The 63,212-nt window shown below is 42.3% G+C and overlaps 1 protein-coding gene across 2 annotated transcripts; it reads right to left on the reverse strand.

Annotated features, from left to right (window-relative positions):
• Nucleotides 1-1,357: 1,357 nt before the first annotated feature.
• sh2d3ca (SH2 domain containing 3Ca) lies at nt 1,358-58,308 on the reverse strand. Of its 2 annotated transcripts, XM_073478721.1 has the most exons (16): nt 58,135-58,178; nt 56,493-56,762; nt 55,815-56,394; nt 51,643-51,682; nt 13,710-13,838; nt 9,539-9,688; nt 8,387-8,664; nt 8,205-8,282; nt 7,157-7,284; nt 6,696-7,068; nt 5,054-5,183; nt 4,736-4,851; nt 4,096-4,267; nt 3,838-3,949; nt 3,547-3,753; nt 2,025-2,283 (listed from the first exon to the last, which is right to left on the reverse strand). In XM_073478721.1, exons 1-16 carry the CDS (start codon nt 58,151-58,153, stop codon nt 2,108-2,110), a joined length of 2,958 nt encoding a protein of 985 aa, XP_073334822.1. In that variant the 5' UTR covers nt 58,154-58,178; the 3' UTR covers nt 2,025-2,107. The 2 variants fall into 2 exon arrangements, with proteins under 2 accessions (XP_073334823.1, XP_073334822.1); XM_073478722.1 differs by lacking the exon at nt 8,205-8,282 and having other exon boundaries at nt 1,358-2,283; nt 58,135-58,308.
• Between the last annotated feature and the right edge of the window lie 4,904 nt (nt 58,309-63,212).

Raw genomic sequence — 63,212 nt, forward strand, 5'->3', positions numbered from 1 at the left:
CCTGTTGGACAACATTGGGAACTGGCACATGGCTCTTCACCTCATGAACTGATCTGTACAGCTGACCCCCAAATATGTGACTAGAAAGCTGGATCTCTCATACGCAACTCTCCGATAGAGGGATAATTTCAGAATAATTTGCGTTTGATTGATATCTGATATGACTTTCATTCATATATAGATTATCAATTTGGATGGGGTTAAGGAAGAAGATAGATATTTTAAAAAGAAGGCAATGCTGGGGGCTAAAAGTGGAAAACATTCTGAATGTGTGTCTGTTCCTCAGGGGTCTCAGCCCTTGCTTGAAATGATTGCATAGCTCTGAGAGTTGGCTCCAGCCCTCTCAGGCCAACATGCCGTTAATACAGCAATGATTTAACACTGAACAGCCGACCAAAATGAAATCCCACAGCAATAAAAACATTAGGATCATTTTCGCAGTATTGCCGAAACAGAAATTCAAAACACACAACCGAAAGACATCCTCTGCAGTCGTGCTGTGTCCTTATTTGATTCAGTTTAGGAACTTTTATTTTTTCATTCATTGGTTTTAAAAAAAGATGGAAGATGACAGATTTCTCTGTCTGTTCAGTATCAGCACAGACGGGACAGATCATCGCTGTATCATCTGTATATTTCTCAAGTTTGACACATTTAAAATACATGTTTAAATGAGTCGTTTAAAGGTGCTATATGCAAGAATTGGCCACCTGCTAAATGCATGCTCCAAACAACTCCAAAAATAACTACTGACTGTAGCTGCTGTTAGCCAGTAAGCTCAGTTAACTGTGTAGCTAGCGAGCAATGCTGTTAGCTGATTCTGCCCAGACTGGTAGCTCGGCGGGGAGTGTTGGTGTTGTTGACTATCATCTCTTGAGGTACAAAGTGGCTAGGAGCTAGCTGGTTAGCATGCTGAGTTCAATCGATATCACTGCAATCCAATGCGTCTTTGACATAACGTCAAAACTCTTTGTTGAGAATCTTTTTGAACATTTTAAATGCAAATTCTTACATATTGCACCTTTAAAGCAACATTTTACTTGGTATAACATTTATAGCAGCATGCAACAATATCTGCAAATGTACAGACTGAAGCTACAGTCGTACCACAGCATGTTTATAAATGTTTGTATACTAAGTGAAACATTGCCTTAACTCAATTCAAATATATCCCATTTCCCTCCGTCTCATAGTGCTGTTTTTAGCTAGATTTTGTGCACAAGACACGCAAATATCAAAAATATTAGTCGAACAGCTACAACAGAGGGAGGCCGCTTTGTCCTCTTAATGTTTTAAACAACTCGCAAAGCCCTCGTATTATAAGTTGCTGCATTACTTCTGCAAATGTTTCATTTCTGATACATTTATTAATGCATGCCTGATACATTTTTAATGGGATTCAATGGGACTGCTTGATACATATTTAATGAGGTTTGATGAACATGGTTCCCTAAGAATGAGCACTGACAGATTCTCATGAGTTTGGTGAAGCAACATCCATGATGTTTAGATCTCCTCTGATCAAAACAAACCAATTAGAAAAAAAGACATGAAACATTAATGACATACAGAAATGAAGGAATGTAAACACACACACACACTCACTCATACGGACGAAACATCTATATATGAGCTATGTAAGTTATTGTTATCATTTCTGCTACAGTGTGTGACAGCAGTTGAAACAAGAGAGTGTCTGTGTTTTATTGGAGCAAAGCCAAGCTCTGTTTGGCCCTCTGGAGACACCGTACACGTTACTGTTTGTACCAAGCAGAGGAGCTGGTCACCAATCTCTCCCATCTTCTTTTCTGCTCAGCTTGTCTCTTCTCTGATGCCATTTAAATATTTTAGCACTAAGTGAAGTCCACAGGGAGGCACAGAAGTCCACAGCGAGTGCAACACGTCTTATAAGTGAGACCCTCTTCTCTGTTTCCCTGCTGCTCACCGCACATGCTCTGTTAGCTGCCTCTTCATTCACTGTCACCCCTTTCAGTGTTCACGCTGGACTCTTCCACATCATCCGTCGCGATGCAAAACAAGACCGTACCACGATGAGTGGCGAGTGCAGATGGGGGTGTTTTGGCGATGGGGGGTGTCGGGGCGGGTGCTATAGCTCGCTGTGGCGCACAGGAGGCTCTAGCTTGTGCGACAGGGCGGTGAGGACCTTGTCGAACTTCTCGTAACGCTCCGACTGGCTGCCCTCGGAGCCGCGGCTGCCCCACAAGAGACGCATCTGGAACTCCGTCTGGAAGATCTCGTGAATTTCGGCTCGCTCTTGGAGTCCTGGAGAGGAAAGGGGAAGAGAGGATGTTATTCTTTGTAGATGACCTTGCAATCATGATAATCATGGTAAAAAAAGGTTCATAGAAAATTCCATTATTGGATGACAAAATAAAAACAAGACTGTGGACAAACTAAAACTGAACTACAAATAATTTTGTCAAGAAAATAAGGAACAAAATAAAGTTAATACATAAAAAAGTCAATAAACTTAACTAACTTCAATAAATTACATAAGAAGAGTCTTTAGTTTCTGTTCCTCTACTTATAATAAATGAAACAATACATTTGGTCAGAAAATCACCTTATCAACATTGTGATAAACAAAAATAAAAACCTACCAAATTAACTAAGTACCAACTGAAAGAACACTTGAAAATGATACTAAAAATTAAATATGGCCTAAAAAACAAAATAGTGGTGAAAATCCAAAACAATTATCATTCTGTGTGACAAAAATGATTTGAACTCAAAAGGTCCACTAACTAGTCTTTACTGAGCCTTTAACCACATCTCTCTTCATCAGTGCTATATGTGACCAATATTTCCCTCCCTAGCCCGACCCTTGGTGAACTAAAGATAGCTTCTGAACGCAGACATCTTAAGCCGAAAACAATTTAAACAACGGTATGACGTAAGCCTCTCGACTTTGGCTCGTGGCGTTGTTGATGAAGGGGTCAGACTGAGGTCAAGCTGATCGATGGTGAGATATAACAGAAAACAGAGACGTGAGCGGATAGCTATTGACACATGGTTCAATAAAGCAGTAATGGCCTCAAACTGAGAACCATTGGGGAGGTATTAGGGATCAATGCAGTTAACATACTGTAGTAGCCACACACACACACACACACACAAATCAGTGATGTCCCGATCGCCCTGATCGTCGTTATTAACAGTTATACATTAGCAGCATGAGATGTAACACAAAACCAGCTGGACAACAACAACAAATGAGTCTGTGTTGAGATAATTTCTAAGCAAGGTTGACTGTGTTAATGAGTTTAAACAACACAGCCTCGGGGTTAAAAGGGTGGAAATCTATTGTTCACAAGATAAAAATATCTTTTCATTTAAAAACAAGCATCTACAACCATGCTAACAGTCCTTACATATGCAGTGGTGAACAGCCCAAACACCTGACTGACCAGCAGACCAACAAACTATTAGATACTAGACGTTGCCATACATAGACTCTGTAGTATGGCTAAAAACAACACAGATGTCAACTCATGTCACGCCTCCAAAGACTGTCCTTGGCCTTACCCTGCAGTTTGGTCTCAGTGTTGGTTCTATAGATCCCCCCGTGATGAGCGATGGTGCGAGCTGCCTCTAGGTGGTACATGACCACATCTACTCCCACCTCGGCACTCTCCCAGGGCTCCAGCGCGTCCCCAACAGCCATGCCCCGCTCCAACAAGGACAGGACGGGAATGATGTGGGGGAAGGAGGTGTTGGACAGGGCGCTAGACTCTGTAAGCAGAGGAGAGTTGAATAAATAAGCAATCGCACAAATCTGTAAGAAACACATAACAACAATGTAAACTAGGGTCTCACCTTTGCCGTCGTTCATGTTCTTCATGAACGGCTTGAGTTTCTTCTCATACAGAATAGCGCCCTCTGTGTGTCTCTGGCGTAATGTCACCCACGTCTGCTCCAAGCGGGAAATCTGAAGTAATGAGTGAAAACAACATACATTTAAACAATAGAGAAAAGAAAAGATTCTTTGATTTTCGTCCAAACCCCTTTCCATCGGTTCAATTCCGGTTCATGCACCTAATTTGGTGGAAAACAGGGTATGTGAGTCTCCTTTACCTGTGGCAGCTCCAGGGCTCTCATCACAGCAGCAAAGCCAAACATGTTGCCCATGGTGCTTTTCAACTCTGCTGCCAATTGGATGGTCTTGTGGAGCAGGGCCGCCCTCTCCTCTGTGCTTCCTGTGCAGCCTAACAAGTCCACTGCCATCATGATCGACATGGTGTAGAACCTGAGAAAAGAAGAAAGATACTGTTCAATAACACTGAATCAATGAAGTTTAATTATCGCTGCTGATAGAGAAGAAGAGCCGAAGCCTATTTTTAAATTCACATTGTGGCAGGTTGTACTGTGTGATGCAATCGGACGGAGCCTTCAGATGTTGATGAAACATAAATTATTTCAAGTCCTCAAGCAAAGTTAAGGAAGAGGAAGTCACGCAAAGCTGTAAACCCCAGTTGGATGCCTCGCATTTAGTTTTTATCGTTTGCTTTCATTAACATGCTGTTACACTGAGAAATATTTACGCTGTTGCATAATGAAAGAAGAGGGAAAGAAGAGGTGAAACAGGGGATGAGAATGCAGAAAAGGGATGAGAGATTCAGAGGGTGACGATAAGAACAGAAGAGAGAAGAGAGCAGAAGATAATCAATATGTGAATTAATGAAGTGAACGATGTATTAAAGAAGACAGTTTGTACCTCTCCAGCAGGTCAAGCCTTAGCTGGTGTCCATGTGGTAGTGTCAGTAACTCCAACCCTGAGGACACTCCCATCATCCTTTGTGTCTCCGAGGTTACGCCTAATATTCTGGCCACCTGTCCAAGAGTTAAAAAATAATTAGTTGCATGTGCATTGTGTGTGCAGGTATTTGTTAGTTTGTGATGTTTGTGTGCTTAATGTCATGTGTCTGACTGATGTTCACATTTGTGCATTTACTTTACTTGATTGTGCATGTGTGCGTGTGTGTGTGTGTGTGTGTGTGTGTGTGTGTGTGTGCGTGCGTGTGTGTGTTTGTACCGTGCAATCCACCATGGTGATGTGTTTAGCCGCGGTCCTTGCATCCACCTCAGCCAGCAGCTCTTTGACTCTCTTCAGCACCGACATCTCCAGAGGCTTATTCTCAGCTGGCATAAGGCAAGACTCGTACCTGTGCAGGAGCGATTACAACGTATTAGAAAATACTGAAGCGGGACATGAGCACTGGCAAGCACTGCAAGAAAGAGTGTTGTAAAGATAAATAAGCTACAACAGAATGTTTCAGACTCTTTGGCTGCAAAGTTTATGACTGTAAGCTCGTGTAGTAATAGTGGTCGACTGATCTTTAACACTGTTGTTGAAATTTGGGATGAATAAAAAAATCTCATAACAATATATACAGTTGTTTTTTTAACATATACACCGAATATTTTTTGATGAGGATACCTTAAATTTTATTGTTAAGGAATCTTATATTTTTATTTCATTTTAAATCTTTATTTTCAACTCAGTTTGGTTTTAATTAGTTTAAATTAGTTTCCAGAGTATATTTTCACAACTAGTTTCGGCTTTTAGTTTACTATAATAACCTGTGACGTCATTTCTGTCGTGCAATTTCTTGTTAGTTATCGGCCTACATACTATGCTGACACCAGTAAATCTGTGAAAGGCTAAATTGTGATTATATGTTCAGTCAGATGTTGAATTAGTCCCCCAGCTTGTTAAGCAGTGCCTTTATTGAATCACTTGGTTTCTATTAGTTTGTGCCTTTGTCATCTGAGCCTATATGAACTGATATGACACATTATAAAGCTAAGAGCTGAGCAGTTTCTAGCAAGGCAACTAATATATCAGCAGCAAAGCTATTAACAGCCTCTGTCATATATCTGTAAGACCACTGGACATGTCGACAAAGCTGTACATCAGCAAACCACACCAGAAGCACACTATTTATGTTCTACCCTACATGACACTTAACACTGGGTCTAACCATCACGTCCTAATCATGCTGCTTTCCCTTCAACCAGCCAGTCACCGACTCACTCTGGTGCCTCCAACATAAGCGGCTTTTACTGCCTTAACTGTCAATTTCCCCAGTAGTGTTAACACAGACAGTAATCCCCCTGCGCCTAAATTTCACAGGGGATGCTGACATGACCAAAGCTGCTGCCTGCTCCGTTGCTGCTGCCAACTCAGTGTACCTGACCCTTTTCCTTTTACGAGCCTCATCGGCTGTGTCCTCCTGTGGCACCCTAAGCGCAATAAAATACAGTTTGTGCTGTGTCTCTGACCACAGTACAGAGTCTGCCCTCAGGCTGTTTCCCACAGGATTATGAGCTGTTTACTCAAGTCTGTTTTACAGTCTCAGTTCACTCATAGCTCCACTGCAGTGCTGAACCCCCTTGCCCATTATGACAAAATGTCAGCAGGTGTAGTGACCTTTGAACACGCTGACTTTACATCCTGAGAGATTATGCTTTAGTTGTGTACTGTTTCCAGACTTTTTCTAGGTATATGATTTCAATATTAAGAATAAGTTATCCTTAAAAAAGGTAAACAGTTTCTCCAAAAGCTCTCTGTTGTGTGAGTCCCTTCCATAAGGTACTTCAAAATGTCCTAAGCACTTTGGAAACACAAAGTCCAAGTCTGGAAGCCTAATCCTGTGTGCTTGTGTGTCTTGTACCTGGATGGTCTGAACGAGGACGCTGTCTCCACCTGTGGGGCGCTGAACATCCCCTCTCCGTCTTCCCTCGCTCCCTCCTGCCTCCCTTCTTCCACCCGCAACCGTTCCACATAGCCCTTGGCTGGGGGTTTAGGAGGCCCGGCGGGGCAAGGTCTGAGGTCACAGTAGCTCCCTGCTGTTTCTGACGAGTGCGATTGGTAGCTGGGGTGATGGGCGGGCGAGGAGTGTGCCGAATGGGAGGTATGTGCGGGATGCTCTGGAGGGTTGGTACCGGCTGACGGGCTGAGCTGAGGGTCGCTGGAACGACGCATCACGGGGGAGGGCGGGACGACGGCCAGCATGCGGCCGCCAGAGTGGGCTCTCTGCCTGGTGACTGAAGACAGAAAGAAGAGTGTCAAAATGTCTTATGAAGGCTGTGTTTGTGAATGTGAGGAGCAGAATATTTTATTCATGTGTCTTACTGGCACTGTATGCAGGAGAAAGTGGGGTTTCCCCAACTGGGGACAAGGGGCAGCGATACTCCTGGATCTGGTCCATGCTCATCGCACAGTTCCGCATTGCGTCTTTATGGTGGTGGATTGTCGACGGGCTGCAAAGACAACATTTTAAGGATGTTAACAATCTTTGGGTGTTGATATGAAAGCTGTCGGTACTGAAGGGAACCTTATGAAGCGGTGCAGTTCAGCATGTCACAGGAGAGGTGTTGTTACGAATGCAAAAACGATGCTAGGGAAACATTTTAGTTGGAGCAACCTTGAGGGCAGTTCTTCTACGTCATGAACACACATGTGCTTGTGTTATTTATGAATTGAAACCATGTTTTGGATTTTAAAGCAGGGGCAGACAATGTCGTTCAACGTGGCCTCTTGGGAAAAGATTAAAGGTGCAATATGTAAGAATTGGCCACCTATTAAAATTATACAAGTATATAGGGGGCAGCATATCACCAGAGTCACCGCTTACTGCTGCTGGCTGAAGCTGCCGTTCACTACTGAACTCAGTTAGCCATGAAGCTAGCGGTCCAGACAACACAACGTCAAAACTGTTATTTCTTTACATTCTGGTGATAGTTTTAGTTCATTTTTAAAAATATTTTCAACTGAAATTCTGACATATTGCACCTTCAACTGGAAAAATGCATAAACACAATTTTTTTGTGCATTATACTGCTCAAATATATCATTTTCACACATCTTCCACTGTGTCCTTGGCATTGAATGCTTGCTCAAACTCCCTGAGAGGCTCCCATTTATTTCCACTGTAAACAACATCATTTGTCTGCTCCTCCTTTGTAGATTCAAGTTTCAAACAGCCTTTGTTCTGCTTGAAACTTGAGGGATCCAGTGCACGAGTGAGTCATTTTGCAACTTCACGCTGAGGACACGTTGCTACGGGAGGTGCTATTGGTGTGTGTGAAGTGAGGGGACTGCAGGAACGTGGGAGGTAAGCGTAGTAGTTTAGTGCTCAAACACAACACAAGTGTCACACACTAACACACACACGCACAACCTGCTGTTGGGCACAGGTTCCGGCTCTGGCTCTGGTGTTGCCACTGGCGTCCTAACTGGACTGGGACTGTCTGAGTCACTGATTATGTATGTGACATAAAACAAGAATGAAACAATATGAGGATGACTGCAAAAAGAGTTATTATTGGCTCTTCAGTTCCGCTCCTCTTCCTCCCGGCTCACCTGTGAGGTATCATCTTCTCCGTCGTCAGCCCATCTGTCATGGTGACGCTCCTCCTCTTGATGTACGCTCCCCTCTGACTGGACGGCGAGTAGGCGGAGCCTTGCTTGCTGTTGGCCAGAGCGAAGGTGGCCTCCAGGTAGCGCAGAGGGAGCGTCCTGCTGACTGGACAGTAGATGTGGACACCGCTGGACTGGGAGACCGGCTTCCGCTGGCCCACGTAGAACCGCACAAGCTCCTGGACCGAGTCGAAACTGTCGGACTCCAACATATACTGCACCTGGGGATGAAGAAAACAAGAGACTTAAGGTAAAACATCTGTTTGTTTTGTTTTTTTGCAGAATGCACCATGAATATAATGAAAGGAGCGCAGTTGCAGGATTTTTTCTTCTTCATCTGAGTTCTCCCTTGTGCCAAAATCAATCACATATCACTCCAGAGAGGGAGCACAAAAGCGGGATGAGTGGGGAACACAAAATGCTTTTGTTCCACTTTAATTCTATAATTTCTATGGTGCTTAAAACCAGTTTACCAGCGCACAATAACCAAATAAGTGCTCTGTGCAAAACTAAAATTGAACAGAAATCAGCAAAAAAAAAAAAGGGAGAATTAAGGTTTGGAGGCGGACAGAGAGACAACAGAGGCACAGCTGGTCAACAAGGCACACCTGCACCAAATTAGCCTGCCAATGTAACCATTGCCATCATGAGCAACCAGATAAAACAGGCCTCTTCAAATGGAGGACGGATCTTGACTTGCCAAACACAGGTGTAAATAATTAAGTTAGAAACGACAAAAAAGCAGTTATAGAGACAAGAGGGGAGTACAGAAGATTGGGAATTGAAACTGTGGACATTTGTATCACAGCTTTGGTCTCTTCAGAATCATTACATAAAGCTGACTCATTGGCAGAGTGCTGGCTGAGAAAACTAAATGACTAGCCAATGTTTTTGGTTACACCTGTGCACTTCCTGCTCCCACCCAGAGAAGGACTGAGAGAGGATAGACAACACCAACAGAAGATCCATCTCCACTGTCTTTTCGGCCCACAGAGCATAAAATAAATGCAAAGCACCAAATTTAGGTCAAAGGCCTCAAAAAACAGTTGGCAAGAATCGCTGAAACAGACAGCCAGTCAAAGCATCGTCACGTACCTTGGTCTCGTTGGACTTGACCAGGACTTTGCTGATCTTAAAGTGCAGCACTTCATTATCCCATCGGCAGGTCAGCACGAAGTCGCCCACGCTGGTCAGAGAGTCACGCACGAGGAAATCTCCATTACGTAAAACCAGAGTCTCTGACACCTAGACAGAGAAAAAAAAGAGGAGAAAATGGTTTTAAATTAGTAAAACGAGACAAAAGGCTGCAATCCTAAAGAGCTGAAGGCCAACTCGGCTCAATGAGTTCCAGCATGAGTGTGAATATTTTCTGTCTGACACTTTGACTGTTGAATAATTGAATTTAGAGAATCGTGATTATTTATAACAATGCCTCAGGACACTTCTGAACAAACACAACTATCTCTCTGGCTGCCAGACTGTTTGCATTGGTAAAGATGGATAAAATGCCAGCGACAATGGCCCAAATGACTGTCTGAGGACACATTTTATCCAGTTCAGTGCTAATGTAAAAATGAGAATTATTGTGAATTTACTGACAAAACAAGCAAATCAAGAAAAGCAATCTCCACATTCATGGTCAATGGAACAGCTTCAGGCTGCACATCTTGTTGATGCCAAACACTGCAGATGTTGGTGAAGATTCTCAGTCATCCCTGACAAAGTCGACCACATGTGACCTTAACGACTCTGTAATGGTTCACGCCCCCACAGGGTTTAAAGCCTGCAACTCCCCTCCAGTTAGTTAGAAGTGAAGAGGCCTCTTGGATGATGGGTGAAACATCTTCAAGAAACGGAAACAAGTCCATTCGTCTATGATACAGCACTTAGAAACACACTGCAGATGTTTCTCTGGTTTCTGTGAGAAGAGATCGCAAATTTAGATCTAGTTGCCATGTAGCCAAACCTCCAGTTTGATCACCTCAAACTTATACATCAACATATTTCTGTATGTGGTGTAGTTGAATATTATTTCTAGCCGACATGATTCAGTCAACATTTTATTAAAATAAATGTGTAAAACAAGTATTACACAATTAATTAGTTTGTGTTTTTTAGTCAGTAATTGGATAAACCACAACATCAAGTCTGTTTTGCAATTAATTGTGGGTAATTAAATCAGTAAAGTCTGCTTAAATCCAAGCAGACTCTCTAGAAGCCTGCAGAAAGTCCGCTTGAGGTCCTTTGTGGACTACAGACTTCCCAGTAAGTCTGCAAGAGCAGTGAGGTCAGGATATTTGGATTCTGCCTCAAGGTACACTGTTAATTTCAAAAGTAGAATTTACATTTAAAAAGCCTGGAAACCGATTACCTCAGAATTACCAAGTAACCTATTACATTTAAGTTGTATGAGCAACAAACAGATTTTTACAGTGTTTGACGCTTTAACTTGCAACTCAACATGGGAAATAAGGCAGTGATCATGCAGTGCAGCACAAGTTAAATAATGATCCACACCAGCAGGGGGCAGTATATGCACAGATCAAAAGCTGAAATCAAGTGCAGGGTCCTTGTTTCACTCCAAATTTCTCAACATTTTGAGTTTTGTTAGCTTTTTTCTCTGATGTCTCGCTGCATTTAAGAATCTATCATGTTTTACGCTGACAGTTTGGAACAAGATAACAGGAGCAAAAGGAAAAAGCCACAGATGACTCAAAGTCTTCACTTTAAATGAAGGAAGAACAGAGCAGAAGGGGGTGGCAGGGAGGACGGAAGGACAGGCTTTAAGGAAGCTGATTTACCTGCTGAAATGTAGTCACTAAGTATTGTTTTGATAACCAGGGGGCTGAGGGTTTCCCCGAGTCTACACAGGGGCAAATCCATGAATTCATGAATATTTTATGTAAATGAAAAGAGGAAAGACTCACAGATGGCTGATTTGAATCTGTGTCTGTGTTTATGTGTGAGACAGAGAACAGAGGTTGATCAAGAGACACAGGATGTGTTTATGAACCAGGACCCTCCACATGTGCATGCAGCGTGTGTGTGTGTGTGCTGTGGTGTGTCTCTTTGTATCTGTGTCTCAGTCACCAGCTGTGAAATGCAATTGCGTACATCAGCAACATGCGCAGCTGTCTGTTTGGCAGAGTTTCTCCCCTCCTCCTGAACGCTAAAGCAATTTTCGACTGAGCTGTGACAGATGATGGGATTCAGTAATCAGTGTCATTCTGTGTGTAAGGCATTTAAACTGTGCTTTCAAAGCCAAGAGACTTTGGCCAAGTAATCGCTCAACTAATACTATTGGTTGACAACCACATCAACCCACACAGAAATACTATTATGTTTGTGCTTTTGTCCCGTCTCACTCTGGCTTTTTAAAAACATATCATGTAATGAGGGGATAAAAATACAAACCACAGCAGCAATACATCGCTTTCAGAATTTATTTATGTATTCGTTTGTTTCACTGCCAAAGGGACTGAGAGACTGCAACATGACGTTTGAGCTTTTTATGTTATCTAAGTGGGTTTTTGGATGATTTAAGGATTGAAAGCGGATCATAAAATAAGTTTGGGTTATTTTTAAGTATGAAAGTTTGCATGTTTCAGATGGTTCCCTGTCCTAACACACCAAATGAATGGGTTGATGACGAGCTGATCATTTGTATCAGGTGTGTTGCAGGGCAAACACATGCTGCACGATTATGGTGATTATTTTTATTTTGACTCAGTCACAGCTAGCCAGAGCCCAGCGTGATGTTTTTACATTGATTGTTCTTGCCAAAACCTCAAAGATTTTAAAATATATTGACATAAAACCGAGGGGGGGGGGGCCGGGCTCTGTGCTCTTTTTCCGTTTTTTTGGCTGCTCTGAAGTCTATGCTCCTTGCTGAAGCACTGACCAAGTATCTGTGACACGCACCCCGTCATCACTCCTGAGCTTTTAATCAGGCCGTGCACAGTGACACACACAAAACACACACTCCTCCCTGTCCGATAAACAACTCTGTTTGACTGCATATGAAAAAATAAACTGATATTTAACTGAGGAGGAGGAGGAGCGCTGCTGCTGCATCCCTCTGTGTGTGTGAGATTCTCAGTCCGTGGATCAGGTGGGACGAGTCATAAAAGTATCATCCTGATCAATAATGGGTGGGATGAGAGGGGAGAAATACGTCCTTAATGAGGAAAATATTAATGACATTTCCTGCATCGATCCTCCAGCAGCAGAAACGATATGTGTATCTCTACATTAACATGAGAATCTGCACACAAGGATATAAACAGCTGATATGAGTCATTATTTATTTAATGAATCATTTTATAACTACAGCTATTAGTTTTGTTGATTAAATGTGCCACGATATTTGTTACAGGACATTACTGCGTGCATGGAAATGTTTAAAATAACTGAAAGCAGCCTCTCAAATCATAAAATCAGAGCGTGTGCACGGTGTGAACCCCGCCTGTGTGGGAACATCTCACTGTCTGAATAATGCGCTTTTTAAATAGCACGAAACAGATTGTGCCTTTGACTTTAGACCAGCTTTTTGTTGGTCTGTGGCGCTGTCGCTCTCTGCTGCCTCAAGAGAGCAATCTGCCAAACCTGACCACACCTCACTTTAAGACCAACATGCCCAGGGGCGCACAGGTCTATTTGTGATATTCAGGTTTAGACTTGAGCGAGGGCTTCAAATGTTGCATTACAGTCGGGCTTACTGTCAGGTCGGGCATCTACGTCATGAGCAGTTCATGGCCACGGTCTTAATTTTCAAGCCTGTGCAGACCACTAACATCTTCCAGTGTCTTGTTTTGTCATATCACAGTGATATGAAACAAAGAAAAGTAACAAATCTTAAAATTTGAAAACCAGAGAGTGATTGTTTTTGCTTAAAGATTACAGAAACAATTAATTGATCATAGAAATAAACTGAAAATGCTGAATATTAGAGTCCGATAATCAGTCAACTCAGAATATACATACATGTTAATATACGTATGTATACTTTACTTTCATTTGTATATTTAATACTTAAGTACATTTATTACCAGAAAATTCCTTTTGACACTTAAGTACATTTTATATTAGATACTTGAAGAGTTTTGACTCAAGTACTATTCGTATGGGTGTGTATGCCAGGGTATATGCTGGGACATACTGTTCACAGGCAGTGTGTTACCACCCATCTGTTCCCAACATCCAGTCAGGACTCACTGTATGTTCATGTACACAGATTCTACAGTGTACCTTCACAGTGTGTGTTTACCTCTCTGGGTATGTGTCCATGGTACCAGCCATGGCTCCTGATGTCAGCAGCGCTCAGTTTCAGCTCCTCCTCCAGCTCCTTCCGCAGTTTCTCGGGAGGAGACTCCAGCAGGTACTTCTCTTTGGAGAACTGCACGGAACAAACAGGAGAGGAAAAACAAAACGTGAGTGGGAGTGAGTTTACACAAGGGACTCATCACACGTAGCAGTTCATTTGCACGGAAATGGAACATAGATTAGACGCACGTCTATATATATAACCATTATTCATCCAGTTCAATCCCATTGGGATTAGGAACTCATTTTAAAGAGAGATTTGAGTGCATAAATACATTTATGACTACATAAAAGTCCAGTTTAGGGAATGAAATAAAATCATGGAGTATAATATTGTAATATTGGTGTATGGTTCCGAGCTACAGCAACATACACACAGATATGCACGAAAACACACACCTGTGTTACAGAAGGCAACACTGCAGGGAAGCAACAGTGTGTGCTGCCTTCCACACGGGCATGCACACACTCACTCGGGCACAAACACTCCAAACACAAGAAACAATCCAATCGACCCTGACCTGATTACTAAGAGGCTGAAATCATCATGTGTAAGCACTTATTGTTCTCATGTACTGCGGAGACCTAGCTTTACCATTTGAGTGTGGTCACTGAGGATGGAGGATGGGTTGCAATAATGCCAAACACACACTGGCACACACACTGGCACACACACTCATTCACAAAATCCACACACAGACACGACGGATCCTATTTCAGATTTCAAAGCTTCATACTTCTTTGCAGGAGGGAGGGCACATGGGTGAAATCTGGGTTGTAAAACATGAAAATAAATTCGGCTGAATATTTTCACGGGTATTTAAAATGCGCCCTCCAGCTGTGTGTGTGTCGGAGATAATGATAAGGAGCACGTGTCGAGCTTCTTCGGTGATACTGAGACCTGGATTGGTTGAATCCACCACCGAACTCTGAGGGGAAAACTCAAGAATGTTTGATTTATCCACATTATCATGAACTCAGCAACTATCTGTGTAGGTGGGGAAAGAGAATAGGAAAATCCCACACTGGGACCTCGCCATACCGTGAAGACACCGTTAACAACCCATGATTGCGGAAAGATTGAGTTCAGCTAGACGATCTCAGACGAGGCAAACAGAGGACACACACTAACACGAACTCTTACACAAACAACCACACAACGCAAGAAATCCACACAGGAATAAACAGCGGGAGGAAATCATCTCGGCTCTGCCAATATGAAGAGAAATGAGACTGGAGACCAAAATAAACAGTAAACAGCCTTGTCGCTAAGGCTGCCCTGTCGTTCCTCCTAATATTTTCTTTCAATCTCTTTCTCTCTCTGGCCCAGTGTTGTTCTCCTACTTTCTCTCAGTCACACTCTTTTCCCTCTTGCCCACAGTTCCTCTCATCATCCCCCACAATCATGAAGTTTCAGTAAGTTGTTCGACTTTTGCTGAATGAGAGAGACCGAGAGAGGAAAGCAGAGGCAGTAAAAGAGAGTGAGGATGGGAACAGTGATGATCTGTGTGTGTGCGGAGTGTGTTTGCACCTACCCGCACGAGTGTGTATGATACGAGGAGGCTACAAGAGCCAAACAATCGATCTTATCATCTCCAGGTCACTGCGAGACAAAATTATTAACTTCCTCCTCTCTCCCCCTTCTCCTCTCCAATCCTCGGGGGAAGATGGAGGAATATCGCCACGGAGGCTCACTCTCCCAGATTAGATTTGAGGTGTGTGAGTGTGTATTAGTGTGCGTGTGTGTGTGTGTTTGAAGAGGCCAATAAAAGAGCAGAGGGGTCAAGTGTGCAGTTATTGCTTTTCCTTGTCTCCGTGGAAACTCAGGAGAGGCCTGCCACTGAACTGATGCTCAACAATGAACTTGGTGTGTATATATGTGTGTGTGTGTGTGTGTGTGTGTGTGTGTGTGTGTGTGTGTGTGTGTGTGTGTGTGTGTGTGTGTGTGTGTGTGAATATATGAAGGGGTTATGGGGCAAATTGAAATGTCAGCAGGGCTCTATTTATGATACGGTTCATGGAGTAGGCTGACATCAGAGGGGCCGCATTGAAAGAGGGAGGAAAAATGGACAGACAACGAAAAAGCGATTTGACGAGGACTGACACGAAAAACATCATCTGTATTGTATTCTAATGTATGAGGGGGAAATAGAAAACACCCCCCCACACACACACACACACACTGGTAGGCATCAATCTATATCTATCCCATGTTTATATTGCAGAGACATCCCTCTTTGGGGCTATTTGTACATATCGTATGCCTGTTGCGCTGGGAAATGTATTCCTCTCTTCACTTCAACTCAACTACAGAGTGTGTGATGGTGTGTGTGTGCTGTGATGGCAGACACACACTCTCCTCTTAAAGAGAGAAAGAGGTGCGAGGACAAGAGAGATGAAGCAGAGATGCAGCCAGAGCCCAGAAAAGGTGAGAATAAAGAAATTCTATTCGGGAGAAATGTGTTGATTGATGATAAATGAGGAATAAGCACAACGGAAGACATTTACAAAATCAATACATCTACAATTGAATAACTATGATCACTAGGTGTTCACCTCCCTTAAAGGCCCAATAAGCTAAGTCCTTGGTTACCATAGCAACATATTATTATGTTTGTTTGCCCGTTGGTGTGCGCAGAAGAGTAACGTCTCCCTTCTTTAATCAGTATTACTGCTTTTACTACTCTTAATACATCTGCTAGTACAACTATTTCTGCTATTATTACTGCAACTTTAACAAGTACCTTTACTACTACTACTATTTGCTATATACATCAGTAAATGAAGTGGCAAAGAACTGAAAAACTGAAATACGAATGCAAATCCAGGCTCAGTTTTTTACTATGTTGTATAGCGTACAAGCAAACATGATCACATTTCCTTTGAAAGGTACGTGATATATCGAGAGTATAAACATGAGAGAGGATTCATCAGCACAACAGCCAGATCAAATTTATGAACCAAGACACAGGTAGACGGGAGCAGACAGGCAGCAGAAAACAGTCTGAGACAGACAGAAAACACAAGCAGCATACATAAAGACAAAACATCAGACATTCAGGGAGGCGCGGAGGCAGACAGACAGACAACAGTAAGTCATTAATGTAGACAGAGAGGCAGACACAATGGCAGGAAGACAGGTAGCCCATTAGCAGATGAGAGAGTTTAGGCAATTTAGCAGCTGATGCAGGACTTTGCTTCCCTGGGGAGACGAAGAGAGGAAAAGTGATTGGTGTGTGTGTGTGTGTGTGTGTGTGTGTGTGTGTGTGTGTGTGTGTGTGTGTGTGTGTGTGTGTGCGTGTGTGAGTGTGTGTGTGTGCGTGCACATGCAGGACGTGCATTCATCCGTGCAGGCGTGTGCATATGTGTGTATGTTCTACATGGGTGGCACAATTAATGGATGGGGCTCTATTTTTGGGTCGGAGTTGGAGAGAAAGTAACACCAGGTTACCAAAGATAAAGCATCGTTCATATAAAGCCAGGCTTAGATATATTCATTATAATCTGGGTGTAACATATAGTTTGTATGGGAGGAGGTGAGTCAGGGAATGTGCAACAGAGGTTAGGGGTGTGCATGTGTGAATCTGAGTTATAGATAACAGCACAGTGTGATCCATCACCTAATTTACACCAACAAGCACTTGAGCCTCTTTTCCTCACAGCGGGCCAATTAGACGAATTCGACTGATGACATCACCACACCCTCACCCGAGTGAAAATTGACACCGCTATCACTCAACATCAGCGGGAGAAAAAACGGACCACCTAAAAGGAAAATAAATGAAAGGGATGATAATGGGGGAAATTCTAAATGTATGCACATATTTATACATATATTAGCCACACGCACGCCTTTTTTAGCACATCCTGTGAGTGCGTGTGTGTGTTTGCGGTTCTTGGTCTTGTTCTGTTGTCTGTCTGAAGCTGAATTGATTATTTTATGTGTTTATTACTTTGTCCAGTTTGCATATTCGCTGTGTTACTTCTTTTCCATGGAAGTGCGAGGGTTTGCAGTTCTAAAATACGCTTAAAGGTGCACTATACTACTTTTTTTTATGCCTAAACAAACTCTCTTTGTTTTCATGACTGAATAAACTGAATAAACAAACTGACCTTAAGGACAACACAGTTTCATACTGTTTAACTTTATTTATATTTGGCGGACCCTGCCACCTTTCTAGCTTTAAACAGTGCTCTGGGGACCTTATTTTTCTCTGAGAACAGCTTGTTTATTCAGTTATAGAAAAGATAAATATTTCTGAGTTTGTATTATTCCCTCATTAATATTGTAAATATTCAAATTATATGTTTGAATTTCTTCCTCAAAACTACATAGTGCCCCTTCAAATAACATTTTCTTACTCAAACCAGTAAGAAGTTCGGTTTGGATCAAATTTAGAACCACGGGTATTCACACTTAACCCAATGGGGTGGAGAGTTAACTCTGGCACATATCAGCATGTCGTTGTTTGTGGTCGAACTACTTTGTTTGCTAGTTCTTCCATAAGGAGCACAAAGCCAAGTATCTTGAGCCGAGAGCGAGAGCGAGCAAGGCATGAATGAGAAATGAAATGGAAGATAATTGCAGGCAAGTATAAAAACCTGCTGGGAGGAAAATTAAGGCTCTGGCGTTTACCAGCATGGATGCAAAACATATCCCGACAACAACAACAACAACAACAACAATAACAAAAGCACCAACAAAGAAGAGGAATGCATCCTAAACAGGCTGCAGCACTTTAGATCTGAGCTCATGTCAGAATGCATCTTCTCTCTTTTTCAGCTCGTGGGCTAGCCTCTAACCCCGTTGTCATGGTAACGCCCCGAGTGGTGGTGGCAGCGGCAGTGGGGGGAGGAACGGGGCTGGGTTTGGGGGGCCACACACACACACACACACACACACACACACACACACACACATTGAGGTCAGGGGTCCAGTTCTTGAAGAACCTTTCTATCCTTTGATCTGCTTTCTCTTTCTCCTCCTCTCAGCTCTACGTCTCCTCGCTTCTGGGGAGTTACAGACCAGGATTACTGCATAAAGACCCCCGTATCCTCCTATCTCCTGTAACACACACTTCCACACACACATGCACACACACAGAGGCACATTATAGGGTTTTATGTGTACATACGTGGCCAATATCACCCCTCTCCAGACTGTCATAATCCCTCAGTGCCCTCCAGCCTGATTTCTACTGTTATATTCACACTGGTTCACACGGGTATAATAGTCTTTACCACACATGTAAAATGATATGAGCATCAGAGGGTGTGCTGGTAACATTAGATGTTTAATATTCACTCTTTATTCTTTCTAACAAAGGTGAAACTTGCATTGAATGAAAGATAATGAAACTTAATTTGCGGTGAAGCAATAAAGAAAGCTAAATGGTGTGTTTTACAACTTTTATTCTTGTTTCTGACAATGGTCAGGACGAAATACAGTATACACTGGTGAGTAGTTTTAAGGTTTGTTGGGAACACAAGTTGGACTTGAAATCTTTCCTTTGTAAATGATAGTAGGGTTAGTTAGACTGGTATATTAAAGAATATTTTTAAAAATACTCGAAAGTAAAATGTGAATGAAATGAGGAACTAGTGTTGAGAGAGAGGAAAAATTGGACATATAATTCTGCTCAGGCCCAAAAAGAATGCACCTACAACTTTTTTAACCAACTTAGGTTCAGCTCAACCTAAGCCCAAGCCCAAAACACATCTGGAGGACGTGAAAACTGAAGGTTTTCTACCTTTTGAGCCAATAGAAATACCACTGCTCTTTTTCTCTGTTTTCTCTGGTCACGTAGCACCAATTTCAGTACAAGTACTTGCAGTTTTCTACTATAATAACAGCCCAGTTTAATGTAAGGGCCATCTTTCCAGTGGTGAAATACCTTTTTGTTAATGATCCCTTTAACAAAAATGGATTTATTTCTCCTGTACTTCACAGACGTGTCCCTCAGATCCTTTAATGTATGCGTTGGCCTGTAAAGGACTCCCACCAACCCTGCTCAGTCGATATCTGATAATGAAGCAGAACCAGCTCAATGCCACTGTAATAACAAGGCAAAAACAATAATTCAATAATGATTCTTACTGAAATATCTCGCTTGCAATATTTTTATACACAACATCATCAAATCCTCAGCCCTTGTAGTATACTAGATAACAGTGTAGTAACAGAGTAGTTTCCTAGCACTAGCACGGTAATCCTCATCACATGACTCTCATCTTGCAGGTGGTCCGTTGAGAGTCTCCAATGATCAGCCCTATTGATACAGTGGATAAATCAGCTGACTCATATGGTATTTATGAGATGCTGTTTCCTGACACCTGTGCTAACTTTGACTCACCATGCTCTTATAAGGTGAAAAATTGTGGTAGTAATTAGGCTGTCTGCCTGTGGAGCAGACTTTATAACACAACACATTGTTTAACATGATGTCATGTGAAAGAAATTCAAGAACATAATAAAATGAAGCCTCACTGATTCATGTACATGGGAATGGAGATAAATTAAATCCAGAAGTGTCCGTAACCTGTTGGGCCCCAAACCAGGACGAGAATCAAAGCTTTTGGCTGCAAGTAAAAACCAAACAGCCTGCAATAAAAAAGCTATTTATATTTTGCAGTGTTTTCACACTTTTTTCGTGCACAAGCGCTTGTCACAAATGGGATTCACCAGGAACAAGATACACAGAGACAAAAATAACAGTGCTGATGTCTCATAAGATCAGACACTATCAGAGAACCAGCTCTCCAGACAGGGACAGAGTGACGACTGGTGGAGAGACACAGAGAGAATATGAGACTGATTACAGTGACCTTCTACTGTCGTTAGGAGTGAGTGTCTCCCACAAACACACACATACACACACAGAGGACGTTCACCCCTCGAGGCAGCTGGATGCCGATATATATCCTTCTATAGAAATGCACACACACACACACACACACACACACACACACACACACACTGTACAGTATATATAGAGCAGTGGTGTGAGCTGTCAGTCAGTGTGGTGTCAGAGAAGAGACCCCCTGGATTGAGTGACAGCTGGTGGACAGGAGATGACATACAGCTACACTCCCAGTGAGACCGCAGGAAGCACAGTGCCGCTCTGCACAGCACGGCTCCTCTCTGCCATCTCAAAAGTGCACTCTCCTTCTGCTGTACATTTTTTGCTCTTCCCTACCTTCTCCCCGTTACTATCCCGCTTCCCTTCTCTCAACCCCATTCTGTCTATCGACTCAATTTCAAGAGCCTTAATTGAAATAAAGCAAGGCTGGGCAATACGGCCTTAAACTAATATTGCAATATTTTTAGGCTGTATTGCGATACATTGAGATATATCTCAGTATTGCGAAATCTCCTTGAAAGCGCTTCATAAATGCTATGACCGGGCAAAAAAAAGTTGAAGCATTATCATCCAATAACGTTTAATTATGGCATCTCTTTTTAAAAAAAATACTGAATGCAATTTCTTTTTAAAAGTCAGAAAATGTGCAAGGAGTGTTTTCTCCTGTCCTGAGAAAGTACCTGTAGTCCTCCCCTGGGGCTGAAGGTACAACCTCCACCAATCAGAGGAAAGGGCAGGAGACTCTGAGAGACACCACCCAGGGGAAAAGAAAGTCCTGAATTCACTCTCCTCCGCACATAAAGCTTAATTACTGCGACAATTAAACATGACCTTGATTAACATATCAACGTTTTTGTCAACCCCTCTCTCGTGAAGTCTGAATCACGGTGGCAGGAGCATAAATAGGATTTTGAAAAGTGAGGGGTGACACGTCCCTTCCCCAGTGGAGATGACGCCCTTGTGTGAAAGTAAAAACAAAAGCGAATGCACCCAAAATGTCCGTTAGAATCATCCTTTGCACTGTGGCACAGTGTGAGCCACAGCTTCTGGTACATCTCTGCACATTAGGTCAAACCGAGCTGAACCGAGAGGAAGCTCTGCAGAGTCGGTCTGAGAAATAACCTTTAAAGCTCCAACATTGAAGCCTTGTCTATTGAACACAATTGTTAAGCTATGACCTCCTCCTGCGTCCCTAGACGTCATCAATAATGCTTAAAATCTTGTCGAAAACGATATGAATGAAGGCTACAACTATCAAAATAAAATAAAAGTTGCAAAAAGACTAATTCTTCTTTAATATATTAATGTATGTATCCGCCTTTGTCTCTATGGACCAAACCCATCTTCCTCTCTGTCCTTCTCTGACTCCGCCATTCATATTTTAATGTCTCTTCTTCTGTGAATCACTTCTTTTTGTTTCTGGCTCAAAGACCCACTGAAGCACTTCATCTCTCTATTCCTCTCCCTCTCTCTAATCAACCTGGTGAGCTATTTTATGAGAGGTTCTGAGTGAAACACAAGAGTTTATGTGTGTGTGCCAACAGATACTGTACAATATATACTGACAATCAGCTGCCGAAAGGCCTGAATGTCCTCCCTGGATGTTTCTTTACTGCGTGTGAATGTGGTTTTGTGCATTATTGTTACGATTCTTATGAATGTATCCACACTACCCTCACTCCTGCGAACAATTGTATATTTTCCGGCTCATTTATCTCTGTCTTTTAACAAACTGTTGTTTAACGGCGTATTTGCACACGACAGCGCTGTTGGCGACGATGAAAGGGAAAGAAGAAAAAAGTAACCTAGACATCACAGAGATGCAAAAGGAAACTTTTTTTATCCCCACAAACGTGAACAGACTGGGAAACACTAACACATACGCACACATACACACACACGCTGCGTGAAAACACACACACACACACACACACACACACACACAGAGGAGCGGAGAAGATTTTAATGATGTTTGGCTGCTAAGTACGATTCCTGACTGCACGCTCCCCCCTCGCCTCCTGACCCTTGGTTTCTCTCTGCTAAACAGGCCTACAGGCTACACACACTCTCTCTCACACACACACACTCTTAGGGGGAATAACATACATTTCCCCAAAGCATCCGCACAGACACAAATCTTCTCTTTCATCACAACACAACAAACAGAAACACAAAAATAGCATGTATACAAACACTGTATAGGGATACACACACACACACACACACACACACACACACACACACACACACACACAGTCAGACACAAGTGTACACACAGGTAAAAATAGAGCTGACAGAGTTTCAATTTGCTGATAACGTGTTTGGTTATTGATGTCACCCAGAGTGCGATACAGATCCTGATTAGAGATTACACAGATTCAATTAGACGTTTCTCTGGATGAAATTAGATAGCTTGCATGAACCTAATTCAATTTCAATTAGTTTAATGCGCCTGCTAATGACGCAGCAATGCAGCCACACACATTGCGTCGCTGTTATTGGATACACATACGAATTTAAAACCAATGACTCACCCGGTGATGAGAGCACTACAGAGTGTAGCACACTGAGGAGTCTGATCCGAGCCGGTTCTCTTAAAGGCCTTGAAAACATTTTTTTTTTCAAGCAGCTCCCGACTGGTGGGCTTTGTTTCTTAAATTGAACAGTTTTTGGTTGTTTCCAATGAAATTTACTGGATTTATTTTTTTCTACTCTTTAACTTTTTGAAATGGGTGGGGCTCAGTTGTAAGAAGGTGATGTCAGCAACAGTTAATAAGAATCTGATGAGAGCTGGTGCTAAATTCCTAATAATTGGGAGAGCTGTAAGGATTAGTTGAATAATAAATAAGTCAATCCAAAGCAAATTAATTGATAACTATTTTGATGATCAATTAATCGTTTCAGTTAGTTTTTAAGCAAAAATGTCAAACATTTGCTGGTTCCGGCTTCTTAAATATAAAAACTTGCTGGTTTTCTTCATCATTTATGATAGTAAATGAAGAGTCTTTGGGTTTTGGATCGTTGGTTGGACAAAAGAAACAATTTGAAGACGTCACTTTAGGCTCTGGAACATTTTGATGAGTATTTTCCTAGTTTTCATGGGCTTTAAAAGACGCAGTTTGTGTGCATTTAAAATTTTCACCTCTTACATATATATAAAAAAGAAAGAATGGAAGCTATAATTTCCACAAAAGAAGCCTAAAGACTGCATTGATTCTGCTTGTCTGATGTGAAAGTATGCCTCATTTTCTTCTTTAATGTTCAGGAGTGTAGATGGTGCAGCTACACTCCTGAACATTAAGATAAACAGGACAGAGCTGTTTTCCGCTCTATGGCTATAAAGGAACAATTTATTTAAAAAATCAAAAAACTGCCAAATTTTGATATAAAACAGCAGTGTTTCAGGCTCTCTTCTGTTGATTTCACTCATAAATATTCACATATGGAGCTTTTAGAAACAAAAGAAAAACACAGAAACAAAACAAACTGTGTCTCTTTTTTTAATTGCCCACAATCTGCACAACTACCGCATAAAAAATGTGTGAGAGAGACGAGGAGAGTATGATGCTACAGTGCTTGACTGCAGATGTCTGCTATCTGTCTGTTTATAACATAGAAACACTCTGCTGCAGTAATGAAGGGACGGACAGATGTCCAAAGCAAGATGCCACACATAAAACCACCGCACGTAAAATAAGACACACACACACACACACACACATACACAAGTACACATCTTCACACCCCACTCCCTTACTGTCGACTCAGCAAATGCCACACCTATAGATGCTGTTGCCATGGTAACGCCATACCCTGCATGCCCCAGCTGGTGTTTCCCTGAGGAAAAATGTATGTGTGTGTGTGACAGAGAGAGGTTAATGTGCCCCATGTGTGCTTTGCTCTGTCATGTGCAGTGGGGTGTACTGAAGAGGAAAACATGGCTGGTTTGGAGCAGTTATCACGGTGTCCCATTGTGTGCGTGATTGTGTGTGTATGAACCTCCTCTGTGCTTTCATGGACAAAACGGTGAATGGAGATAAAAAGCGACTGAAGTGTTTAGACCAACTTTACATTCACAAATGTGCTGTCAAAATCTGAACTCAGTCCAAATGAATTACAATTTGATAGTATAGCCACAACGATAACTGAAAACAAAGTTGTGGCACCACCTCGGAGTAAACACATACTCTGCAGCCCACTCACTCACTCGGCCTTTTCACTATGTTCTCACAATGACTCATGCTTTAAATTTACACACATTACAGCGTGTGGTGACCTGGGTCTCCGCCAACATGGCTGAGAGGATTTGAAAAATATTAAGTGGTCACATTTGCAGCTCTCAGGCATGTTCGCTGTCGCATCACTCATCACAGGAACATACACAAAGAAGAATTAAGATGTAGCGATAGTCTAATTTAGACGAATGGGTAATCTATGATATCTATAATCTATGACATAACAGCGTAAGTGGCTAATTCACCATCACCTTGGCATTACGTACTTTGCTTTTTGTGTTAACAGACCGAACTTCTCACCCGGCAGCAGTGATCTAGAAGTGTATTGCAGGGTGTGTCATTACACTGTGACGTCATAGGTGGGTGTGGTTACAGGCGCAACGGGGTACACGTTAAACCACATAAACTTAAGTCTCTCTTCATGTTTGTAAACTGTTTCCAGGGTTAGTAATGAACTCCATAAGCAGTTTTCTTTAGGTAGGTAACGTTTTGGCCCTCGAAGGTCTTTTGTCACACTTTCTAGTCCACTGTCAGTAATCAGCACTTCATTACAAGCCCTTGGTTTTCGTTAGCAATCCATGATATACACCAAAATACATTTGTTTTAGTGCCACACCACCAGACAACAGAGCAGCTTCTCTCCTCAGGCTGTAACAGTCCTCAATTCCTCCTCAGCACTCCACCACAAAAAGTAGTTTTAACTTTATGACTAACCCAGCCCGTATCAGTCGGAATCTTATTATTAATCTCTTATATTAATATTAATAACTATATTATTTACACAGAAATATACCTTCTTGCTGATAGTGTTGTTTGCCTGGAGGCATCAGTATTAAACTGCAGTACGTTTAACATCCACCTTAGCTTACTTAAAGGCTTCTGTATTTATGCCTTTTTTGGTGCACTGCTACATTTCTTGCAACCAACTGTCAATCAAATACTGTGAAATACAGGACTGTGTATTGCATCGCCCATGTGCACGACTGCCCTTGTGCACAAGGCTAAAAAACTGGGACCCACTCAAAAAACATTGCTCTGCAGCACAACGAGTGGTCAAAAACTATATATGGTACCTTGAAAACAGACCATTTATTAATGTTTTATTAGCCATATTTTAGAGCTTTTGGCAAACAGTTTTTACTGATCACACAAGGACACATTACACCCGACAAAAATGAACCTTAAAGGGTAATTCAAAACCTGGTAGTCGGAGTACAGTGCTTCTGGCTTTGCATCTGCACCTGTCAGGAGTGCTGTCATTGTGTTTCTGTTTAGATGCTGCTAACAGTGTGAGAGATTTGGCAGCTTGCTCGTCATGTGATTGTCCCTGACAATGTCTTGTATTCTGCATCGCATGGCAATGGTTTCAAAATAATTCCATGTCAAGATAATAAGTAACCCCTGACTGGCAGCTGAACCAACCCTGACATCTTTCCCGGCTGGCTAAAGCTCGGAGTAATCAAAGAGGATGGAGACTCTGCTGTTCAGTCATTCTGCCGGCCTTCCTCTCATACTTCACTTCTCCCTCACCGCAGTGCAATTTATAGACAGCTCGAATGTACACACACACACACACACACACGTCTGACTCATCATATAGCTTTCCTTTACTTCACTGCTTCATTTTCCACCACTTTTTATCATCTTTCCCCACCTAACATGCTGATTTCCTCTGCGCTTGTTAGCTTTTTGTGTTCTCCATTTGAATATTTACTCCTCTTATCTTCGTCCTTCTTCGTTCGTCTCTTAAAGAGCAGAGCTGGGAGAGCCGGAGAATAATAAGCAGAGCGGAGCTGATCCGTCCGTCTCATCACTCACCCTTTCTCTCTTAATATGTACTTTATTATCCATTACCTTTCTCCTCCTCCATTCCTTTATTCCTCCCCTCACAACTCTCCTCCATCCCTCCTCTTCCGAGTCAATCATCTTCTATCTCTCCGCTGCCAGTTCATCTCTCCCTCCCCGCTCTAACCTGCCATCTCTCAACCACATATCATATCATTCCCCTCTCTGTGCACTTTCCCTCACCGATCCACTCAGCCGGGCTGTCAGCAGGGGTGTGTAGCTGTTTGTGTGCCTGTGTGTGATTGTGTGTTCATGTAATACAACAGCAGGAGCATCAGCTTGTTCCATCAGCTCAACAGTGAGAGTGAGAGGGAGAGCAGTGATGCATTAGGAGGCAGAGGGACGGAGATAAAAACGCTGTATACAAAATTAAGAATTGCAGGCATTTAATCAGCCATTCCAGAAATGTATATGAATATCTTTTTATTGAATAAAAAGTGTTACGTGAGTTTCATTTGAATTTCTAATTTTGGTGATTTTGACAACCCAATCTACTAAGGGTATATGTATATATTACAACATGCACATTTAACTGGGAATAGTTAAGGAAAGCTACTATATAAGCTAGTGTTAACTTTATATGTTTTGCTTTGCAGGGAATGTTTGACTTTGTCTTCGTCACTGCTCTATTTATAGAACATTATCTAAATCTTTCATCGCTTTAATTTCATCTTAAAGGCACAGCTCTTCCCAAAATGAAAAATACTTATTTTCTCTCTTACCCTGTAGTGCTATTTATCCATCTTGATTGTTTTGCTGTGAGTTTCTGAGTCTTGGAGATATCAGCTGTAAAGCTATCTGCCTTCTCTCAAATATAACGGAACTAGATGGAACTGTTCCATTATATTCAAGAGCAGGCAGATATCTCTGATATAGCTGATATTTCACACCAAAATAATCTAGTTGGATAAATGGCACTACAGGGAAGAGGAAAAATATGTATGATATGATTATGGGTGAACTGTCCCTTTAAAGCCTTGGAATCGACTGGTCTTGTCTGATTTTAGTCCCATTTCGCTCACAGCCACGCATTTCCTCTTTTTGTCTTTAATTGAAAGCAGAGCTGTTAGTGTCTATGACAACCAGGACCAGCTGGGACAGCTGAAAGACGCTTTGGGCAGTTTATTCACTGTGCCGGAAATACAAGTCCAACCTTTCATTTTGGCAGCTCAGAGAAGAGCTTGTGATTGGCGGTGGCAGACGGTTGGGAGAATCATGAATGTCAGCTAACTGGAAAAAGGATTATTTTTAAAAACAGACCTCATCATGACAAATACGTGTAATTATAGCAGGTTAAATCAGCATCCACTCACAATGACAAACACCTCTGGCCAGAATGGTCACAATACAACCACTCACTCACACTCACACACAGACACACACACAGAAACACAATTACCCCCTAAGGGCTGTGCCACTCGCTGTCATTCTCTCCTCCATCCTCTGGGCTCAACCATTAATGGCTAATTTGCAGGCTTTTTGGGGTAAAAGGTCATCCCACTGATGGATGGAAGGTCTCAGGACTCATCAATACTAACCTCCCTCCGTTAACACACACCCTCAAAAAGGCACACACACATATAGACTGAATTTAAACACAAATTGCTACGAATCAGATGGACGCACAGATGCGTGCACACAGACACATCCAATCCTTACTTGCCATAAAACTGCAGGCCAGTACCATTACCATCCATACTGGTACCATCTATCCTCACGGTGACAGGTGTGAAGGGAAAACCACAAACCCACAATGCATTTCTCTGATGCAGTTAAACAGGAAGGGGACAAAAAGGGAGGAAGCAGCAGTTGAAGGACAGGGATTAGAAATGAGAGGTGGGGGTTGGTGAGGAGGAGGAAGAAGAGGGCCTCTGGATCTGAATCTGAATCTCTCAACAAGCAATTTATGTGCCCTCTTCTTGTAAATGTCTGTAACAATAACAGTCCAGATTGTGTGGCTTTTAAAAATTCTACTTTAAATTAAAAATGTGATTTTACTGACATATATTCCCTTAGTACTTTCTAAAACTTCTTCATAATATGCTTTTAATACTTCTGCTATTACTAATTCACTTTAATAAAGGCTGTGTGGTCTATGCTGCAGCTGTTGCCATGGATACACACGCATATGGTGACACAGCATCTAATTAATTAATCAATGACTGACAGCAGCGGATTAATCAGCTTTGCTGGCTGAAACATAGCCAAGAAGTCGAATATAAACAAACACCAACACTCTCAGACAAACACAACCACAGCTTTTGATGTTTTTTTTGTTTTTATTATTATACTTAAATTTAATTTAGTTGTGTGTGTTGAAGGATTAAACTAAAATCAGGATTCATTGCCCTGGAAATGGGACTCTCTGCATGTAGTGTAGGTGGGAAAACTACTACTGTTAACTGCAGGGCTCCAGGGTGCGACTATTTGGTCACACATGCACCCAAAAAATCTGTCAAGTGTGACTAAACACTTTCATTGGTCGCACCGGTGCGCCTGATATTCAGCAGGCCAGATGGTAAAAAAAATGCATAGAAAGATTTTTGTTTTTTAAATTTTTTGTTATTTATTATTATTATTATTAATCATTTATGTGCACCAGTGCAACCACTTTACAAAGTTAGTCTGGAGCCCTGAACTATGTCCAAAATGTGCTCTAACTGTCTTGTCAATATAAAGCTAGAGCCAGGAGAACGTTAGCTTTGTGTAGCACGAAGACTGGAATCAGGGGTGAAAAGCTAGGTAATGCCAACATTTCTATAAATCGGATAGAAGGACATTTTACAGCCACTAAAAATGGCAATCATATCATGTGCAGTCCATCTTATCTCAGTACTCAAGTTTTGACTGGACCCAAACAATAACACAATCAATTTCGCTGCATAAACTGATAAAAATAGTGCCATGACTGGGAAAATCATGATGCAAACACTAATTTTAGATGGAAGGTCACAGTAGGGAAGTGTCATAAACAAGTTTATCTGTAGCTTGGTCACGGTGACATCCTACTCCCTGCTGTGTCAGTACACACACACACACACACACACAATTCTGCCTAGTCACAGTACAAACAATGACCTATTGACTGGCCTTGGAAAGTGGACACACAAACACAAGCAGGAAGAGAGGATGATGATGTAGAGGTCAGACATAAAAGAGAGGTGAGATGTGAACGGTCAAAAGATAGAGAGGAAAAAAGAAAGAGGGAGAGCCAAAAAAGTTACAGAGGGAGAAAGAAAAGGGGGGAGAAAAGAGAGCGGTGACCGCACATGATGAGATGGAAATGAGGAGCGGTTTGATCCCATAGGTAGGCCACGGATGCATATCAATCAGTTTTATCTCCCTATTACCAGCACAAGTACACGCACACACACAACCTTCCTCGTCACCTCCGATCATGCAGACCGTCAGAAAGAAGCACGCCCTAGAGCTGCGATGCCATTGGCCAGAAATGATGTCATCTCTTCCTGGAGGTAGAGCAGCGAGCTGAACAATTGGCTGGCAGAGGCAGACAGTGGGAGAGCACCGCTGAGGTATCAATTCCATTCATACACAGGCAGCAATGGAGCGTGTGTGTGTGTTTGTGCATGTGTATGTGTTTATGTGTGTCTGTGTGTTTGTGAGTGTGTGACCACTCCCCACTGAGGCATACAGGCGGACCTATTAGGGCCTTGTCCATCATTCAGAGACACAGACAGTACCTGCTGGGATGCTCCCTAATGGACGCTCTTTCTGTCGCACGCACACACACACACATACACACACACACACACTGGAATTTCGTTCAAATGCACACTATCAAATATGCAAGTAATCAAGCATGCACACGCGCACACACATACATACAGCTGATGGGGGTTGGGAGGGTTGAGATGGGTGTTGTCTCCCTGTTGTTACCGGGCTGTTGTCATGGTGATGCAGATGGAGCTTTTACTGCTAGCTGGGACTTTGCAATAAACTACACACTCACACTGCACACACACGCACTCTTTTCACAGATGCGTACACGTGCGCACCTTTCGAGAGCAGCACTGCCCTTGCAGCTTTCAAGCAACAAACAAAAATAGGAGGCAGAAAAGGGACTCGCCTTCAGTGCGTGTGAGTGTGCGTGCGAAGGTGTGAGTGTAAACACTCCCAGGAGACACACTAGACACGTTCCTCTAAGAGATGCTCATGGGAAATTAGCCTGTGATAGCCTGTTACAAAGTGCTGCGCATTCACTCTCCTTCTTCTCTTTCTCTCTTTCCTCCTTACATGTTTTTACACTCCCCTCCCCCCTCCAACCATCCACACCTCCCCCCTCCTCCCCCCCTTTTTTTTAGAGTATGATGTCACTCGCAGGTTTGTAATTGCCAGACTGGCTGTTGGGATTTCTTCCAAGACTTCACGTGTGAACACAGGATGCAAACCAGCCCCGAGTCTCTTTTAAAAAAGCTGCAGTTGTGAGTTTATATGAAAAATCCACCAGGCTCACTATAGATAGATACAAATCCAGATATCCACAGACTGAAAGCCACTTTACCAACCATGATAAAGCAATTTGAGATGTCCCGATACAGAACATAATTGCCTTGCTGGAGGATGTTCTTTGCCTGTGCCTTGTCCATTACTCTCTTCTATCCAGACGCTTACATACCGGAAACATAATAACTGATATCTACTGTTCAATCGACTCTCCGTCACTCTAATCATTTTTTGCTAAAACCCAGAGATTATGCGCATGCATGAGTTATATGTGTTCCAGCACACGATCCGAGTGTCCACGCTGCATGAATTCCATCTTATTAGCAGGAGTGCAATCTAATTTGAATTGAATCACAGCCAACAAAGCTATCAAATTTCAGTCAATTAAATCCATTTAATCTCTAATCAGTATCTGTATCTAGTTCACATTAACAACCCAATCTGCCTCCTTAATAACTAAAAAATGTTATCAGCACCTTCAGCAGAATGGCACTTTTATCTCCTCCATCTCTGGGAGGGAGCACTTGTGTTTAACTTGCAGCGCTGAAACAATCAGTCAACTCAAGAGACAGAAAATTATTTGAGAACATTTAAAAATCGTTTTATGTCTAACAAGGACAAATGCAAATGAATTGCAAATCAGGTGGAGGTGAAAACCTCCTTGGCAGAGGTAAAGAAATTTTAAAAAAAATGCAAATTGTCTAACAATTCATCAATTTAAAAGTAATGCTATATTGTCTGATAAATCGACTGTCTAAAAAAAAAGACATACTTGTCGCCCCATTTGTTGGACCCACCATGCATGCGTACATGTGTAGGTATGTACACATGACTGACTGTCTGGGTGTGTATGTATGTGTGAGAGACAGCACGAGTGCCAGCAAGTGTGTTCATTGCCATTCTCAGCTGCTCTCTGCAAATCACCCAGAGACGCTCTAACAGCCCCGGGTCTTTTCTTCAAGAAAAATGATGCATTAAAAACTCCTCTGAGGTCTGCGGCCTTCTGTAAGTCAAACACACTCTGCCCAGTGGGATTTATTAGAAATTAGAACAGAGAGAAACGGTGCCATGGAAAGCTGCAGAACCTTAACCTAAAGAAAAGGCAGTGTCCCTGTTAAAATGGACTGGGCGCTTGAATATTCAGCCCACAAAAACACATGAATAATTTGAAAATAAAACTTTAGTGTAGGGCAGGACGAAATAGTTTCCACAATATTGACATGGATATTTGTCATGATCAAACACATAATCACGATACAATTCAGCTGAAAGTAGATCAATAATCTCCTTTAATAATTAAGGCACAGTTCGCCCCAAAATAAACATAATAATTTTTCTCTGTAGTGTCTTTTATCCATCTATAGTCAGTGTTTCCCATTGAATGGCTGTGTACTAGCAGTTAATTGATTGAGGAAGTATAAAATGCTAAAATGGGTTGCCAAATATACTTGGACGGCTGTTATTATACCTGATAAACTATACGTGTGGGAAACACTGATATTAATCGGTGTGAGTTGCCAAGTTTTGGAGATCTACTACACCCGCCTACCATATCACCATGCAGAAGGATGGGTCTATTTCTTTATATTATATGCACGCTTCCTGCTGCGTGGTGATGCAAAAGAAAGTAGTTCCTGCATGAAACTGATTACAAGAAGGTCTGTGGATTATCATGAGTAACCCGGTCATGATTTCTGGAAAGAGACATTGTTGTCTACTTCCATTATATTCGACAGAAGGCAGACATCAATACAGTTATATCTCCAAACTCACACCTAAACAATCAAGATGTCTGAATAGCAATACAGGTAAGAAGAAAAAAATGTACTTTTGATTTTGGGGTGAACTGTCCCTTTAACTAAATTTTGCCCGTTTTAATGTCTGAGACGGTGCTAAACTTCCAGATTGCATCCATTATGTATCATTCCAAACCAGAAGGTCACATTATGTATCAAGCAATGGGCATTAGAAGCACCAGAGCACAACTCCCCGCGCTGGGACGGCTGTTCGTTTCATTTGGGAGAACTGAGCCTCTAAAGCCGCAGCCGCCTGCGATCCAATAGCCCCGGCGTCCTCCGAGGTCAGGTGAGGTCAAAGATGAGGAGGGCAAACAATTGGCAACCTCCTGCTCACAAATCCCATCACCATGCCACACTCCCTCTCAGCTGCGGCGTTCCCAGCATATGTGAGCGTGGTGTGTGTATGTGTGGATCCACAGGCATGTGTGATTTCTACAGCGGGAGAGACTTCAGAGGACTGATTCACACACACACACACACACACATACTGTTCAGCCCTCCGTGTCAGTTCTGAAGGTTTGCGTGTAAAACTAACAGACGCTTGATTTCATTCATCTTAGAACTCAACATTAGAGTTTGTGAATGAATGGAGCAGTTAGAGGAGTGAGGCGTGACAGAGGAAGATAAGAAAATAAGGAGTAGAGAGGAAGATTACTCTTATTCTCGATCAATGATGAGCAAAGTGGATGCAATACATAAACTGCGTTAATGGGCGCTGCAATAAACCTACGTTCATTGTGAAATTACACCTTAGAAATTACACCTCCATACAAGCCCAGGGACAATCAGCCTACCATCATTAGGATCCCTGCGGGGCGATGGCTGCTGTTATTTGGCATGTTTTACCCAGCTCACATAATCCACAGATTCAAACTAATCTGCCAAATTAAATAATGAAAAATCTGATTCTGTAAGCAGCACAAGGGAGAATTAAGCAGACTGCGATTGCAGGATTGTTCTATTGAGGCGAAAGCATGGAAAGATGAAAAAGCACAATGTAAATATTCTCAAAAGCAATTACTTAAAGCCGTACTTCTTAAATGCTGAGAGAGAAGACGATAATTATAACAATGAGATGAAGGGCGTTTTCATCTCTAACCTGCAGGCAGGTATTCTTTAGAATAATCTCTCTCCTCCACCAGCCACTGTTAAAGGACCATATGGGTTTATGTGCTTATGTTATTCTCTTTTAAAGCTTTCCTCGATCACGTCGAGAGAGAGAGGGCAGATGATTACATGAAGCACTGAGCTGGAAACCTCAGTGATCCTGGCCTGCAGCTACAAGTCATGATACGAAGAGACCATTTTCGTTTTTTTGCATTTTCACTTGTTTGAACGTTGAAGCACATTATGCGCTCGAGTTTGCTGAACCATGAAGTGCCCCGAAGACACATTTCTACTCGACAGCCTGGCCATATTTATTTAAATTACAGTATTTATAACTGTTTTATTAATGCCACCACCTGAATGCTCTTGGGTCTATAAACTGATCTCATTTGAATGTGCAGAATTAACCTTGCATATGCGAACATTATTTGATATAAGGCTCAATGGACCATACGTCAACACGTCTGTTAATCCACATTTTATCTTTTAAAGGAATCAAAGTACTCTTTCTACCTTTTATACTAAGCTGCCTCATAGTGACCTGCAGCTGAAGGACCACTTAACTCTGAGTGTTCTCTCAACCTTCTCAGCCAAGATGGAGATTAAAAGAGAGCCTGAGCACAATGCATCAGAAGGACAAAGCACTGCTAAAGAATAAGACAGTAGTGAACTCTTTAGTATGCCGTAAAAGCCAACTTAATACTTCCTGTAGCTCCTTTAGTAAAAGCCTTCAAGCAAAGATGATATAGGCTTTGTTGCAATCTGGGCCTCAAGCTTCCAACACACAAAGGTAGGAAATACTTTCTCTTTGCATTAGTGCTGTCCGGGAGGAACAAACCCAGAGGGAGATGCGCTCAAGGAGCCCATCCTCACTAGAAATCACAGGTCATTTGGTAAAACACATTGACATCATCAGCTGTTTCACTCAATATCACTGGCTCATTCATAGCTGTGTGGCAATCAGCTGACTAATTTGCTGTGACACTTCCTTCCTCCACCTGAACCTCCTCTTTATGTCAGATATTTATTAGTACTGCTGGTTTACCTAAGACAGAATCTTTCTCAAATCTAACCACTTGTAAGCTAGATCATAACACACTGGCATTGGATCGTAATGCTCTGGTGTTGGATGGTAACACACTGGTATTGGATGGTAACGCAAAGGTATTGGATCGTAAGGCACTGGCATTGGATCGTAATGCTCTGGTATTGGATGGTAACGCACTGGCATTGGATCGTAATGCTCTGGTATTGGATGGTAACGCACTGGTATTGGATGGTAACGCACTGGTATTGGATGGTAACGCACTGGTATTGGATGGTAATGCACTGGCATTGGATTGGTACATGATCGTTCTGATATCGGAAACTGGATTGTAAAGGAAGAAAATGTATTTTTACTTGTGCAGTGTATGACAGTTCTCTCTCACATTCCAAGACAGGGGTTGCAGGATGCTATTGTAGCGCTGCAAAGCCTGTTAGGGAGGAGGCTGAGGTGGATGGTTGGGGCATAAAAAGGATAATATTTTTTTCACTTTGGTGACTCGGATTCGCATCCCGCCTCCCACAAGCAGTTGCAGAAATGTTTGTTTCTTTAAGCCATGACCACAATCTTTCCAGTGCAAATAACCAAACCTTAACCACAGAGGTTTACTGAAATTTCGTTCCAAGGAATTGTCACCAAATCAAAGAGAGGTTGCAACTGTCAAACCAGCTTGTATAAAATAGTTAATCTGAAGAATTAATGACTGATTATGCCGTCTTAAACTAATCCTCCAGCTAATACTGAAACTATAATGCTTCAACATGTCCACTATCAACTAGAAACTAAACTGTAAGATTTGATGCTGGGTATAATCCAGACATTACAACCGAAAGAAGATCTGAGAACGGAGAAATGTGACTGAAGAACAAAGTCACAGGATGGTCTGGGCCACCACACAAACATGGTCATACACGCATGAAAAACACAGATATGTGGCTGTCACATACAAACACACATGCAGGATTGTTCCTCATTACTGCCAAATACATCACAGAGCTCTAATGAGGATATGGACTCTGAAACAAGGCAATTTAAGCACACACACACACACACGCATGCACAGCTGCCCTTCACACTATGAGCCTGAGGGTGTGACAGGCAGGCACGCCAGAAGAGGATTTGTGGTGAAAAGCTTTGGGGAGGAGGGCGAGAGGGAGAGAGAGATAGGAGGAGTGGAGAAGAGGGGATTACATGGTGAATATTTCAATACTAAAACACACCAATTGGCTTGGGCTCCCTTAGCCTGGACAGACAAATACACACACACACACACACACACACACACACACACACACACACACACACACACACACACACACACACAGACATACATACACACATAAAAGGCATTAGTAAGGCCATATCTCCTACAGTTAGCTTAGCACTGACGTGGGGTGATGGGTAACGCTAATACGAAACCGCAGTTGCCCCCCTGGGGGATGTGACGGACAAGCTGATTGCTGGTTAACCTGCTGTGACCAACTGAGTGGACCAAAACCAACCAAGCTCTCTCTCCCTTTCAATTCAAGAGAATGTAAAGCGCTCAACATCAGACATCAGTGAGAGTAGATCCAACAATGAAACAATATTTTGTTCCTGTAAAGCTAATAACCTCAGAGTGCAGACTGTGTAGAGATACACTGTATAGATGAGGCACTATAGAAAGAACATATCACCAATGGTATCAGTTCAGTCTCTGTTATTAAACTGCGACCTGCTCTGAGGAATAGAGAGAAGGCAAGACGCACAGAAGGGACATCATTCCAATAAAGCTCGCCGGTTTAATATGTATGATGTATTTGCTGATGGATTTCTTGACGAAATCATCCAGCTGCATTTAATAACTGGAGTCCTCTGGTGATCTAACCTCTTCATATCTCTACGGCTCAATATCTTTAGCTTTTACTCTTTTAAAAAATGTGCAAATGTATCTGTGTTTACTGTCAATCAACAACAACAATCAATGATTCAAAACCTCAGGCAAAACTCTGATGGTACAGACACCAAAAGCCTGTGTTTTTACTTACTTAGATGGACTCTGGTGCTTAATCAGCACCTCATTTGCATTTACTCCCCACATGTCTCTTCAGGTTCTATAAGTAGAAGATCCTCTGAGCCTTGCTGTCACAAGAGTCCCTCGTTTACTGTAAAATAAAGTGATCGGGACGTTTCTGCAGCAGGATGCACAACAACGTTTGGGTGCACAGGGGCATCGACTCAAGGTGAGAATTCCCTGGTAATTTTCAGTAAAAATCAGCAGAGACAAAAGCTTTATAGACTGTATTGTGATTTTATTAGGCATGTAACGATTGTGACTTTAAATAAAAAATTGAACGCAGTGAGCATTCATTTCTGTCTGTTTATGCATTCAGGGACTTCATGGTGCATTCAGGTGCATGTCTTAACCTCTGAAATCTACATAGCTTAGCACGGCAAACGGACGTCGTCATGCGTTCAAGTGTACCACATAATGACAGTTGTCAGGGCATAAAAGTCTGAGGCTAACCATAGCATAGCCGCCAGTGCTGTAGCTGTCCAACTCAATCTATGCTCTGAGAGGGAATCTTCTTTCAACAGCCCTTTCACTTCCTTTCCAGCGATTTCCGAGATTTCCTTACATTGTATAAAAATGTTGTGTACTGAATCGCTGGGAATTTGTTTCCTCAAGCAGAAACTTGGTTAGCAGTGCATGGTACTGGAAGGCAGAGAGGTGCCATGTTGCGAGGTTGGAGGTCGACAAGCAATGTTCCAGATACAGCCGGGCTGCAGGAACGCTAAAGGACAGAGGGGCCGGCTGCTGGCTGGCATGACGGCCGCCACATGCTGGTCGGGTCAGCAGGGAACGAGGCTACAGATTCGAGTGGCACAGAGAGAGAGGGAGAGGGGAGGGAGGAAGGAGGTGGAAGGAGGGGGAAAGTGGCTCGCAGAAAAAAAGGATTAACTTCAAAAACAATCAAATTGAAGGGGGGGAGTGTAGTTCTGTGTATTTGTGTGTCCATGCATGTGTGTGTGTGTCTTTTTCTGGGGGCTCATGGGGGCTTTTACCGCTGCAGGAGTCCAGTGGACAGTTACATTGTCCCAGTTACAGAGATACGCTGGAAGCACTGGGTCGAATGCAGACACAATGGTTAAGCTGGATGTGTGTCTATATGTGTGTGTGTGTGTGTGTGTGTGAGCTCATAGTTAGCATACTGCAGTCTAGACCAGGGGATCAAGTGTAATCTCTGTCCACTGATACAGCTGATGAGCTGAGGTCACACATCACTGTCACTGTATCAACATCATCTCTGAGTGTCACTGCAATTTCATACGTTTGACCCATTTTGGCTGCGATTATGGTTACTTTACAACCATGTCTGTGCAGAAAGAGAAAACATAACAGCTAAAATGTTTCGAGTGAAAGCAGTTTTTCCTTCTGTGGTTAGTGACCACTAACGACCTGCGTGAACAAGACGATCTGCAGTCATTAGTGGTGCAGGGAAAGCAAAGAGATTCACTGTGAGTAATTACGCTCACAGCATCGTGAAAAACAACATATTTTTAAATGTCTATTTTAGCTTTTGTGGGGAAAGCATTACTGGAACACACCAGCCAGATGTTATCCTCTGGGTTTATCATGAAGTATCTGGGATACGTCTTTATAATCTTATCTTATCAGAGACAAATGACAGATCATTAAGGATTAACGCTGAGCGGCAAATGTAAGAAAACACGGCTTCAGTATGGGTAGTGACAGAGTAGTTGTAAAAAATGTGTTAAAAAAGACTTATTCAGAGTCCGAACGATGTTGGATTTTTGGTGCCGATAACAGTATTAGGGAGTAAACATTCAGATATCCATATACGACAGCGATACACACGTTTTTTGCAACAATCCCTCCAATGTGGTTATCAAAGACATGGACAAAGATATATAACAGAGGCAGGATATTTTACAGTTTAACACTAAACTTTACTGTCTTTGACTTTGTCCCAAAATAAGGTTGAAAACATCTTGTTCCCATAGATTAAACTGTCGATTTCACGACACCAACTCCTTTAACAGCTCAATACAGAGTCCCGCTACATGAAGTCATCAGCTCATCCCACCAGAGCTCCTACACAAATGTGAGTTCACTGTCTAATGTCTGACTAACCTCACCTTTCTTGCTTATCATGTGCATTAGCGTGATATCTTCCTTCTCCATGCCTAATCAAAAGTCTGCCTGCAGCTGCAGCTCCCCTGAGAGTTCACAGCTTCACACACAGGCCAGGCAGGAGAAATCCTCATGTTTTCAGATCAACAGTGACTAAATCACAAGTTGCAGGCATATAAGAGAAAAGCAATACCAGTTTAAATACTCTATCAAATGGTTTCCCCCTTGGAGGCACAGAAAAAGCATCATTGTGACATTGAATGTGCAGAACAAGTAATGATTAAAGCATCACTTCTCTGTTTGGGTTACGTGACACAGTATTGTGCTTGACGGGCCATGTTTAATTAGAATGGATTCGGGGGGGATCAATATTAGTCTGCAGACGAAATCACACTGTTTGTAAACAACCCCAAGTTGCAGGGAATTAAGTCATTTATTTTATTTACAATAGAAATGCTCCCACTTAACTCCAACCATTCAGCAACTGCTAATTAATTTACCCCCCCTCGCCTGCTAACACACAGACATTCAGCTACCACAACCACCACTACACAGGAGCCCCGTGACAGATTCAATTAAAACAACTTGAAACACTTCACTCAACACAAAAGCAGATGCCTTTAAAACATAGGAAAAAAGAGCTAAGACTCATTCTTTCTGTCCATGTCTTATAGGACGAACAATTGATTTTAGAACAACAAAACAACCGATGACGCCGACTACCTCAGTCAGTTGTCATACTGGACGAGGTGGGACACGCCAACACCTAACGTCAGGATTACTGCCCTCACAAACACAACCCTGTGGCTTTCTGCGCCATTTAGAGTAAAGAACATAATTATAACAACAGAGTCAGCTGCAAACAACGTGGCAGGGAGAAGAGAGAGAGAAGAGAAGAGAAGAGAAGAGAAGAGAAGAGAAGAGAAGAGAAGAGAAGAGAAGAGAAGAGAAGCTTTTACATGTTTGACTACAACCACTTCAGTCCAGCACTGTAACATAACCCCAGCCAATAACATCGTTTGGTTACTCATAGTACTATTTCCCATTATCTCATCTATTAACCAATCCCCCCTATGTATTCTCTTCTTTTATCATTTCTTTCTTTCTTCTCATTCAACTCCCACTAGGAAGTCTCATTTTTGGTCATATTCTACAACCTTAATGGTGCACTGAGAATGAAAAGAAAGATCTTCATTGACTTGGCATTGATTTCTTATGCATATACAAATTAAATAAACACACTCTCTTCATTTTCATGACTGAATAAACGGAATAAACAAACCGACCTTAAAGGACAACACAATTCCATACGTTTTACTTTTTTACTTTACCTTTTTAGCTTCAAACAGTGTCTTGGGGACCTTATTTTCCTCTGAGAACAGCTTGTTTATTCAGTTATTATCTCAGTTTGTATTATTACCTCATTAATATTGTAAATATAAAAATTCTGAGTTTGAATTTCTTCTCCAAAACTACGCAGTGCCCCTTTACAACAAACTTGATTTTGTCGCTCCCTGAAAAGTTGACATATTCAAAACACAAGCTTTTTGCCAAAGAGCATCAAAGAGCAGAACGACAACAGACACAGAAACATACTGACACACACACAAAATATTCTGTCGGTGTCATTTTGTCCCGGGAATAAGGTCAGATATTAGGTTTCGAGCAGGAAGCCAGAATTAGACAAAAGTAAAACTGACACCGTACGCTCCACTCGACTGTACCCTTCACACACTCCCTCTCATACACAAGCCACAAACACATATGCAATTTCTCTTTTCCCCTCTCCTCCCTCACCATTTCCCTCTATCTCCCTCCGATTCCACACAGTCCATCTGACACCCAAGTACTGTACAGTATCTATGATATCATCGGTCTGCCAGCTATGGAGCAGAGCAGGCTGACATCACCGGCTGCCGGGACAGGAGAGGAGCCAACAGTGGGCGCACACGGGATGAAACATGCAAACACACACACACGTGCATGAAAAAATGCGCCAAATGTAAGGAAACTTGGATGGTGTGTGAGATCAGGACGCACATATGCCTGGTGATGACACGAAAGTACTTTGTTACACACCAGGAAGCACAGGCTCTCACATACACACACTCACACAAGGATGCTCACTCACCTGCACCTGCATGAAAGATCCCCGGTAGAAGCAGCACGCTGCAGCCGACAGGGCACTCCACAGACTACACCTCTCCGTCATGGTGGGCACACACCTTCCTCTGCTACCTTTTCCTTAAACCTCTTCCTCCTTTTCCTCTACTTCACCTCACCCTCTTCTTCTCTCCTGTCCTCTTCTTCCTCTCCACCCCACCCAGGGTGTCCGATCTAAACCCCGGTCCCTGGGCTAAGCTTGTCCCACCCCTGCCAGCCTCCTTGCCTGGCTAACAGCCCCTCAACATAGTGCCACCACTACAAAACCCGGGCTACAAGCTAAACTGCTAACACACCACAGCTACAGCTTGCAAGCAGCTGCTGGTAACCACATCAGCTACTAGCTTACAAGCAAGCCGCTAACAGCTGGTCCTTATAACAGGAGTGATATTACAGCTCCTGACATCCCGGCTCCTTCTGCCCCGCACCGGCTTCTTGTCGCTTCTGCTCTCGCTGCTCTCTCCCTCTCACTGCACTTGCTGCACTTCACGCGGCTGCTAGGGATTACCTCATTGCTTGCTGATGAAAGGAGTGTGGGTGGGGGGAGGGCGGACCAGAGGGAGAGGGAGAGAGAGAGAGAGAGAGAGGGAGGGTGGGTGGGTGGGTTAGGTGGGAGGGATGGATGGATGGAGGGAGGGAGGTGAGGGGGGGGGTGAACGCTAGAAGGCACAGGCAGAGAGGAGAAGTGCTGTCGAATTGCAGGCAGAAAACCCCACCCACCCTCCCGACGACCCCCGCCTCAGCGCTGAGACAATGCTGACACGGGGGCGAGGGGGTGAGGAGGGGGCGGCGAGGGATGATGGAGGGAGTAAAACATGGGGAAAGTGAGAAAAGATGGGTGGAGGGATAATTAAAAGATGAGATGATGAATGAAGAAGATGCTGGTGGAAGGAGAGAGAGGGGGAGGAGGAGGAGGAGGAGGAGGAGGAGGAGGAGGAGTGCAGCCTCCCAAAGGAATCTAACCTTTCTTTTGCCATGAAAGGAACCCAACAGGGGTCCCCTTACACACACACACACACACACACACACACACACAAGCTTGAATGCAAATTCACACCTTTTATTCCACCTACAAGTCGACACACACACACCACTACATATTACTAGAGGTAGCTGCAGAGCTTTTGGTTCCTGTGGTGGAATAATGGTGATAGAAATGTTATCTTTCTGTGTGTGTGTAGCTGAATATAATGATGTGCCTCTAAAAAGCCACGCAGACTGCAGCTAGACAGCTCATTATAAGCTGAAACACACAGGCAGGTGTTTCAAGGATAACACGGCGTGATATGCACCGGCCCATTTCACACACACACACACACAAACAGGGAAAAACACACACACACACACTGGCACACATACCGGCAGGCAGGGAGATGTCAGGAGGGGTGGGGCTCTGTCTCCCAGAGGGCCTGAGTGAGTGACATCATTGAGGACGCTTCACCATAGCAACACTGCGAGAGCCTTGACAGCATCCAAAATTCTGACACTGCATTTAGTCGGGTCTGCACCACTGCGGGGAGGTGTAACGTAAGAGGGAGACGTAGCCAGAGAAGGAGAGGAATGTGCAACGCATCAGGTCACAAAAATACCACAGCTCTCCTTTTCTTATTTTGTCTCTGCGGCACACAAACATCAGATGATGCAAGTAATCACTTTGCTAATCTGCCTCTTGAATGCATGCTAGTGGGTCAAGGGCGGAGGGAGAAAAGGCCGCCAGATAAGGAGCCACAAGACACAGGATGGATTCATTAACTGCAGCATCTCCTCTTAATGTAATCTCAAACCATCCAGCGCTGGATTAGACAGATTACACAGCAGGGACACAAATAATCTCATAAGAGGGGCCCTGTGCTTTCCTTCCCTCAATCCTCTGTAATACCATGCCAAAACAATCACAACGTACAGCGTGTAACATCTGGCCACTGTGCCACACACACATGACCCAAAATGCATGCTGGGGGGAAAACACATGTGACAATATGATGGATGCAGAGTTTAAAACATAGATGTGGGGCGAGAGCTATGAGCATGGCATTAAAATTGGCAATATTAGAGGTGCACTTCCCACTCGGACAGGTCATAATGAAAATGTATCGCTGCGTAAGGTGCATTAGCTTGAAGCCATGCCACCAAACAATACTTTTTAAAAGAATATAGTTTTTATATCATACCTTCAACTATTTTGATTTGTGTAAGTGAAACAAGAGGAGCACGTCCCCTCACTGTTTTGAAGCAACGCTCTCGCTCGTGTTTCCACGTGTCATCCCGCATCCTCAGATGAATTAAGTCAAACAGATATCAAAAGGCTGCTGTGGGGAGCTGCGACAATAAAGCAAAGCAACACGATCACCCAAACTGAGTCACAACGTCTTCTTTGAAAATACTCGATACAGAAAAAAAATATGTTGTGCTGTGCACTATGATATAACACTCAAGGGTTGATATCCTGGTGCAACAGCAACTCGCTATTTTTACTCCTCTTTCCCTTCCATCTTTTACTCTTAGACTAGGAAGAACTACGTCTTGATACATGCAAGAGGTGGCAATGTGATGATCTTTCGCCCGGGAGCTGTCTTGAAGGTGTCCGCTGCCCTCTTACTTCTGTTTCCAATCTTCACATACTTTCATTGACTAGCAGATCCGTGTTATGTGAACAAACCTTCCTTGGGTGACTATTGTGAATAATGCTACATGAGTTGAAACATGGCGGATGAGAAGCTTGTCCAAGTCTGGCTAGCGTCTACAGGGCGTTTCAAAGATGAGAAAAAAAGAATGCATTTTAGATTATGGATTGTGATTGCAGTGAAATAGATTGTTATATTGTTATTTTCTGATCACCAACCCCTAATATGTGCTATTATATATATTAATATATATAATAGTATGACCAGTTTATCATTATCCATATTGCAACCAACCTGACAGTCCACAGATACAGTCGTACTGTACATCATCATGACAAACATGCATCAACATATCACATTTTGTTACAGACTTCATTATGGAGATATATCTGGCAGTGTATCATAATGCACACCTTCATTGCTCCATATCATTTCAGGTGCTTGAATGTAATAGACTGACCTCTCCACAGGTTCAAAGAAAAATGGTTGTAACTTTGTGCCATTTTGTGCCTTTGGGAAGCCTAAAGAGACTCATACTTCAGTGTCTTGTACACTTCATTACCCTGATTGTCTCTCTTGCTCTTTTTCTTTTATTGCCTCAACCTAACTTTGTTTCCACAATTGCTCCCCTTTAAATTCTTTCACATCTTCTGTTACTCCTCGAAGCATTTCTGTCAGAAAACGTGCATACAGGTACTCCTTCCTCCATTTTCTTCACTTTCTTTACCTACTGCTTCTTCTCTATTACTCCTGCTGTTATCCATTCTTTGAACCGATCCTCAGCATTCCCTCAACTCCCTCTATGCTCTATCGAACCCAGCCTTTCTCCAACTCTTCTTATCACCGTACTCCTCCCCTCATCTCTCCCTCCTTATCCAGACCTCTCATCACCAGCCTAACCTCCTCACTCTGATCCCTGTCTTTGCCTCCCGTCTCTCCTCTGTCCTTCCCTTCTCCTCCACGGCCATCCCTCCACCTTCCCCTCCTTGCCAGACCTCTATCTCTACATCTCCTCCCCTGCTTGGAGGCGGTCTCCAGTTAAATATTAATTAGTGAGCCCCATCCCGCAGGCTGATAGGGAGCACAATGGAGAATCCCTGCATGTGCCTGCAAGCATCCCACTAATGAAAGGAGTGTGTGTGTGTGTGTGTGTGTGTACGAGAGAGAGAGAGACACACACGGAGATAGAGTGTAAGAGAGTAAAATGTGTGTTTGTGCATGTGTGTGTGAGAGATGAAAAGAGACACAGAGGGAAGATTAGATGAACACACATATCTTTATGTGTGTCTGTGTGCACACGTGCGCGTCTAAAAACAAAGGCCGGGCTCCATTGGGGGTTAGGACGGTACAGCTAATGATCTGTGTGTGTGCGTGTGTTTGATTGTCATCAGTGTGTTTTCACAGGACAGCCCCCATTCACCGACTGGTTAATCCGTATCGAACCAGCAGATATGTGTTTCAAAGCCCGTTTGAAGCATCAGTCTGCAATAATGATGCAGCGAGAGGAAGAGGACTGCTGGAAGAGCTGTGACTTTGTCCACACAGACGTGTTAAAAAAAGATTCATTTAGGTGTGAAATAGCGCAATTAAAAATCAGCTGTCCTGCTTTAATCGCATTAAAATGAGTTAACCTTAGACGAGTGTGTTGCTGGAGCAACTAGACTCGTCTTTAGCGTGAAGAAAGCAGTGTGTAATACTGTTTCAGAGAGATCAATGTGTCATTATTCTCTACCTCGGGTATTTCTTCGTGGCACGAGCGTGTCGACCTTGAAGAAGGTGGACAAAACGACTGAAATACCTGAGAATAGAATAGCTCGGCCTTGAATATCAGAGCCTTTTTCTCTCTGATACTCAAAGGAATTGTGTTTTGTGAGGTTGCAGTTTGCGTCTTTCAGTCTCGTGGCCACTGGTCCTGTTTGTTAATGCAGCTTTCCTGTATTTCACATGCAATATTAGGATTTTTGAGACTCCTCTCTTTACCGTATCACATATTATTTCAGTGTTTTATGACTTTGGCACCAGGACTTCAGGCACTGTACTGTATATCATCATTACAAAGACAGCTATACAATGAGTCGTATTAAAGCTGAAAACCAATTAGCAAAGTGTGCTTGCTGATAGTCAGCGTTTTTAGTCGCACAAAACTTCAGGGATGACAATATCGTCCAGTCCACTACTTTGATTCAGACTGAACTATCTCAACAACTGTCGGACACATTTGGTAGATAATCATGGTGTCACTTCCTTCTGACTTTGGTAATCCTGCAGCACCTTTCTCTACAGTAAAAGTATTCACCTCTTCAGTGAAATACCTGAACATTAACTATGGCACAAAAATTTGTAACAGACATTCATGGTCTCCAGAGGATGAAGCCAACTGACTTTGATGATCAACTGACTTTTCGTCAAGGCTACCATGAGATTAGTCTGGCATAGTCTCACTAGAGACTTTGGGCGACAAAGGCAGCTAACTTCCAGTTTAGCGTCTGGCTAACTTCAATAGAGATTATATGATTTCATCTTTGTGGCTCTTCTAGACTTTTCAAATTTGATCGGACTCAGTGGCTCAAATCATGACTTTGTGGGTCGCTGCTTTCGCAATATAAGCTTATGGGGAAAAGTCTTTTTGGGCCCTAGTGCGTCACGTGACGTTGTAATGACACGGTTTGGCCACTACAAAAATTGTCTTTAAAGCCTGTTCGTGGGAGCTTGGTACCATTAGCGACCAGGGTAAGGGTAGCCTAACTTGCCATTTTCAGGGCGATGGCTGCTAGCTCTGAAGTTGTTGCTGCTGTTTCCTGTAGAGACAGGGATTTTGAAAACACTAACAAGCAGATAGCAAAAGGGAGGAGAATGCTGACCGAAACCCCTAGCTTATACCCATAGATGACCCATGGAAGACTCTATCCTCTATCTAGGGTCAAATCTAAGTCATATTTTCAGATGACTATGTGCAGTAAAAAGATGTATTGCATATCTGGGGCCTTTTTTTTTTCTTTGGTGACCTAAATAATCTTATTTATATAATGATCCAGGATAGAAACAGCCTTCCAGTTTACTCTCTGTATGAACTTTGTGTGTGTCTGTGCCAGTGAAGGAACAGTAACCGACGACTTTCCAGGGGTGTGTGACTGAGGGCCTGACAGTTTACACCCCCTCTCATTTACAGAGGCGCCACAATAATTCAATCTACTGTAATAGTCTCACACACACACACACACACACACAGACTTACGAACATGCGGCCACAGGGCACTGCCTTGATTTAATCAGGCAGCGCACAGACGCATCCAGATTTTGGAAATTCAAACCATTCGCATAATCAAACATGCAATAACGCACAGACACACAGCTGAGCCCCTTCACACACACACACACACACACACACACACACACACACACACACACTGATTTTTCTGTCGTGTGCCAGATATACGTTAATAAACCTTATATGAACCAACCCCCTCCTGCCTCTCTTGTCAAAGCAGCACCAAACCACTAAATGGGACAGGAGACAAAGCAGGGCTGGGCTGCAGGCGAAAACAAATGCACACAATCACAGAACAAGCAGCCACACACACTCAAACTGAGAGATTAGCTGCTTAATAAAACAGCGTGGTCAGGCCTGTTTTTTTTTTTTTTATTAACCAACCCAAACCCTTTTAAAACTGTTTTTTACATCTTTCACTAAAAGTCACGAAAACAAAACAGTAGATATTGCTTGACCAGGCATGCTTCCACGTGAAATATTAATAATGATGGATAATTTAATGATAAAGCCTGAAAGATGAATATATTCCCCTCAACGCTTCATCCTTTTTTTCTCACTGATTGCTTATTTTCTTTGAGCATATTCAGATCATCTCAGCTTGTCTGTCTTTGTCTCCTTTTCATTTTCATATTTATTTTTGATAATATGTATCTGAGTCAAAAAGTGTACACGTGTCTGAGCGTGCACACGTGACACACCGGGCGGGGGGGAGTCACTGGCCTGGTCTCCACCATTATAACAGGGAACACTAAGGCCTCCTCCTGATTTAAACATCAGCTGTCATAAATGTTTCAGAGAAATGGAAGGAGATGGAGGGATTGCTGGCAGCTTTCAGGGGGTGGGTGGGGCAGTGGGTGGTGATGGGAGGGGCTGTTGTGGTGAGAGAGGGAAAGCGGAAACAAATTTGGGTGACAAAACATGGATGAGGTTTGAAAAAAGGCAGACAGTTGGTGTTTGACAAAAGTACCAGTTAAAGGGGCAACCTATAGTGCAAGTTAAAAATAAATGGAACCATGCCGCTAAATTATAAGAACGGTAATCGCAACGCTCACTTTGAACTAATCACTCAAAAATTGATTGACAGGCCTTTTAACACAGCTGAGTTTCTACACAGTGTTTTATGGCAGAGGTGGGTCACCTCGCCTGAAATAAAGACCACATCACTAACTTCATAAAAATTTCATACACTTTTGTGAAATAATACATAAACCTTCAGGGATAAAGAGCAGAGACACTGTCACCCCATTTGTACCTGGTATTACAGGTCCCGTATTGTAGAAAGTGAGATTTCCATGTCATTTTTGATTATAAAGCAGGTCTAGGTGTTATATAATACTGTTAAGGTGTCAAAAATGCTCAATCCACAGACAGCCCGAGTTCTGTTTATATTTAAACTGTGCCTTCAAGACGTCTGTAAGATTGTAATGTCACAACTATACAGTCACCTCCCTCAGCAAAGTCCCAAATATGGCTGTGGTTGCAAAAACTCTGGCATTGCTGATGCAGAAACACAGTAGGCAGCGCCTGCTCAGGCCTGTGAGAGCTGACCAGTCAAAGTAAAGCAGGCTTTTTGGGAGGGGGCCTTAAAAAGACAGGCACTACAATGGAGTGTTCATACAGAGGGTGAATAGAGGTGTTGTAGCCAGGGATGGTACAAGAAAAATAATGTGTTGTTTTTGTTTTAAAGCATGTGAATATTTTCTAGTAGACACCCAAAATAAAAGTATGAACCTGGATACATAATCCGGATAAGGAAAAAACACATAATAATGCAAGGTGTAAATGCATCATAATCGGATTGTGATCTGATCAGCCCGACCACATCCAGAGGTAGTCTGGCTTTCATTGTGTTCTTAGCTAGGTGTAAACACAATCTGTACAACGAGCTGGCACCAGTGCACAACATAAAATACAGATGTTTGTTTATAGCTAACATAAAATATAAGCTGTTGTTCAAAGTCAGGGCAAGCGAGCAAAAGGGAATTAATGATTATAAGCCTATTCAGAAAGTGCCAGAAGATGTTTTATTTAACAGAAATGAATGACAAATAAAAGCAAACTGGGTGGAAATTAACGATTTAGTTTAACAAATAACTGTGTGGGCGACGGTGTGCATTGTACTCATCTGTGCAGCTGATCTGCTATTAACAAAGAACATAATTTAGGCCCCATCTAGTCACAGAATAACCACAAGCTGGCACTATAACGCTCCAGTAAAGGGCTGAGCGGTATAAAATCTTCTCAAAAGCACTTCATAAATGCTAGGACTGGGCGACAAAATCAAATATCACAATATTTTTGACGAAATGCCACAATATTGATCGATTTAACCCCATTGTAGGGATGGCTATTGGTACCTTCACAAAATATTAAGGAAGGAATATAAAGGAATAACTCAATGCTTTTCAGGAATTAGGACGGGGAACAAAAAGTCAACAAAACTGTGATTTCTTAAGTGCGTCTGGCTGATTTGCCGTCACTTCAAATTACTCACACACAGGTTTTGCAATGTAAGACAAACCAGCCCCAGACTCCCTTAAAACAGTTTTATTGAGTTAAGGGAAACTTTGGTGGACGGCTCACCACTAACACTGCTGAACAACAGCTGAATGAAGTTTATAAATGTCTTCTGATGCTATTAAAGTTTTGTTTACACCAGTTGTGTTTATATACACAGCTGTAAAACAAGTCTGTATTCTCAATTATGAGAAACTTGCAAAAAAATACAGACATCTGTATTCAAACCCTTTGATTAAATCTGTGACTGTAATCAAAATTTATGAGGTCACAAACTATTTACATGCTGCCTCCAACATTCTAACAAGGGAGGCAGTGTTGTGGGATTTAACTATAGTCAATTTGTTGTGGTCGGGGGGAGTCGGATTTATTTGTTTTACAAAAGGAATGCAGGTCAGGGTCATACGAGAGGGCTTTTACCACCTTGCCTGTGATGTAAAATCAATAAATAAACAGATTCCAAGAGCTCGACAGCTCCCTTTAGTCTTTTCCTTCCCTCCCTCGTTTTCTTCCTTCCTTTTCCACTACACTTTCTCGCTCTCACTTCCCACTTTTGCTCTTTACGTGTTGGTGTTACACATTATGCATGAAGCCCTATCATCAATAACCAAGGTCATGAAACAGCTCCACATGCTTCACAACTCGAGTGCATGGCCCCACCTACTGGCTGCAGCGCACACTGACAGCGCTGACATTAGCACCCCCTCACTCCGAATTCAATTAGCCAAATGGCAGACTGAATTAGGTTAAATGCAGAGTGAGCCTGCTGAAATGAGCATAACTGTTGAAGACTAGGGGCTAATAATGAGCCACAATTACCTCTGAGCGCCCACAATAAAAAATCTAATTCAATAATGTGGGAGAGAGACGAGCAAATTCAAAACCGAGATGCTCGTGCAGGCCGAAAAACTACAACTCATATCTGCTGGCATCTCAGGTATTACATGTGTGTCACGGACAGAAAGAGACAGAGTGATGAGACAGTAAAAATTCTAGATTATTATGGCAGTAAGAGGCTGAAAAGTGCACATTAAAGGGACAGTTCAGCCTAAAATCGATAAGACATTTTTCCTCTTACATGTCAGGCTATGTGTCCGTCTTGTGTGAGTTTTGGAGGCATGGCTGTAGAGATGTCTGCCTTCTCTACAATATAATTAAACTAGCAGGCACTCGGCTTGTTGAGCTCAAAGCGCCAAAAGAATACATTTGGATAACTCAGCAGCAATAGACCGCATTCACACAGCGTCCATTTTCCTCTGACATCACAGTCAGGGTGGGAGGCTTGAAATGTCATAATGCTGTCTTCCAGGTTTCAAGTCGTATAAATGTAGAAAATCTAACAAATTGTCATCATTTCACTGCTTCCTGATTGACCAGCAACTGAAATAGAATGCATAATGAAAATCCAGAGGGCCATAGGGCCATATTTCAAGGTAGAATAACATATTTGATAGCCCGTTATGTACATACATGTACATACAGCTAACAGCTAGCTAATGTTAGCTGTATTTATTTATTATTTTTTATTATTTTTATTTTTTTTGGCTCTTTGAACACCACAAGCAGAGTGTCATTTAGTTCCATTATAATCAAGAGAGGGCAGACATCTCTACAGCTGACATCTCAAAAACTTGGCATATTCACACCAAAACAATCTAGATGGATAAATAGCACTACAGGTAAGATTTGAAATTTTGATTTTGTAGAGAATGGTCCCTTTAGTCTGTACAATCTGGCCACACATTCACATTCACATTCACACAGATACAGTAGAAGAGGACAGGACAAGGACACACAGAGATGCAGGCTTACCTGGACGTATTCCGCCTGGCTCTGCACTGGCTCCATGTGGCTGAAGAAACAAGGAGCAAAAGGAGATGAAACGGGCGAAATGTTCGGTGATGTCTGAGCAGGAAAAAGGCTGTAACCCTTTACACACACTCATGGACTTTTTTGTTTGATCTGGTCTTGTAACAGGTGCAGTGCATGTTACAACGGACAAGAGGCATGTCTGTATTCCCATGACCCGCTCCAGTGACTAACATGCTGTTTCAGTTGAGCTTCGTGGAAAAAAACAGACAGGAAACAAACCCCAAGTGAGAAACCAAGATTGGTGAATATGGAGCCGCCTCTCAAACCTCTCGGGCACCATAACTCTCACTTTAATGCTCATGATGGATCTGTATCAAGTGTCAAAAACCCCGCTGTGCTGAAGTCTTGGGAGCCATGCTGCGGGTTCTTGCCGTGCAGCTTTGTGATACGGAGCGAGCATGAGCTAAAGGGGCAATTACACTCCCAGACAAGCTTTAAGATCAATCAGCGCGGCTCCCAACTGCACGATGGGTCTCGTAGGGCCCAGAGCGAAGCCGTGTTACACATGACCACGGAGAGGCCAGATCAAAGGGTCCCATCGTGGCAGTGGGCTCGGGAATGTTAATAGGTCCCACGGCAGAGGAGCTCTACATTCCCCTCCTAAGCTGCTCCTGTGCTTAAGCCTTGTGAAAAAGAAAACAGCTGAACAAATGTGAAATATTCCCCTCCATCATTTGCACTGATAACGTCATTTATTGAAAAAAGAATGCCACTGAGTCAGCTTTGGATTAATAATAATAAATATTCTAGATGCAAAAACAATTGCTCCACATAATCTCATGCAAACTCCCTTGCAGCTGTTTGATTACTGCAGTAAGCCGATCTTTTTTTCAATTGTTAAATAACTTTTCCGACAAAAACAAGCAAGTTTTTGAATTTGTTGCAACTGACTATAAGCAGCAGAGTAAACTACAGGGGCTGTTTGAAACATTTACACTTATCCTGAAACTCTTGAACTTACATTGTATGAGCTGACTGTTATATTTGACTTTACTTCTATTATTAGCAGCCCAAAATGGAGGAAGATGTGCAGACATGCTAGGGACATAGGAGGACATATAAATAAATCAAGCATGACTATAAATTAGCATTAAAATGTGCAATATCTGGGAATTTTGGATTAAAACATTCAAAACTTAACTAAAATGATCAAAAGAATGCTAAGGAATTACAGTTTTGACGTTATATAAACAGAATACAGTTAGCAATATGCTTTCCCTATTTGTTGGCAGTATGAGTTCAACAGGTGGCCAATTCTTACATAGTGCACCTTTAATGGCTGTATTTTTATTGCCAGTTAATCAGCAGGTTATTTTCTTTCAGTTATCAGCTTTGTCTTAAAAAATGTGTAATAGTAAAAAATGCTCAACAAAATGTAACAAGGCGAAGTGTTTGATAACCACATTAGAGGGATAATTGCAAAGAAGATGTGTTGATAACCGCTGATATATCAACATTGGTACTTTTCACTCCTTAATATCGGTATTGGTCAGGCTCCAGTAACGAAAAGCATCGAATCTACACATTTGAAATGCTGAAACTAGGAAATGTTCTATGTAGTTCTGAGGAATCAGAAGATTAAGCTTCTTCATTGACTGATTTTTTTTATGCCAAAACAAACTAAATAAACAAACTCTGAATAAACTGAATATACAGACTGACCCTAAAGGACAACACAATTTCACACTGTTTTACTTTGTTTATATGTGGCGGACCCTGCCACCTTTCTAGCTTCAAACAGTGTTTCCTCTGAGAACAGCTTGTTTATTCAGTTATGGAAAAAGTAAATATTTCTCAGTTTGTATTTTTACCTCATTAATATTGGAGTTTGAATTTCTTCTCGAAAACTACATAATGCCCCTTTACCCCATTAACTGACTAACAGTTTCAGCTCTAGTTAAACACGAGCTAACACAGAGGGCATCCTTTCCAAATTAGTGTCCAACAAGGGAGCTGACAAGCTTAGCTCCATGTGGCACCATGAGGCACAAGACCAACCCCATAATCAAACCAGCTGAGCTGACAGAAACACCGTGACAGTGTGTAATTTCAGAGCCACAACTTACCAGCCACCAAAGGCACCACCAACACAGCCTGAGAATGAGCTGAAATTGGATTTTCTGCAGAAAAGCAGGCAGGCCCAGGCAAAGGAGTGACGGTCTGCAGTGTGGCCGTGGTGCGGAGAAGAGAGAGGAATGGACGGTTCGGATGTGTGGACCTGTGATTTAATGCACAGGGCTCTTTGATGTGCACACACTGAACCTCACTGCACCGTACAGCTGGATTTCCCACGGTCCCCGGCCTGAACTAATGGGCTGATGCTGCACGCTCGCACACGCGCGCCTGCGCACACGCATGCACGTACACACGCGGAGCAAATTCCACTGTAACGTGATACGCGCGCGCTGCTATCATGCAAAGGATGTTGGAGGCACAGAGACCTTGGCATGTCATGGGAAAGCGGCGAGGAGGAGGAGGAGGAAGAGGAGAGGAGCACCTTCGCTTCTTCTCCCCTCAAACTATTCAACAAACTTCTGACTTTGTTGATGAAGCATCTCCGGCGTTATGAAACGCACACAATGAGCACACAGGAGGCGCATTTGTGTCGGGCTCCTGTGTGTCAGAGAACAGATCGATGCAAAATAAGAAAAACATCACAACAGCAGCGCGGCGGCTCTCCAGCAGCAGCTGATCAATAGAAGGAATCGATGTTACCTGCAGCCCTTTAACAAGTGGAGTAATGAGAGCTGTTATCTTCTCGCCTCACACCCATCGCCTCAGAAGAGTCCTGTCCACAGCAAAGTCAGCACCAACTGTGAAGTGTGAACCCTCTAAACTTCCCTGAGAGCTCTGCGCCCCAGAGCATGGCCGCATTAATCTGTTATGAAGGGCCCGGGGCAAGTATGTACAGCTGAGCCCCCATTAACCCACCTTTCATTCACCCTCTCAGATTTACTGTGTGGTAATTTTGTTGAATCATTGAAGACAGCTGTGAAAGAAGTACTGAGATCCTGCGCTTGAGTAAAGGTGCCTATGAATTAAAAGAGGAAAAATCTACTTAGTACTGAAAGTTAATTAACTTTTTCTACAAAAAAATGGCCTCTGTGACGCATGATTACATAGTCATGTTAGAAATAGTACTGATGCATCAATGTAAAAGCAGCCTTTTGCTAATGCAGCTGGTCGAGGTGGAGCTAGTTTTAATAGCTTTAGCGGTTTAGTTCAGTAATTCAAAGACAAGGGTTATAAAACCATGTATAGAGGGGAAATCTCCCTTTAGTGGAAATGCCAACAACTGAGAGAAATGTGACGAGTGGCCCCAACCACACACAAGCTAAATAAGTTGGGAATAACTCATTTAATCTTCATCAGCCTTGGACTGTATCAACTATCATCTGATGACGAGTTAGCCTCTGGGGGAAACACCCAGTGTTTTGGGGGTTTTCCAGTGTAGCCAGGGGACTTGAAATGCAAGAATAAATGCAAGGCGATATTTTGGCTGATCTCTTAAAACAGATATATATACTCATACAGATACATTTTTAAAAAGCTAAATCATCGATGCCTACAGATTCTGCATTCAAATACAAATATTCGGTCGTTAGTTTATGTTAACAGACTCCATTTCTAAAATAACAGTAGCTATTTTTGCTCTCTGTTGGCGGAGAGATGCACTGAGAGGAGTCACTACTCCAACATTTTCAATAATCTGCCACAAACAACATTAAACTCCATAAAACAGGAGCTTCAGGGGAGAGTTGACCACTTTGGAAACCCAATCTTGGCACAGACTCTACCTGTTTAGGATCCAATTGCATCAAACCCTCATTGTTTAAGTATGGTGGGGACAATCATTGTACAGATAACCAACTACTTAAAACACATAGTCTGCAATCATGAGTTCATAGATTTGTTCAAGCTTCGACTGTTTTTCTGTGTGACCTTCACATAGTTTCATTACAACTTTCACTAGCAAGGCAATAGCCTACTGTGTATACCAAGAAGATCTGGGACAACCCCCCCAGTCAGTAACCTTTCCTACTTCAAAAAGACAAAACGAGTGAAAGTGAACTGTTGACATCTAAGACAATTTATGAAAGATAAAGAATTACCAGTAAATGCTGTCAGAGCTTTGCTTTCCTCTGACGGCTCCTGCTGTCAGATCTCTGCTCTCAGCCTCCTCCTTTGGTTCTGACACAGGTCCGGACTCCTCCCCATCACACTCTATCCCATCACACTCTACCCCATCACACTCTATCCCATCACACTCTACCCCATCACACTCTATCAGATCATCCTCATGAGTCTGATCGATCTCCTGGCTGAGTGGCGTTGATGAAGTCTCTTCAGGTTTCAAGCCTGCGCCTGCCTGAGTGATACTTTGCTCGTCACCAGTCGCTGGTTGAAGTGCAGAACTTGAGCCACCAGATGGCGACACTTCTTCACAGGCAGCTGTGGGTCCTGAGATGGGGTTTTGAGTGTTTGTAGCATTATTTTCAGGTATAGGTTCAGGCTTGGTCTTGGGATCAGGGAGAGAGTCTCGGCCGAGCCCAGTGTCAGCTTTAACTTCATCCTCAGACACTGAGACAAGTGAGAGCCTTCGGGGCACACGGTCTTGGTTCCCTGCAGGTCGCTGGCTTTGACTTCTGCTGATGCTGCTTTTGTCTTTACTCTTCTTGCTGCTGGAGCCTCCTACAGAAGAGGGTGACATCAGAAATAAACACCAAAGCAGAAAAGGACATGGAGCAGCAGAGAAAAACATCCATAAATTCCACTTTCTGATGCTTTACCTTTATTACCCTTGTCTCTCCTCTTCATCAGTAGCCGTGGCAGCGTACCCATGTGCGTATAGCTCTCACTGGAGCGGACATAGCTGGCTGTGCGAGGACGCATGGCACCCATGTCGTCCACCGTTGCCTCAACAACTGGAGCCAGGATGGACCCGGTGCCACAGTCAGTGCCATCTCCTGCTCCAGACTTGGACGGAGAGGACTTGGAGTCTGATTTCTCAGAGGAGCGGCGGAAAGAGAGGTTGGTGAGGCTACCAAACCACTTGAAACCTTGAGAGGTGAACAGAAAGAAGTAGAAAGGATTATTATGTTGCAAGAAAACAATGATGTTGGTCCACGTGGTTGGACGTCAGTCTGTCTTGTATGTCTAGGATGTTTTGTTAGGGTTTCTGTACTCACTGTACCTCCTCATCCTCATGCCAAAGCTCATTTGGATTTTTAAAACTATCACTATAACTGTAATTCATGAGTATGGGGTACAGTTTGGTTTTCAAAACTTTCATTTACCTCTGTTTTTATCCCAAAAAAAATGCTCTGAGATATTTTTTCTCAGCAGTTGGCAAATACTAAAAAGCTAAAAAGAGTCAATATAAGATTGCTAATATTGCTCTGTGTCTGCTAGATGTGTAAACAGGCAATTGTTTGCTAAGAACTCCATCATAACAACTTTATAAGTTAAGTTTATGTGTCAGATGTTGTGATTTCAGCTTGCTCTGCTGCCTCCATGTGGCAGAAAGCAAAAAATGCAGCTTTAATAAACAAGTTCCTCTCTCTCTGCCCAGCTGTTACAGCAGAAATCCCCTTTGCAGAGTTTTGGTATGCATGTGAATGTGCGTGTGTGTATGAGTGTGTAGGTACATATGGTCCTGCTCGGTAGTCTTTGTGTGTCACTACCTGTAGGCATGCAAGTGTTTTGCTTTTTATCTGACAGTCCTACTTTAACAGAACATTTTCTGTACATTATTTGAATCACATAGTGCAGAGGTTTTTAAAGTGGGAGGCTCTGTGAATGAAAGCAGAAAAAAATAATCTATGATATGATATATTAAAAGGAGATCACGTAGAATAGCCTGAATGTGTGTGATTTAGTTTAAAAGATAGTTCACAGGTAGTTATATTTTACTGTTTTTCCCACTTTCTCAGAGTCAGAAACTAATAAATGTCTTCAGATATTATGTTAGTCAACAATAATAGGCTGTCTTGGCTCATTTGTTGAGTGTCTATGAGATCAAATGACATAATAATGATCCCAGAGGCATCCAGGAATTGAGTGAAACTAAATAAGCCACTAATTTTTTTCCAAGCTTTGTCTGATGAGAGGCCCACAGTCTAAGATTTTGAAAAGCCCTGATGCAATGTACATAAATAAAATATAATAAACACTTGATAACTTCATTGACTTAAATACAAATCAAAACAAGTGTCTTAAATAGCCTCTATTTATTGTTGTGCAAGTCCTCTTTTTTCACGAGAAATCATTTCAAGTTCAAGCTGCAAGTTGATTTTTGCATGTCACAATCATAAAAATGCTGCAAAACTGGCATCTGACACTGGTTCACCAAAATGTGCCCACACTAGCCGCCTCAACGTGTAAACACAAGTGCAGCTGGTCTGAACACACAAACACACACATGCTACTCACTCAGTTTCCGTAGGCTCATGTTGTGGCTGCAGTGTGCATGAAAGATCAACTGCAGGTGGGTGACAGATGGATCATCTGAGAGGGGATGCAGTAGAACAGAGAAGGAGAACCCGAGAGGGAGGATCACTTCTTGTTGAAGGTAGAAGAAACCACAGTTCCTCTCTGCGGGTGAGACACTGCACACAAGTTTGCATGTGTGGGAGAGAGATGAGAGGCAGTGATAGGGGCAGGGCGGGCCGTGACACTTCCTGTGTAAAGCTGAGGGGGCCAATGGTAAGAGGAAATGAAAAGATGAGATGAGATGACAGGGTAAAAATATGAATATGAAACAGGGTGTTGATCAGACCTACAACTGATAAACAGATTGGTGACTTTGTCCCACTGACATACAAAGCAGGTTATAAACTAATCCAGAGGTAATGATGACTATGACCTTTGATATAATTTATTATTTCTTCCAGCTTGGAGTCCTTTAATCTTCCCGTTGCTGCTTGTATACATAGTTAATGTTTGATTCTTTGTCTTTCATAATGCTGCTGCACACTAAGGCATTATGAGGATGTACTTGCACTTTGCTTGACTTTACTAAGAATTGAATAAATGTGGAAGCATATGTATGTGGTAATAGGGCATGTTGCTGTGTGTTAGCATGTCTCTGTTCACTGCAAGACATCCTGCAGAGCACCCAGAATTTCTGTGAATGTGGGTGAGAGTTTCACCGGATCTCAACCCTGTGTAAAGGTTATGTTAATTGTTCTTGTTCTTTTACTTCAGGCAGCACTGATGTGTATGTTATTTTCTGTTTCCACAGGATGTAAGTATTGCAACTACAGCTATTCAGGTGCTTGTGCATCATTTTGCATTATTAAAGGGTAACCACCAGTTTTACACATTAAAGTTTACAGGTCTTGGGGAGTACTACTGCATATCTGAAACAGTAGTATAAAACCTTTTGTGAGTTCAGAGGAAGCTGCATGTAATCTGATAAATTGCCTCTAGTGATGTCAGTGGCTAAGTTGCATTATGAGTAATGTAGGCGCCAGGTGTTGAAAAGCAGTCCACTGTTGTGCTCATGATGAACAGTTTAGAAAACATATGATCAAAATCAATACGCCAGAGATATAGCCTTTATATTCCAGGCATTCTTCTTCCTTTTCAAAACCTGGCGCCTACATTACCCATAATGCAACCAAGCCACTGAGGGACATCACTGGAGGCAATTTATAAAATCAAACAGAGCTTCACCCAGAGGCACAAAAGGTTACTTTTTTTCACATATGCAGTAGCACTCCCCAAGACCTGCAAACACACTTTAATGTGTGAAACTGGTGGACCTCAAGTTAAACTTAAAATTCAGCATTAATTATGTTTGATTAGACTCAAAATTACTTCACAAAGGTCACCATAAATCTGTACACTGTCCACTTCACTTGCAATTAAGTTTAATGACAACAACGTTTCGGTACTTAGACATTTATCAGGTTATCTTACAAGACAGTGGGTGAGGCCCAATCAGGCCACACCGCAGACAGACATCCGTCAAAATATGGATACGTCTTTAAAATGTTGCATAATACATCGAGAATATTTCAATGGAAGAGAGCAGTTATGAAAAACATGCAATCTTGGGTTTGAGTATTTCACTCATTGTAAGCACCATGTAACGACAGCCAAGGAACTGAAACAAACTGATGCAGAATATATGTGATACTGTTAGACAGTGTGGAACAAGGTGATGTCCCCAGTGTTAGAGCTACTAAAAAGGAAACACTGGTGAATAACGGCAGTTAAAGGCAGAATGGTTTGACTTTTAAACCAAAACTGTTGTTTTAACTTTCACTATAATTTGTAAATTGTCTGATACTTTAACCAAGACACGCTGAAACTGAAAAGATAAAGGTTATCATTTATATTTTAAAGTAATGTTATGTCTCTCCTATTTACAGTATGTATTATTTTATTGCAGTTCTCTTATTTATTATTTTCTATCATTTCAGCATAATGAGATTTTTTTTTTCTGTTTTAGTTTGACATTTCATATACATATACTTTTTTAAAATTTCAGATCAGTTAAGATTATGCTGCAGTAACAGACAGATGAGTATAGTTAGTGTAGTATAGTCTATGGTATCTACACAATATTTGACTCATTTCATGAGACATATGTCTTGGGTTTTCACTTCCTGTTGACATTTGGGCTTGCGTCTTCTGCAAAGACATCTGTCGTCTTCCTGTACCGCACCAGTACAAGAAACTGTGAACTGTGTAGGCAGAGAATAGATGACAAGGCAACATGAAACTCCAGCACATCTGAAACATCCAAACAGCCCCTTTATTAAAGACAATATCAGCTGCTAAAGCCAGAGGTAAAATTATCATTTTAACATGTTTACCATCCTGCAACCTCAAAGAGCAGCTGTTCCTTTTTATACGCTATACATGTAGACTCAGTGTAACGTGTCTGTGACTGTGACTGTGGTCAGTTTAGACAGAAACACAGAGATCCTCCCTTATCTTCTCTTAATCGTCCTCTGGATGGCACCAAAGGTCCCTGAAAGAAAGCAGAACTACAGCCACATCTACTTCCTTCTACCCCATATTTACTTTACCACAGATTAGTTGTAGATAAATGCATGTTGTTCTTGAGTATTACCAATTTGCGTCATCATGACTTGTGCTTTCATAATGATTCTTGAAGGGGACTTTGAATAGTTTCCTAATGGTTCATTTGATCCCATGCTACATCTCATGTAGTCATTTTTTGTACATTAGAAATTATGTTTTTGTGTTTTTGTTCTGAGAATCATCTGATGGCTGGACCCTCAGGGTAATGCCATGTGCCCGTCAGGACATGGTCCTCTTAGCAAAAGCATAAGGTCCAGTGGAAGCACCAAGTCCTTTAGGTGCAGCCTGTAGACTGAATCAACTGTAAGCTACCAGACTGGAGGCAGATGGAGTAAAGTGACAAATGTGATATAGTGTGGTAAACAAACACACACGTGAGCAAACGCACACCCTGAAGTAATGTTTTTGTTTTTTTCCACAGATGCAATTCGCTAGGTTGAATGACTACGTGTGTGTGTGTGTGTGCGCGCGCGTTGCGTGTGTTGCACATGTGTATGCGGCTTTAATTTCACCTTGATGAAAAACAAGCCTTCAATTATTCAGCTCTCTGCCTCCTCATACGATGACAAATATCATTCACTTTGACCCAAGGCCACACGGATACACACCGCTCTGTAATAGAGAGATGGGGGGGAACTGGCACGCAGAAGGTTGTGATATATTTACCATGAAGACATGACACTTTTGAACATAAAATCTTCTCCTTGTCTTCTTCTTGGTTGGATTTTGTTTTTACTCATACATTACTTCTTCTCTCAGATAGAGCAAGATTGAACTGAAAAAACAAACATTTAAAAGTTTAACTTCAGTCATAACTTTGATCAAAATTATAGTTACTGTGCTTTGGCTTTGTAGGCAGGCATGAGGGGAAGTAATATATTATATCCTATAGATGATATGTAACTATTATGTCATTCATTGTGTTTTTTATTTCATTGTCAGATATAGAACAGACAAAGGCTTTCCTCTTGAAGATTTTAATATATTTTGGAAACCCTACAATATAACTTAGACTTATAAAAAACATGGTTTAATGATGTTTCTTTTATCATCTGAGCAGGAGCTGATATTGCATTCACGGGCTACTACGGTCTATGTGGAAAACCTTTCGATTTATCTTTAATGTTGTAATTTAGTGTGGCACCTAAACCCACTTGAATGAGTTACCCTGGGCTGTTACTGCTTGATCGTAAATCATAAACTCATCCGCTGTGTGCAGTTCAATGTGTCATGCTACAGTAAGTTTACAAGATCATCTATCCTGATGTTACCACAAGAGCAACTGAATTAGTATCTACATGAGTCTTTATGAGAATGTGACTGGTACCCTCAGTGTGATCCTGCTGTCAGTTCTCTGGTGGATGATCAATGACGATTGCTCTCACATTGATTTACTAACGAGGCTCTGGAACCTTAAGATTAACATTGTACCTAGTTGAGGTTTAGCTAACTACTTTACAGGTGCAATAGAAAAAAAATTAGAATTGGCCACCTCTTGAACTCCAAGTAAGGTACTTACTGCTGCTAATCATGTCATTCGCTCAGTTAGCAGTGCAGCTAGTGGTTAGAACTGGGAACTGGGAGTGGTATTATAAAAAAGAGTAGGCGGGAGCTGGTTAGCATGCTAACTTCTGCAGATATCTCTGCAACACAATACATCAACGTATTTGAAATAACATCAGAACTCCTATTTATTTGCAATCTGTTGATAATTTTAGTTAATTCTTAAATGTTTTTAACATAAATGCTTGCATATTGCACCTTTAAATACTAATGAGTTGTTTAATTTAGAAAAATGGTTAGAATAAATGTACCGTAATCATGACTGTTAGCTGTTAAATAAATGTAGAGAAAAGGGTTTTGTGACTTTCCAAAGAATGAAAGGCACAGCTGCTATTTAACTGAACACTATATTCAATGTCCTCATGTTGTCCACAGAGACTGAAAGATCATGGGTAGGATGCAGCAAGCAATAGAGATTTTTTTCCCCCCCCTTCTGCCAAGGACAAATCTCCCCAACATTTTACCTTTTTTTATAAAAAGCTCTTTGTTTGCATTCTGTGTGTATAACCTTGTCTCTGTGTCTCCCTCTTTCTTTGTGTCATCGCATCTGCTCTCCTTTCAAAGCGACACCAGCTGTCAGTTATCATTGTATACTGTCCAATAAAACAGAAATGCTGCAAAAAAGCAACAACGATCGTGAAATGAAACGAAGGCAGTGAAAGGTCAAGACCACAGCGTTTCAGATTGTGTTGTCATCAGGTTTTGTCACTTTGTATTGATGTGGCCTCAACAAGAGAGCTGAATTATTGATGTCCTGTTTGTCATCATGGTGAAATTAAAGCAGCACGCGCGCACACGCGCACACACACACACACACATTCATCCTGGTATACACAGATACATCCTTTGCTTACATGTGAGGACCTTGACTTGATGAAACACTCGGTGGA

The sequence above is a fragment of the Pagrus major genome, chromosome 12 (assembly GCF_040436345.1).
Source record: "Pagrus major chromosome 12, Pma_NU_1.0".
Classification (NCBI taxonomy): Eukaryota; Metazoa; Chordata; class Actinopteri; order Spariformes; family Sparidae; genus Pagrus; species Pagrus major.

Excerpts from the sequence above, each read along its gene's own strand:
- sh2d3ca (XM_073478721.1), bottom strand. Across the intron at positions 13,839-51,642 it reads GCCAGGCGGAATACGTCCAG|TTCTCCAAAGAGAAGTACCT; the intron begins GTAAGCCTGCAT and ends TGTTCCGTGCAG. Across the intron at positions 5,184-6,695 it reads TCCTCGTTCAGACCATCCAG|GTACGAGTCTTGCCTTATGC; the intron begins GTACAAGACACA and ends GCTCCTGCACAG.